This window comes from Salvelinus fontinalis, chromosome 5 (assembly GCF_029448725.1).
Source record: "Salvelinus fontinalis isolate EN_2023a chromosome 5, ASM2944872v1, whole genome shotgun sequence".
NCBI classification, from domain to species: domain Eukaryota; kingdom Metazoa; phylum Chordata; class Actinopteri; order Salmoniformes; family Salmonidae; genus Salvelinus; species Salvelinus fontinalis.
Genome location: NC_074669.1, coordinates 39,473,685 through 39,541,184, shown reverse-complemented (window position 1 = coordinate 39,541,184; position 67,500 = coordinate 39,473,685). Strand labels below are relative to the sequence as shown.

General features: G+C 47.1%; 3 protein-coding genes across 3 annotated transcripts in view; 1 reads left to right on the top strand and 2 right to left on the bottom strand.

Annotated features, from left to right (window-relative positions):
* LOC129855570 (elongation factor 2-like) overlaps positions 1 to 7,738 on the bottom strand; it is a 25,995-nt gene extending 18,257 nt beyond the window's left edge. The window contains exons 1-4 of the mRNA XM_055923370.1: positions 7,572 to 7,738; positions 5,650 to 5,864; positions 2,574 to 2,755; positions 639 to 850 (exon numbers count right to left, since the gene is read on the bottom strand). Of these exons, the coding sequence (XP_055779345.1) occupies positions 639 to 850; positions 2,574 to 2,755; positions 5,650 to 5,864; positions 7,572 to 7,574 (612 nt within the window). The 5' untranslated portion in view covers positions 7,575 to 7,738. The remainder of the gene's footprint in view (positions 1 to 638; positions 851 to 2,573; positions 2,756 to 5,649; positions 5,865 to 7,571) is intronic.
* A 21,326-nt stretch (positions 7,739 to 29,064) lies between these two features.
* On the bottom strand, positions 29,065 to 30,663 carry LOC129856087 (uncharacterized). Its single transcript, XM_055924207.1, has one exon. It carries the CDS (start codon positions 30,661 to 30,663, stop codon positions 29,065 to 29,067), a length of 1,599 nt encoding a protein of 532 aa, XP_055780182.1.
* An 18,130-nt stretch (positions 30,664 to 48,793) lies between these two features.
* LOC129856086 (uncharacterized) lies at positions 48,794 to 50,160 on the top strand. The gene is made up of 2 exons (XM_055924206.1): positions 48,794 to 48,879; positions 49,272 to 50,160. The coding sequence occupies exons 1-2, from the start codon at positions 48,794 to 48,796 to the stop codon at positions 50,158 to 50,160; spliced, it is 975 nt and encodes a 324-aa protein (XP_055780181.1).
* Positions 50,161 to 67,500: the final 17,340 nt, after the last annotated feature.

Genomic DNA, 67,500 nt, shown 5'->3' with positions numbered 1-67,500 from the left:
TACCATCTGAACTCTGTGGAGTGATCTTACGGTACCATCTGAACTCTGTGGAGTGGTCTTACTGTACCATCTGAACTCTGTGGAGTGGTCTTACGGTACCATCTGAACTCTGTGGAGTGGTCTTACTGTACCATCTGAACTCTGTGGAGTGATCTTACCATCTGAACTCTGTGGAGTGATCTTACCATCTGAACTCTGTGGAGTGATCTTACCATCTGAACTCTGTGGAGTGATCTTACGGTACCATCTGAACTCTGTGGAGTGATCTTACCATCTGAACTCTGTGGAGTGGTCTTACCATCTGAACTCTGTGGAGTGATCTTACTGTCTGAACTCTGTGGAGTGGTCTTACTGTACCATCTGAACTCTGTGGAGTGGTCTTACGGTACCATCTGAACTCTGTGGAGTGGTCTTACTGTACCATCTGAACTCTGTGGAGTGGTCTTACTGTACCATCTGAACTCTGTGGAGTGGTCTTACTGTACCATCTGAACTCTGTGGAGTGGTCTTACTGTACCATCTGAACTCTGTGGAGTGATCTTACTGTACCATCTGAACTCTGTGGAGTGATCTTACTGTACCATCTGAACTCTGTGGAGTGATCTTACTGTACCATCTGATCTCTGTTAAACACTGACCATGATGCTGCCCATGGGTCCGCCCTCGTCTTCTCCGTAGGTGGCGATGATGACGTTGACGTTCTCTACGATGCGCTGGAAGGTGGCAAAAAGTGCGTCGGGTTTCAGCTGCAGCTCCAGCAACGCCCGGTCCATCTTGTTCATCATCAGAACAGGCTTTATCCTCTCTGCGATGGCCTGTCGCAGCACGGTCTCAGTCTGAACACACACACCTGCAAGGGAGGGGTTGGTACAGCACCACCTTAGAAGGGCTAGCATTAGTTCATCAAGGTGCTTGCAAGGTGCAACAAGGCCGTAGGCAGAAGCTGTAAAGGACTAGATGTGTTGTTGTTGTATTGTTTGTCAGTGTTCAAATCTGTCATGATACGTGTATAATAAATAATAACACATGGTATTTAATATAGCGCTTTTCAAGGACCCACAGTATAATGCACAAAGGCCTAAGGGTTGTCATGGTTATTGGACACAGTATGATGTATAAAGGCCTAAGTGTTGTCATGGTTATTGGACACAGTATGATGTATAAAGGCCTAAGTGTTGCCATGGTTATTGGACACAGTATGATGTATAAAGGCCTAAGTGTTGCCATGGTTATTGGACACAGTATGATGTATAAAGGCCTAAGTGTTGCCATGGTTATTGGACACAGTATGATGTATAAAGGCCTAAGTGTTGCCATGGTTATTGGACACAGTATGATGTATAAAGGCCTAAGTGTTGTCATGGTTATTGGACACAGTATGATGTATAAAGGCCTAAGTGTTGTCATGGTTATTGGACACAGTATGATGTATAAAGGCCTAAGTGTTGTCATGGTTATTGGACACAGTATGATGTATAAAGGCCTAAGTGTTGTCATGGTTATTGGACACAGTATGATGTATAAAGGCCTAAGTGTTGTCATGGTTATTGGACACAGTATGATGTATAAAGGGCTAATTGTTATCGTGGTTGACTGTTGTACTACCTATTGTTGTTTACTAACCGGGATCCGACTCTAAAAAAAAACTACAACTTATAAAGGCTTTATAGGGCATTTGTAAAGTATTCATAAGCACAGTAAATAAAGATGTCACAAACCATTAATAAGCAAAGTCATACTATATCAAAAGGTGAAATAATTGTGTTGCCAAATGTGGTATAATCCTTTTGCTTACCCTCCAGAATAACTAGCAACGTAAATGTCGTTTTTATGATCTGAAAACAATATTTGGCTAAATGATTAGAAAATAAATACAGTTAGAAAATACATGTGTGCTTTTTTGAAGTATATTTCAAAGTTACAAATATTTTAGTGTTCGGAGCGATCTCCATTCCTGACGTGTTCGTATCTGAGGTCCTCCAGCACACTATTTGTGGTTCTTTAGTTGTATACTGTTACAGTACGTGCACACTTTGTAGTTAAGGTTGTATACCGTTACAGTACATGCACACTATTTGTAGTTCTTTAGTTGTATACCGTTACTGTACGTGCACACTATTTGTAGTTCTTTAGTTGTATACCGTTACAGTACGTGCACACTATTTGTAGTTCTTTAGTTGTATACCGTTACAGTACGTGCACACTATTTGTAGTTCTTTAGTTGTATACCGTTACAGTACGTGCACACTATTTGTGGTTCTTTAGTTGTACACCATTACAGTCCTTGTGAGATTTCTAATGTATGTATAACAAAGGCCAAATAGCCTTGAACTTTAAGTATCATGGGCTGTTATTGGGGTGTGAGCGAGCCAAGCATTGGATGCATTGCAGCCAGGACACTACACTTGCTGCACAAAACACAAGACGGTGTCCAAAACAGCACCCTAGTCCCCATATCATAGGTCCACTACTTCAGATCAGAGCCTCGTGAGTTCTTCCAAGTTGTTCGGGATCTGGCCAAAAGTAGTGCACTATATAGGGAATAGGGCGCCATCAACCCTTCCTTGTCATACCTGAGACGCAGTCTACTACAACTAGTGCCCCGTCAGTGACGCGGAGAGCAGCTGTCACCTCGGAGGAGAAGTCCACGTGACCGGGAGAGTCTATGAGGTTAATGAGGAAGCCAGAGCCATCCTTGCACTGTTTGATGAAGGCCAAGTCATTCTCAGCCAGTTCATAGTACAGAGAGATGGCTCTGCAGGGAGGGAGGGAGGGACGACATGTAACCATCGTGACCATCGTACATTTCATGTCTGTCTCTCAATCACTCTCACATCGTGGTGTATTAGGGTACAGGATACCAGGGATAGGGCAAAGATCTCAAAGTAGGAGTCAGTTTTGTCTTTTAGGTTCATAAATGAATAGGAGTTTAGGTCATTGGTGATGTGGGCAATACTATTCAAATGCAGGTTGACTGTTGAGCAACTTAGTTAAGTAAGTCTACCTCAGATTCCCAAAGAGAATATTACCCTTACAAGGTTACACACTTATAGTAGAATAGGAGAGAGATGGGGGGAGAGAGATGGGGAGAGAGAGAGATGGGGAGAGAGAGAGATGGGGGGAGAGAGAGATGGGGAGAGAGATGGGTGGAGGGAGAGAGAGATGGGGAGAGAGAGAGATGGGGAGAGAGAGAGATGGGGGGGAGAGAGGGGTGGAGGGAGAGAGAGGGGTGGAGGGAGAGAGAGGGGTGGAGGGAGAGGGGTGGAGGGAGAGGGGTGGAGGGAGAGAGAGAGGGGAGTGTCTGCACCGTGTGGTCCGATGGTCAGAGTGGGGGGAGAGAGAGAGAGAGGGGAGTGTCTGCACCGTGTGGTCCGATGGTCAGAGTGGGGGGAGAGAGAGAGAGAGGGGAGTGTCTGCACCGTGTGGTCTGATGGTCAGAGTGGGGGGAGAGAGAGAGAGAGGGGAGTGTCTGCACCGTGTGGTCCGATGGTCAGAGTGGGGGGAGAGAGAGAGAGAGGGGAGTGTCTGCACCGTGTGGTCTGATGGTCAGAGTGGGGGGAGAGAGAGAGAGAGGGGAGTGTCTGCACCGTGTGGTCTGATGGTCAGAGTGGGGGGAGAGAGAGGGAGGGAGAGAGAGAGAGAGGGGAGTGTCTACACCGTGTGGTCTGATGGTCAGAGTGGGGGGAGAGAGAGAGAGAGGGGAGTGTCTGCACCGTGTGGTCCGATGGTCAGAGTGGGGGGAGAGAGAGAGAGAGGGGAGTGTCTGCACCGTGTGGTCTGATGGTCAGAGTGGGGGGAGAGAGAGAGAGAGGGGAGTGTCTGCACCGTGTGGTCCGATGGTCAGAGTGGGGGGAGAGAGAGAGAGAGAGAGGGGAGTGTCTGCACCGTGTGGTCTGATGGTCAGAGTGGGGGGAGAGAGAGGGAGAGAGAGAGAGAGGGGAGTGTCTGCACCGTGTGGTCTGATGGTCAGAGTGGGGGGAGAGAGAGGGAGGGAGAGAGAGAGAGAGGGGAGTGTCTGCACCGTGTGGTCCGATGGTCAGAGTGGGGGGAGAGAGAGAGAGAGAGAGGGGAGTGTCTGCACCGTGTGGTCCGATGGTCAGAGTGGGGGGAGAGAGAGAGAGAGGGGAGTGTCTGCACCGTGTGGTCCGATGGTCAGAGTGGGGGGAGAGAGAGAGAGAGAGAGGGGAGTGTCTGCACCGTGTGGTCCGATGGTCAGAGTGGGGGGAGAGAGAGAGAGAGAGAGGGGAGTGTCTGCACCGTGTGGTCTGATGGTCAGAGTGGGGGGAGAGAGAGAGAGAGGGGAGTGTCTGCACCGTGTGGTCCGATGGTCAGAGTGGGGGGAGAGAGAGAGAGAGGGGAGTGTCTGCACCGTGTGGTCCGATGGTCAGGGTGGGGGGAGAGAGAGAGAGAGGGGAGTGTCTGCACCGTGTGGTCTGATGGTCAGAGTGGGGGGAGAGAGAGAGAGAGGGGAGTGTCTGCACCGTGTGGTCCGATGGTCAGAGTGGGGGGAGAGAGAGAGAGAGAGAGGGGAGTGTCTGCACCGTGTGGTCTGATGGTCAGAGTGGGGGGAGAGAGAGAGAGAGGGGAGTGTCTGCACCGTGTGGTCCGATGGTCAGAGTGGGGGGAGAGAGAGAGAGAGAGAGGGGAGTGTCTGCACCGTGTGGTCTGATGGTCAGAGTGGGGGGAGAGAGAGAGAGAGGGGAGTGTCTGCACCGTGTGGTCCGATGGTCAGAGTGGGGGGAGAGAGAGAGAGAGAGAGGGGAGTGTCTGCACCGTGTGGTCTGATGGTCAGAGTGGGGGGAGAGAGAGAGAGAGGGGAGTGTCTGCACCGTGTGGTCCGATGGTCAGAGTGGGGGGAGAGAGAGGGAGAGAGGGGAGTGTCTCCACCGTGTGGTCCGATGGTCAGAGTGGGGGGAGAGAGAGAGAGAGGGGAGTGTCTGCACCGTGTGGTCTGATGGTCAGAGTGGGGGGAGAGAGAGAGAGAGGGGAGTGTCTGCACCGTGTGGTCCGATGGTCAGAGTGGGGGGAGAGAGAGAGAGAGAGAGAGAGGGGAGTGTCTGCACCGTGTGGTCTGATGGTCAGAGTGGGGGGAGAGAGAGAGAGAGGGGAGTGTCTGCACCGTGTGGTCCGATGGTCAGAGTGGGGTGAGAGAGAGGGAGAGAGAGAGAGAGGGGAGTGTCTGCACCGTGTGGTCCGATGGTCAGAGTGGGGGGAGAGAGAGAGAGAGGGGAGTGTCTGCACCGTGTGGTCCGATGGTCAGAGTGGGGGGAGATAGAGAGAGAGGGGAGTGTCTGCACCGTGTGGTCCGATGGTCAGAGTGGGGGGAGAGAGAGAGAGAGAGAGGGGAGTGTCTGCACCGTGTGGTCCGATGGTCAGAGTGGGGGGAGAGAGAGAGAGAGAGAGGGGAGTGTCTGCACCGTGTGGTCCGATGGTCAGAGTGGGGGGAGAGAGAGGGAGAGAGGGGAGTGTCTCCACCGTGTGGTCCGATGGTCAGAGTGGGGGGAGAGAGAGAGAGAGAGAGGGGAGTGTCTGCACCGTGTGGTCCGATGGTCAGGGTGGGGGGGAAGGGACATATTGTTGTTAAAAAAAAAACATTTGTATATTTCACTCTGAGGAGGACGAGGTATATTGTCTTGAGGGAACACATACGTTGACTTGATGGTGATGCACCTCTCCTGCTCGTCTTTCCTGGTGTCTGTGAAACGCGTCTCGCCAGCCCGGGCGCCGGCGATGATGCCAGCCTTGCACACCAGGGAGTCTGTGAGAGTGGACTTCCCATGGTCCACGTGGGCGATCACAGACATGTTCCTGATGTTGGACTTCTTGTCCATGATCGCACGGATCTGGTCTACTGTAAAATTCACCTGGAAAAGGGGAGGTGATCTGGTCTATTGTAAAATTCACCTGGAAAAGGGGAGGTGATCTGGTCTATTGTAAAATTCACCTGGAAAAGGGGAGGTGATCTGGTCTATTGTAAAATTCACCTGGAAAAGGGGAGGTGATCTGGTCTATTGTAAAATTCACCTGGAAAGAGGAGGTGATCTGGTCTACTGTAAAATTCACCTGAAAAGGGGAGGAGATCTGGTCTACTGTAAAATTCACCTGGAAAAGGGGAGGTAATCTGGTCTATTGTAAAATTCACCTGGGGAGGGAAAGTGAGATCTAGTCTACTGTTAAATTGATCTGGTGAGGGGATTGATACTGGTCTACTGTAAAATTCACCTGGGGAGGTGAGGAGAATGATATGGTCTACTGTAAAATTCACCTGGAGAGGGGAGGTAAGATCTGAAAATTATTCATGATTATTATTTGACCATGCTTGTCACTTATGAACATTTTTGAACATCTTGGCATAGTTCTGTTATAATCTCCACCCGGCACAGCCAGAAGAGGACTGGCCACCCCTCATAGCCTGGTTCCTCTCTAGGTTTCTTCCTAGGTTTAGGCCTTTCTAGGGAGTTTTTCCTAGCCACCGTGCTTCTACACCTGCATTCTAGCTGTTTGGGGTTTTAGGCTGGGTTTCTGTACAGCACTTCGAGATATTATCTGATGTACGAAGGGCTATATAAAATAAAATTGATTGATTGATTGATTGATCTGCTTTACTATAAAATGTACCTGGGGAGGGGAAGTGAGATCTAGTCTACTGTAAAATTGACCTGGTGAGGAGAATGATCTGGTCTACTGTAAAATTGAACTGGTGAGAAGAATGATCTGGTCTACTGTAAAATTGACCTGGTGAGGAGAATGATCTGGTCTACTGTAAAATTGACCTGAGAAGGTGAGGAGGTTGGGTGGGGAGTGTTAAATTAATTCCAAAGCCAATAGCCTAATAATTTGCTGCAGTAACCTATAGGCTATGACGCATCTAAGAGAGGACACTATAACCCCAGCTTGTACACTTGCATGGTGTCATTGTAACAGGTGCATTTGTTTACAACGACAAGACCGTTTCTAACCTGTAGCCCATGTAGTTTACTGGGCCTGTGTCTGGTTTACAGGGGCAGGCAGCGTTGCCCAATGTGAGCACATGAAACTTTAATACGGCCATCTCAGGGAACGGCGTGCTTGTGCTATTTATAACACGGGGCCGGGGTAATGGTATTCTGTCTGACTGTACCCCTGCATTGGCACGCACATTAGGCCCGAGGCCTACCGAAAAGAACACTATTTAATTTCAAATGAAACACTACGAGACGAGGTGTTGTTTACAGCAAATGCATTCAGTTAGCCTGCAGCAACTAACTCAAGTTCCACAGATTACTTTAGTGGCTTGTTGATAAATAGCCTAGTCACATTACATAGGTCATGCTTTACTTCGATTTGTAGAACGAATAACATATTTTGTTAACGGTGTGACATGCGTTCAATAATCACAGCATCCTTATTAGGCTAAATAAGCAACGAATACATTCTATTTCTGTTTCGTCTGATAACCATTTGCTAAAATTCTGCATACGTCATCGACAATAATACTAAAAAAATATATTCATTTGAAAACCGTCGCTTTTAGAAGAAAGACAAATATAGTTAATGGCTGTAATTTGTCCAAACATGTTATATAGACTTACCATGATTGCGATTCTTTATATCCCCAGCCTCAGCCGGTTGGTCCTCTCTTTCGGGGTGCTAGAGGGAAAGAGAGACTATGACGCATTGGTCTTGGTTACATTCTGCGACAGCCGGCACTCTGGAAGTCATGTGGAATATGTCACGAAGTGTCATATGGACCCGAACTGAAATTAAAAGAGATATTAGCAGAGAATTTTTGTCGTCACAGATCTAGGCTATGCAGCATGTTAGTCTCTCAGAGGTGTGCGAGGGGACTGAAGATTTAATATTTTGGCTACTACAACTAAACAAAAAATATAAGCGCAACATGTAAAGTGTTGGTCCCATGTTTCATGAGCTGAAATAAAAGATCCCGGATATGTTCCATATTTCTCTCAAATGTTTTGCACAAATTTGTTTTACATCCCTGTTAGTGAGCATTTCTCCATTGCCAAGATAATCCATCCACCTGACAGTTGTGGCATATCAAGAAGCTGATTAAACAGCATGCACATTACACAGGTGTACCTTGTGCTGGGGACAATAAAAGGACACTTTAAAATGCGCAGTTTTGTCACACAACACAATCCCACAGATGTCTCAAGTTTTGAGGGAGCATACATATTGGCATGCTGACTTGCAGGAACGTCTGCCAGAGCTGTTGCCAGAGAATTTAATGTTCATTTCTCTACCATAAGCCGCCTCCAACATCGTTTTAGAGAATTTGGCAGTACGTCCAACCGGCCTCACAACCGCTGACCACGTGCAACCCAGGATCTCCACATCCTGCTTCTTCACCTGCGGGACCGTCTGAGGGCCCACCGAATGGCTGCACCCCTGTCCAGTCATGTGAAAGTCATAGAATAGGGGCTAATTCTTTCATTTAAATGGACTGATTTCCTTTTATAGTTTGAAAATGCAACCTTTGTGGTTGCTAGACTTGACATATTAAATGGAAATCCGAGACACAGCAATTAGTATCATATGTTACGTTTTGTATGGTATTTATTAATTTGTGGATGAATTCCGGAAGGAAGAAAAAAATCCCATTGTGAAATAATGCCTTTTTAGCCTGTTCATTGATGTTAATAACAGTCGATTGTAAATACATTTGACTGGTCATGCTTATCGGTCTATAGGTTCATTTGTATAATTTTGTGGAATTAAATTGGCACTTGTGTACAGTATATTCATTTATGTATCTTATCGCACTTGTACAGCATACAGATACAGAGCCTTTGAGTGGAAAATATGTCAGACAGCATAAGAGCTGCTCCTGTGTTGCTTTCAAGACAGCTGAGAACTCTGGAAAATAGGAGGAGGTCAAATCATGATGTCAGTGATCTTCAGGTCACAAAAGCTCTGACGAAGGCCGTGAGGCCGATACGTAAAGCTCTGACTAAGGCCGTGAGGCCGATACGTAAAGCTCTGACGAAGCCCGTGAGGCCGATACGTAAAGCTCTGACGAAGCCCGTGAGGCCGATACGTAAAGCTCTGACGAAGCCCGTGAGGCCGATACGTAAAACTCTGACGAAGCCCGTGAGGCCGATACGTAAAACTCTGACGAAGCCCGTGAGGTCGATACGTAAAGCTTATTAAAGATCAGTGATACTATCAAGAGCAGTGTGAGGTTTCCTTTTTCCTTCATCGCGATCTTCAGGTCAGAAATCTAGAAAGAGCCCCGAGTTCCCCAGTTGGAATTCCGAGTTGGAGATTGTTTTCCCCCAGTTCCCATTTGTTTTGAATGTGGCATCAAAAGGCAACTGGAAGGCAGGCTGCGAGTCTCACACCACTTTGCAATGAGCTGGAGGCAGTATCCATTTTGAAAACCATTTACTTAATTGTTGGAAAGCTGAACATTTTAATATATATTATGAGGCATGTCTTACCTTGCTTCAAAGTAATTTCACTCCCAAGTGGCGCAGCGGTCTAAGGCACTGCGTCTCAGTGCTAGAGGTGTCACTACAGACCCTGGTTCGATCAAGGGCTGTATCACAACCGGCCGTGATGGGGAGTCCCATAGGGTGGCGCACAATTGGCCCAGCGTCGTCCGGGTTTGGGGAGGGTTTGGCCGTCATTGTAAAAATAAGAATTTGTTTTTAACCGACTTTGACTAGTTAAATAAAAGTTCAATAAAAATACATTTAAAAAGCCTATTAGATCTCCTCTCTAAATTACTAATGGAAATCTCTGTCATAAGAAAGTGGCCTTTTGACAACAGGTATTTTCCTGCTAATTGCAATATGGAACAAACATTTGCATGTAGCGGACTGCTTGTGTGCATTGCAGCGCTTTATAATGTGAATAAATAATAGTTTAGCAACATTTTAAGCTAAACGTTCTGATCTGTTGCATTAGACGCTAATTTAACATATATCTTTTATTTTTAAAGTAGCCTAGGCCTGCTGGTCGTATGAATTAGGGGTCTATCGTCCCGCTGGTCGTATGAATCAGGGATCTATCGTCCCGCTGGTTGAATGAATTAGGGATCTATCGTCCCGCCGGTGGTATGAATTAGGGATCTATCGTCCCGCCGGTGGTATGAATTAGGGGTCTATCGTCCCGCCGGTGGTATGAATTAGGGATCTATCGTCCCGCCGGTCGTATGAATTAGGGGTCTATCGTCCCGCCGGTCGTATGAATTAGGGGTCTATCGTCCCGCCGGTGGTATGAATTAGGGATCTATCGTCCCGCCGGTCGTATGAATTAGGGGTCTATCGTCCCGCCGGTGGTATGAATTAGGGATCTATCGTCCCGCCGGTGGTATGAATTAGGGATCTATCGTCCCGCTGGTTGAATGAATTAGGGATCTATCATCTCACAACTGTCCTAGAGTCTGTTTTTAGAATAGGCCATTTCTTTCTCAACAAGCTGACCAATAGAATAGGTAGCCTAAACTTTTCTACTATAGTAGATTGACAAAGGCTAGTGATTTCGCTGTTAGTTACTGGTCTTGTTGGCTGAGGAAAAGTAAACGTGGACAGTTATTTTAACACCTTTTAAAGTGCACATCAGAATTCGGTAAGAAGGACCTCATCATTGCATCCTCCACTTGTGTGACCCTCCTGGTCCCTCAAGTCAGTCAACACAGGAAGGAGCAATGGATGGATAGTTCATTTATTTCCAAAGCTGCAATGATGGGACACGCAAAGTATGGATGAATGATCAGTAGTGACGGGATATAAATAGCACTCCCACAGCAATTCTACATAAATCTGCTGTTAAATATAATAACAAAAAAAAACAATCGAAATGTCTATCAAAGTCATTATGATCGTATAGTGGATTTAACAATTTCTAACAATGACTCATTTACAATAACAAGAAATGCGTCGTTTCCATGTTTAATCTCATATTTACAACATCAAAATAGACCATCATCCATTTTAATATTCAAAAATGTCAAATTAACCTTAAAAGTTACTCAATTGCACCCTCTGGTGGTGAAGAAATATAATACACCTGGAATGTTCCACATATTTTCCTAAACGAACAAAACCAGGATAATACGAGTTTATAAAACATATACTTTATACATTTGTCATAAATTACCTGCAATGATGGGACACACACAGTACGGATGAATGTTCAGTAGTCGATGGGATATAAACAGGACTCCTAAGGAAGATGCATTTTCCAGTTAGCTACCAACTTCAACTAGGGAACTCTAGCATAAAACCCACCTGGAAAACAGATTTGACAAATAACATATAAAGATCCTTTATTGATGCCAAACCAAAGAGTACCTTATTTGATGGAAAACCAACAGCAGAATAACATAAACATAAATCGCAAATGTACGATGTGAAAGGTGTATTTTATGATGTAATGTCAACTTTATACATTTCCCGGGACCATTTAATTTTCACCTCACCCAGTAATTCTCCATAAATCTGCTGTGGATTACCCAGAATCCCATACATTATGTACTAAGTGTATTAGACAATGTAAACACACTCACCTACCAGGAGGTGGCGTAAAACCCATTTTATGCAGGAATTTAACAATTGAATTACGCCGTTACACTGGCATGTTCTGTTCATTTGAATGACCATCTTCTAAATGTGATGTCTGTCTTTCTGAGCGCTGTGGGCGGACGCCCTACTAAGGTCACACACCTGTAAATTCAGTTAAATGACCTTGAAGAAAAAGAAACGCACACCTATTTAGACGAGGTGCTGGCTAGCGGAGTAGAACACTTGAAAATAAAGGAGAGCCGCACACTCTAGGAGCTCAGATGCAAAAATGTAATATCCACCACCACATTTTCCTAATGCAAACCCTGGTGGCTAGGTGGCTAACGTTAGCTAGGTGGCTTAACGTTAGCTAGGTGGCTTAACGTTAGCTAGGTGGCTTAACGTTAGCTAGGTGGCTTAACGTTAGCTAGGTGGCTAACGTTAGCTAGGTGGCTAACGTTAGCTAGGTGGCTAACGTTAGCTAGGTGGCTAACGTTAGCTAGTTCGTTAGCTAGGTGGCTAACGTTAGCTAGGTGGTTAGCTAGGTGGCTAACGTTAGCTAGGTGGTTAGCTAGGTGGCTAACGTTAGCTAGTTGGTTAGCTAGGTGGCTAACGTTAGCTAGGTGGCTAACGTTAGCTAGGTGGCTAACGTTAGCTAGGTGGCTAACGTTAGCTAGGCTAGGAGTTAGGTTAAAGGGGAAGGGTTAGCTAGCATGCTAAGTAGTTGCAAAGTCGCTAATCAGTTAAAATTCTAAAGATGTCTGTGATGACATTCAAACACGCATCATTTGGGTTGCTAGACATTTGGGTTGCTAGACATTTGCGTTAAATGACCAACCACCCTAGTAACCTTCTGTCTTATGTAACCAATTGTAACATATTGTAATGAAACAGGCAGGGAGCAGGTCTCGAACCCTCGACCTTCTAGCCCGAGGTCCGGCGCGCTATCGACTGTGCCGCAAAAGCATGCTCAAGCGGCAGAGTCGATTTCCGCGCTTATAAACACAGGGTCGTTACACTATCATGAGTGTCCCGGATTTACATTTACTATGTTAGGTCTAGTCTATGAGACCAGGCTGGGTTGACAGTTTTGTTCCACCTTGTGCCTTTACAAAAGAAGCTCCATACGAAAGTTCTGTGTACTAATCTACTTTGGGCCATGTTGTGGTAGTTGATATGAATTGTCAGACACTAGGTGGCAGTGTTGGCCTTTACCTCAGTGAATCAACAGCGCTGTAGATACTGAGTCAAAGAGAACATATTTGACAGAGCATAATAGCATCCATAAATAGTCCAATGAAAGCAGTAAAACATGCAGATTTTTGTTCTAGCCCTGCACTGCCTGATACACCTGAGTCAATTTGTTGAACCAGGTGTGTTCATCCCGGAAATAGGCTATTAATGTCAAGGTCAAAGGTCAAAGAGCTAACACCAAGGACAGTAGTGTGCTTAACACTATGTTTTTGCTGTTTTCAAACCAAGCTGATTGACCCCCATAAACAAACAGTGTGACTGTGTCCCCCTATGGACCCTGACTTTTACAAACACTTTAAAGTATCCCTCAGCCGGCCCGGTCAGACACCTCCCTCAGACACCTCCCTCAGCCGGCCCGGTCAGACACCTCCCTCAGCCGGGCCGGTCAGACACCTCCCTCAGCCGGGCCGGTCAGACACCTCCCTCAGCCGGGCCGGTCAGGTGACACCCTGCAGTCAACTCAGATCTACTAGACTAACCAGTCATGTTGGGTGTTGATCAAGTGTGTTGTTGCCAACGGTTTTTCTACTGATGAACTGCATCTAAACGGACACTGAACTCTTGTTTGATAGATACTAGCATTTAGGCTCGTTAAGTGTCAGCTAAATTCATGGATATCTGACTCTAGGGCCTAGGCGTCTAGGCCTACAGGAAACTAACAACCAGTTCAAACAAAGTTATAAAAACAAACCAAAAAAACATTTGTGTTCGGCCTCATTTAGCAACAAAATCTGTGATTAGCAGAACTCAGAGCAGTCCAATGAGTTTAGTCCAATGAGTTCAGTCCAATGAGTTTAGTCCAATGAGTTTAGTCCAATGAGTTCAGTCCAATGAGTTTAGTCCAATGAGTTTAGTCCAATGAGTTCAGTCCAATGAGTTTAGTCCAATGAGTTCAGTCCAATGAGTTCAGTCCAATGAGTTCAGTCCAATGAGTTTAGTCCAATGAGTTCAGTCCAATGAGTTTAGTCCAATGAGTTCAGTCCAATGAGTTCAGTCCAATGAGTTTAGTCCAATGAGTTCAGTCCAATGAGTTTAGTCCAATGAGTTCAGTCCAATGAGTTTAGTCCAATGAGTTTAGTCCAATGAGTTTTAGTCCAATGAGTTCAGTCCAATGAGTTTAGTCCAATGAGTTTAGTCCAATGAGTTTTAGTCCAATGAGTTTAGTCCAGTGAGTTTAGTCCAATGAGTTTAGTCCAATGAGTTTAGTCCAATGAGTTTTAGTCCAATGAGTTTAGTCCAGTGAGTTTAGTCCAATGAGTTTAGTCCAATGAGTTCAGTCCAATGAGTTTAGTCCAATGAGCCTCGACGACATGTTAAGATTGCGAGCATTACACCACTGAGTGATAATGTGGAACCAAGAGCAGAACACAGACACTCCTTTACTTGGAATAGTTCGCCACATGAAAGGTGAAGGAAATGGAACTTTTCTTTGACTTGTCCCGGACGCTGAGGCATTAGAGCTAGCTGGGGATGGCTGGATGAGGACTGACTAGGTTTGGCTTGGGTTGGGGTTGTAGTCTAGAATGATATGTGGCACAAGCTTTTGGTCCAACAAGTCATCCAACCACAGGTCAGGGTTTGGGGTTGACAGGATAGCTCTGTTAAGATGACTGGTCATGTTGGTGTGTATATAAAGCTTATGTCTTTATGTATGTGTGTAGTGGTGGGAGTTATTCAGTGGTCTACCCCCTTTACTCTCTCTGTCTGACCAGGACCGGGTTTCCCGATAGGCTTACGTGTGTTTTAACGATGCGTCTTTCCACAAGACTGAAGACTTAACATGCGTTTCCACACAACGGGTCAGTTTTCTCCATTCAAATCTTTCCTGAATTAACATTATAATTATTTCACAATACTGACGACGGATCAGCTCAGAGAGAGAGAGAGAGAGAGAAGGGAGGGAGGGAGGGAGGGAGGGAGAGAGGGAGAGAGGGAGAGAGGGAGAGAGGGAGAGAGATTACAACCTACAGCTGCTTATTATAATTATTATTACTTATTATAATGCTATAATGCTTATTATAATGCTTGCCCAATAAAAATGCACAAAATCACAGATTTGGCACGTCATTGCGCACATGTTAGTGGTCTGAGGCAGGCGTTAGATTTACGAGCGTTTTCAAGTGCAACGTTAGTAACGATGGTTTTGGGAAACAGCTCAGAGATCTCCCTTCATTATTTCTGCAGGAAAACGATGGTTATGTCTCTCTGACCAGATCTCTTTTCATTGCTCCACCAGGATGAGGAGTTGGCTCGCCAGCTGGTGGAGCTGGGCTACAGGGGCAGCGGAGAGGTCCTGAAGAGGGAGGTAGAGAGGTTCTGAGAGGTCCTGAAGAGGGAGGAATTTGAGACCAGGAAAGCAGCTGCAGAGGCCTCCAGGCTATCCAAGAGGAGCCGGCAGAAGTTAGTCAGTTAGCTTCCTGACCTGTCTGTCAGTCAAAAAGTGGCCATGGTGCTCTCTCTCCAAGGGGAAGGCATTGTGTGTCTGGGGTGTGCTTTGTGTTTACAGCCCTAAAGTTGACTGACTTCATTGTAGAAAGGAAAATGTTTTTTTTAAGGTGATTTCAACTTGATCCGATATCCGAAGCGTTTGGGGTCGCAACCTCTGTGAACGTTGTCTGGGATATTTTGTCTTAAAAGTGGGCAGGTTACGAAGTAGCCTGGAGGCCAGATCTGTTTGTGTTCTCTTGTTTACAGCCTGACCGATATATATCGTTTCAACAATGAAAACAACGGAATCTCATGCTATTTGAAAACGTTTGTCCATTATGATGTTGTTAGTATCACAATGAAAGAAATCAACATTTTATCAGACCCCCCCCCCCCCCCCCAAAAAAAACCCAGATGTAGGACCAGCCCTGTGCTGGAGGATATGAACTGAAACCATCTAAAGCCCTGTGCTGGAGGATATGAACTGAAACCATCTAAAGCCCTGTGCTGGAGGAGATGAACTGAAACCATCTAAAGCCCTGAGCTGGAGGGGATGAACTGAAACCATCTAAAGCCCTGAGCTGGAGGATATGAACTGAAACCATCTAAAGCCCTGAGCTGGAGGGGATGAACTGAACCCATCTAAAGCCCTGTGCTGGAGGAGATGAACTGAAACCATCTAAAGCCCTGTGCTGGAGGAGATGAACTGAACCCATCTAAAGCCCTGAGGCTGGAGGATATGAACTGAACCCATCTAAAGCCCTGAGGCTGGAGGATATGAACTGAACCCATCTAAAGCCCTGAGCTGGAGGGGATGAACTGAAACCATCTAAAGCCCTGAGCTGGAGGATATGAACTGAAACCATCTAAAGCCCTGAGCTGGAGGGGATGAACTGAAACCATCTAAAGCCCTGAGCTGGAGGATATGAACTGAAACCATCTAAAGCCCTGAGCTGGAGGAGATGAACTGAACCCATCTAAAGCCCTGAGGCTGGAGGATATGAACTGAACCCATCTAAAGCCCTGAGCTGGAGGAGATGAACTGAACCCATCTAAAGCCCTGAGGCTGGAGGATATGAACTGAACCCATCTAAAGCCCTGAGCTGGAGGAGATGAACTGAACCCATCTAAAGCCCTGAGCTGGAGGAGATGAACTGAACCCATCTAAAGCCCTGTGCTGGAGGATATGAACTGAAACCATCTAAAGCCCTGTGCTGGAGGAGATTAACTGATGTTCCCCATGAGTTTCATGAGGCTTGTTCATAATTGTCACGGCTGTTGGAAGGAGAGGACCAAGGTGCAGCGTGGTACGTGTCCATATTTAATTAATGAACACTGAAATAACAAAAATAACAAAGAATAACGACCGAAACAGTTCTGGCTGGTGCAGACACACAACAGAAAACAACTACCCACAAAACACAGGTGAGATGAGGCTACCTAAGTACGGTTATCAATCAGAGACAACGATAGACAGCTGCCTCTGATTGAGAACCACACTCGGCCAAACACATAGAAATATAAAACATAGATCAAAAACATAGAATGCCCACCCCAACTCACGCCCTGACCAAACCAAAATACAGACATAACAAAGGAACTAAGGTCAGGGCGAGACAATAATTGATTAAGCTGTTTGATGGCAAACTAACAATCTCTTTAATGGAGCCTATTCCCTCTCTTTAATGAGCCTATTCCCTCTCTTTAATGAGCCTATTCCCTCTCTTTAATGAGCCTATTCCCTCTCTTTAATGAGCCTATTCCCTCTCTTTAATGAGCCTATTCCCTGTCTTTAGTGAGCCTATTCCCTCTCTTTATTGAACCTATTCCCTCTCTTTATTGAACCTATTCCCTCTCTTTAATGAGCCTATTCCCTCTGTACCCTGGTGCGACCTGGCTTTGCCCCTCTCTCTAGGCTAAAAGTTCATCATCACCAAACCACTAGGGTACTGAGGTAATCCTAGAAAAACCCCAGACTTAGTCTACGCCTGAGAGCATTCTCACTAAATGTAATCTACCTGATATAATCTACCTGAATAGTTCCCTAAATGTAATCTACCTGAATAGTTCCCTAAATGTAATCTACCTGAATAGTTACTCAATGTAATCTACCTGAATAGTTACTCAATGTAATCTACCTGAATAGTTACTCAATGTAATCTACCTGAATAGTTACTAAATGTAATCTACCTGAATAGTTCCCTAAATGTAATCTACCTGAATAGAGAGTTGCAGAGTAGCCTGCATTTGGCCAAGCCAACTTTCTTCTCATCTTTGTCCATTATAATATTAAAACGTGTCCATATGGAGGACATTACCCTTGTATGCTTTTCACTATAGGCCAGGGTCGCCCCAAACTTGTTCCTCGTGACCCCAAAGGGTCAACATTTTACCCTAAAACTACTCGGGTGATCGAAATAATCAACTAAGCATCAGTATTTGATACTTTGAATCAGCTGTGTATTGTTCGGGTAAAACGTGGACCCCTTTGGGGTCCCGAGGACATAGATTGTAAAACGCTGCTACAGGCACACTCTCTAAGTTTAGTATTATTTCAATTCGTTTTACCACTACTACCCTGTGTTACTACTACCCTGTGTTACTACTACTACCCTGTGTTACTACTACTACCCTGTGTTACCACTACCCTGTGTTACCACTACTACCCTGTGTTAGCACTACTACCCTGTGTTACTACTACCCTGTGTTACTAATACCTCCCTGTGTTACCACTACTACCCTGTGTTACCACTACTACCCTGTGTTACTACTACACTGTGTTACTACTACACTGTGTTACTACTACACTGTGTTACCACTACTACCCTGTGTTACCACTACTACCCTGTGTTACCACCACTACACTGTGTTACTACTACCCTGTGTTACCACTACTACCCTGTGTTACCACTACTACCCTGTGTTACCACTACTACCCTGTGTTACCACCACTACCCTGTGTTACTACTACTACCCTGTGTTACTACTACTACCCTGTGTTACCACTACTACCCTGTGTTACCACTACTACCCTGTGTTACCACTACTACCCTGTGTTACCACCACTACCCTGTGTTACCACCACTACCCTGTGTTACCACCACTACCCTGTGTTACCACCACTACCCTGTGTTACTACTACCCTGTGTTACTACTACCCTGTGTTACTACTACCCTGTGTTACTACTACCCTGTGGTACTACTACCCTGTGTTACCACCACTACCCTGTGTTACCACCACTACCCTGTGTTACCACTACTACCCTGTGTTACCACTACTACCCTGTGTTACTACTACCCTGTGTTACTACTACCCTGTGGTACTACTACCCTGTGTTACCACCACTACCCTGTGTTACCACCACTACCCTGTGTTACTACTACCCTGTGTTACTACTACTACCCTGTGTTACTACTACCCTGTGTTACTACTACCCTGTGTTACCACTACTACCCTGTGTTACCACTACTACCCTGTGTTACCTCTACTACCCTGTGTTACCACTACTACCCTGTGTTACCACTACTACCCTGTGTTACTACTACTACCCTGTGTTACTACTACTACCCTGTGTTACTACTACTACCCTGTGTTACTACTACTACCCTGTGTTACTACTACCCTGTGTTACCACTACTACCCTGTGTTACCACTACTACCCTGTGTTACTACTACTACCCTGTGTTACTACTACTACCCTGTGTTACTACTACTACCCTGTGTTACTACTACCCTGTGTTACCACTACTACCCTGTGTTACCACTACTACCCTGTGTTACCACTACTACCCTGTGTTACCACTACTACCCTGTGTTACCACTACTACCCTGTGTTACCACCACTACCCTGTGTTACTACTACCCTGTGTTACTACTACCCTGTGGTACTACTACCCTGTGTTACCACCACTACCCTGTGTTACCACTACTACCCTGTGTTACCACTACTACCCTGTGTTACCACTACTACCCTGTGTTACCACCACTACCCTGTGTTACTACTACCCTGTGGTACTACTACCCTGTGTTACCACCACTACCCTGTGTTACTACTACCCTGTGTTACTACTACCCTGTGTTACTACTACTACCCTGTGTTACTACTACCCTGTATTACTACTACCCTGTGTTACCACTACTACCCTGTGTTACTACTACCCTGTGTTACCACTACTACCCTGTGTTACCACTACTACCCTGTGTTACTACTACTACCCTGTGTTACTACTACCCTGTGTTACTACTACCCTGTGTTACCACTACTACCCTGTGTTACCACTACTACCCTGTGTTACCACTACTACCCTGTGTTACTACTACCCTGTGTTACCACTACTACCCTGTGTTACCACTACTACCCTGTGTTACCACTACTACCCTGTGTTACTACTACTACCCTGTGTTACTACTACCCTGTGTTACTACTACCCTGTGTTACCACTACCCTGTGTTACCACTACCCTGTTACTACTACTACCCTGTGTTACCACTACTACCCTGTGTTACTACTACCTTGTGTTACTACTACCCTGTGTTACTACAACCCTGTTACTACTACCCTGTGTTACCACTACCCTGTGTTACCACTACCCTGTGTTACCACTACCCTGTGTTACTACTACCCTGTGTTACTACTACTACCCTGTGTTACCACTACCCTGTTCGACTACCCTGTGTTACTACTACTACCCTGTGTTACCACTACCCTGTGTTACTACCACTACCCTGTGTTACTACTACTACCCTGTGTTACTACTACCCTGTGTTACTACTACTACCCTGTGTTACCACTACCCTGTGTTACCACTACCCTGTGTTACTACTACCCTGTGTTACCACTACCCTGTGTTACCACTACCCTGTGTTACTACTACCCTGTGTTACTACTACTACCCTGTGTTACCACTACTACCCTGTGTTACTACTACCCTGTGTTACTACTACTACCCTGTGTTACTACTACTACCCTGTGTTACTACTACACTGTGTTACTACTACTACCCTGTGTTACTATTACCATGTGTTACCACTACTACCCTGTGTTACTACTACCCTGTTACTACTACCCTGTTACTACTACCCTGTGTTACTACTACTACCCTGTGTTACTACTACCCTGTGTTACTACTACTACCCTGTGTTACCACTACCCTGTGTTACTACTACCCTGTGTCACCACAACACTGTGTTACTACTACCCTGTGTTACTACTACTACCCTGTGTTACTATTACCATGTGTTACCACTACTACCCTGTGTTACTACTACCCTGTGTTACTACTACCCTGTGTTACTACTACCCTGTGTTTCCACTACCCTGTGTTACCACTACCCTGTGTTACTACTACTACCCTGTGTTACTACTAACCTGTTACCACTACCCTGTGTTACTACTACTACCCTGTGTTACTACTACCCTGTGTTACTACTACCCTGTGTTACTACTACCATGTGTTACCACTACTACCCTGTGTTACTACTACCCTGTTACTACTACCCTGTTACTACTACCCTGTTACTACTACCCTGTGTTACTACTACTACCCTGTGTTACCACTACCCTGTGTTACTACTACCCTGTGTCACCACTACCCTGTGTTACCACTACCCTGTGTTACTACTACCCTGTTACTACTACCCTGTGTTACTACTACTACCCTGTGTTACTACTACCCTGTGTTACTACTACCCTGTGTTACTACTACCCTGTGTTACTACTACCCTGTGTTACTACTACCCTGTGTTACTACTACCCTGTGTTACCACTACCATGTGTTACTACTACTACCCTGTGTTACCACTACCCTGTGTTACTACCACTACCCTGTGTTACCACCACTACCCTGTGTTACTACTACTACCCTGTGTTACCACTACTACCCTGTGTTACCACTACTACCCTGTGTTACCACTACTACCCTGTGTTACCACTACTACCCTGTGTTACCACTACTACCCTGTGTTACTACTACTACCCTGTGTTACCACTACCCTGTGTTACTACTACCCTGTGTTACCACTACTACCCTGTGTTACCACTACTACCCTGTGTTACCACTACCCTGTGTTACCACTACCCTGTGTTACCACTACCCTGTGTTACTACTACCCTGTGTTACCACTACCCTGTGTTACCACTACCCTGTGTTACCACTACCCTGTGTTACTACTACTACCCTGTGTTACCACTACTACCCTGTGTTACCACTACTACCCTGTGTTACCACTACTACCCTGTGTTACTACTACCCTGTGTTACCACTACTACCCTGTGTTACTACTACCCTGTGTTACCACTACCCTGTGTTACTACTAACCTGTTACCACTACCCTGTGTTACTACTACCCTGTGTTACTACTACCCTGTGTTACTACTACCCTGTTGCCACTACCCTGTGTTACTACTACCCTGTGTTACTACTACCCTGTGTTACTACTACCCTGTGTTACCACTACTACCCTGTGTTACCACTACCCTGTGTTACTACTACCCTGTGTTACCACTACCCTGTGTTACTACTACCCTGTTACCACTACCCTGTGTTACTACTAACCTGTTACCACTACCCTGTGTTACTACTACCCTGTGTTACCACTACTACCCTGTGTTACCACTACTACCCTGTGTTACTACTACCCTGTGTTACTACTACCCTGTGTTACCACTACCCTGTGTTACTACTACCCTGTGTTACCACTACCCTGTGTTACTACTAACCTGTTACCACTACCCTGTGTTACTACTACCCTGTGTTACCACTACTACCCTGTGTTACCACTACCCTGTGTTACTACTACCCTGTGTTACTACTACCCTGTGTTACTACTACCCTGTGTTACCACTACCCTGTGTTACTACTACCCTGTGTTACCACTACCCTGTGTTACTACTACCCTGTTACCACTACCCTGTGTTACCACTACTACCCTGTGTTACCACTACTACCCTGTTACCACTACCCTGTGTTACTACTACCCTGTGTTACCACTACCCTGTGTTACTACTACTACCCTGTGTTACCACTACCCTGTGTTACCACTACTACCCTGTGTTACCACTACCCTGTGTTACCACTACCCTGTGTTACTACTACTAACCTGTGTTACCACTACTACCCTGTGTTACTACTACCCTGTGTTACCACTACTACCCTGTGTTACTACTACCCTGTGTTACTACTACCCTGTTACCACTACCCTGTGTTACTACTACTACCCTGTGTTACTACTACCCTGTGTTACTACTACTACCCTGTGTTACTACTACTACCCTGTGTTACTACTACCCTGTGTTACCACTACTACCCTGTGTTACTACTACTACCCTGTGTTACTACTACCCTGTGTTACTACTACCCTGTGTTACTACTACCCTGTGTTACTACTACTACCCTGTGTTACTACTACTACCCTGTGTTACTACTACTACCCTGTGTTACCACTACTACCCTGTGTTACCACTACTACCCTGTGTTACTACTACCCTGTGTCACTACTACCCTGTGTTACCACTACTACCCTGTGTTACCACTACCTTGTGTTTCTACTACTACCCTGTGATACTACTACCCTGTGATACTACTACCCTGTGATACTACTACCCTGTGTTACTACTACCCTGTGATACTACTACCCTGTGTTACTACTACCCTGTGTTACTACTACCCTGTGTTACTACTACCCTGTGTTACTACTACCCTGTGTTACTACTACCCTGTGTTACCACTACTACCCTGTGTTACTACTACCCTGTGTTACCACTACTACCCTGTGTTACCACTACTACCCTGTGTTACTACTACCCTGTGTTACTACTACCCTGTGTTACCACTACCTTGTGTTACTACTACTACTACTACCCTGTGTTACTACTACCCTGTTACTACTACCCTGTGTTACCACTACTACCCTGTGTTACTACTACCCTGTGTTACCACTACTACCCTGTGTTACCACTACTACCCTGTGTTACTACTACCCTGTGTTACTACTACCCTGTGTTACCACTACCCTGTGTTACCACTACCCTGTGTTACTACTACTACCCTGTGTTACTACTACTACCCTGTGTTACTACTACTACCCTGTGTTACTACTACCCTGTGTTACTACTACTACCCTGTGTTACCACTGCCCTGTGTTACTACTACCCTGTGTTACTACTACCCTGTGTTACCACTACCCTGTGTTACTACTACCCTGTGTTACCACTACCCTGTGTTACTACTACTACCCTGTGTTACTACTACTACCCTGTGTTACTACTACTACCCTGTGTTACTACTACTACCCTGTGTTACTACTACCCTGTGTTACTACTACTACCCTGTGTTACTACTACTACCCTGTGTTACTACTACTACCCTGTGTTACTACTACTACCCTGTGTTAGCACTACTACCCTGTGTTACTACTACTACTACTACCCTGTGTTACTACTACCCTGTGTTACTACTATCCTGTTACTACTACTACCCTGTGTTACTACTACCCTGTTACCACTACCCTGTGTTACCACTACCCTGTGTTACCACTACCCTGTGTTACTACTACCCTGTGTTACTACTACTACCCTGTGTTACTACTACCCTGTGTTACTACTACTACCCTGTGTTACTACTACCCTGTGTTACCACTACCCTGTGTTACTACTACCCTGTGTTACCACTACTACCCTGTGTTACTACTACTACCCTGTGTTACTACTACCCTGTGTTACTACTACTACCCTGTGTTACTACTACTACCCTGTGTTACCACTACTACCCTGTGTTACTACTACCCTGTGTTACCACTACTACCCTGTGTTACCACTACCTTGTGTTACTACTACCCTGTGATACTACTACCCTGTGATACTACTACCCTGTGTTACTACTACCCTGTGTTACCACTACCTTGTGTTACCACTACCTTGTGTTACTACTACCCTGTGTTACTACTACTACCCTGTGTTACCACTACTACCCTGTGTTACCACTACTACCCTGTGTTACCACTACTACCCTGTGTTACTACTACCCTGTGTTACCACTACCTTGTGTTACTACTACTACCCTGTGTTACTACTACTACCCTGTGTTACTACTACTACCCTGTGTTACCACTACTACCCTGTGTTACTACTACCCTGTGTTACTACTACCCTGTGTTACCACTACCCTGTGTTACCACTACCCTGTGTTACCACTACCCTGTGTTACCACTACCCTGTGTTACCACTACCCTGTGTTACCACTACCCTGTGTTACTACTACCCTGTGTTACCACTACCCTGTGTTACCACCACCCTGTGTTACTACTACCCTGTGTTACTACTACTACCCTGTGTTACTACTACTACCCTGTGTTACTACTACCCTGTGTTACTACTACTACTACCCTGTGTTACTACTACTACCCTGTGTTACTACTACCCTGTGTTACTACTACCCTGTGTTACCACTACCCTGTGTTACTACTACTACCCTGTGTTACTACTACTACCCTGTGTTACCACTACCCTGTGTTACTACTACCCTGTGTTACTACTACCCTGTGTTACCACTACCCTGTGTTACCACTACCCTGTGTTACCACTACCCTGTGTTACTACTACTACCCTGTGTTACTACTACCCTGTGTTACTACTACTACCCTGTCTTACTACTACCATGTGTTACCACTACTACCCTGTGTTACTACTACCCTGTGGTACTACTACCCTGTGTTACTACTACTACCCTGTGTTACTACTACTACCCTGTGTTACTACTACCCTGTGTTACCACTACTACCCTGTGTTACCACTACTACCCTGTGTTACTACTACTACCCTGTGTTACTACTACCCTGTGTTACCACTACTACCCTGTGTTACTACTACTACCCTGTGTTACTACTACCCTGTGTTACCACTACTACCCTGTGTTACTACTACCCTGTGTTACTACTACTACCCTGTGTTACTACTACTACCCTGTGTTACTACTACCCTGTGTTACCACTACTACCCTGTGTTACTACTACTACCCTGTGTTACCACTACTACCCTGTGTTACTACTACCCTGTGTTACTACTACCCTGTGTTACCACTACTACCCTGTGTTACTACTACCCTGTGTTACCACTACTACCCTGTGTTACTACTACCCTGTGTTACTACTACCCTGTGGTACTACTACCCTGTGGTACTACTACCCTGTGGTACTACTACTACCCTGTGTTACCACTACTACCCTGTGTTACCACTACTACCCTGTGTTACTACTACCCTGTGTTACTACTACTACCCTGTGTTACCACTACCCTGTGTTACCACTACTACCCTGTGTTACCACTACTACCCTGTGTTACTACTACCCTGTGTTACTACTACCCTGTGTTACTACTACTACCCTGTGTTACTACTACCCTTTGTTACCACTACTACCCTGTGCTATTCTACCTTTTGTTATACCCTGAGAACACAGCCCCAAGATGCAATGTACCACCTGCAGTGGGCTCAGGCACAATCACACGTTGAGTCAACAACATGACTTGTTCTGATGTTGAGTCAACAACACGACTTGTTCTGCTATTGAGTCAACAACACGACTTGTTCTGCTATTGAGTCAACAACACGACTTGTTCTGCTGTTGAGTCAACAACACGACTTGTTCTGCTTTTGAGTCAACAACACGACTTGTTCGGCTGTTGAGTCAACAACACGACTGACTGACTGGTTCTGTGAAGCAGGCCTGATCAGCTAGTTGAGAAGCTATAGGCTGTAGGACTATGCTGATACACATACGTTTGAGTTATCTAATAACCACGTAGGCCTACTAGTTATCTAATAACCACGTAGGCCTACTAGTTATCTAATAACCACGTAGGCTTACTAGTTATCTAATAACCACGTAGGCCTACTAGTTATCTAATAACCACGTAGGCCTACTAGTTATCTAATAACCACGTAGGCCTACTAGTTATCTAATAACCACGTAGGCCTACTAGTTATCTAATAACCACGTAGGCCTACTACTTATCTAATAACCACGTAGGCCTACTAGATATCTAATAACCACGTAGGCCTACTAGATATCTAATAACCACGTAGGCTTACTAGTTATCTAATAACCACGTAGGCTTACTAGTTATCTAATAACCACGTAGGCTTACTAGTTATCTAATAACCACGTAGGCCTACTAGTTATCTAATAACCACGTAGGCCTACTAGTTATCTAATAACCACGTAGGCCTACTAGTTATCTAATAACCACGTAGGCCTACTAGTTATCTAATAACCACGTAGGCCTACTAGTTATCTAATAACCACGTAGGCCTACTAGTTATCTAATAACCACGTAGGCCTACTAGTTATCTAATAACCACGTAGGCCTACTAGTTATCTAATAACCACGTAGGCCTACTAGTTATCTAATAACCACGTAGGCCTACTAGTTATCTAATAACCACGTAGGCCTACTAGTTATCTAATAACCACGTAGGCTTACTAGTTATCTAATAACCACGTAGGCCTACTGGTGATCTAATAACCACGTAGGCCTACTAGTTATCTAATAACCACGTAGGCCTACTAGTTATCTAATAACCACGTAGGCCTACTAGTTATCTAATAACCACGTAGGCCTACTAGTTATCTAATAACCACGTAGGCCTACTAGTTATCTAATAACCACGTAGGCCTACTAGTTATCTAATAACCACGTAGGCCTACTAGTTATCTAATAACCACGTAGGCCTACTAGTTATCTAATAACCACGTAGGCTTACTAGTGATCTAATAACCACGTAGGCCTACTAGTGATCTAATCAGCACGTAGGCCTACTAGTTATCTAATAACCACGTAGGCCTACTAGTTATCTAATAACCACGTAGGCCTACTAGTTATCTAATAACCACGTAGGCCTACCAGTGATCTAATCAGCACGTAGGCCTACTAGTTATCTAATAACCACGTAGGCCTACCAGTTATCTAATCAGCACGTAGGCCTACCAGTTATCTAATAACCACGTAGGCCTACCAGTTATCTAATCAGCACGTAGGCCTACCAGTTATCTAATAACCACGTAGGCCTACTAGTTATCTAATCAGCACGTAGGCCTACCAGTTATCTAATAACCACGTAGGCCTACCAGTTATCTAATCAGCACGTAGGCCTACTAGTTATCTAATAACCACGTAGGCCTACCAGTTATCTAATCAGCACGTAGGCCTACTAGTTATCTAATAACCACGTAGGCCTACTAGTTATCTAATCAGCACGTAGGCCTACCAGTTATCTAATAACCACGTAGGCCTACTAGTTATCTAATAACCACGTAGGCCTACTAGTTATCTAATAACCACGTAGGCCTACTAGTTATCTAATAACCACGTAGGCCTACTAGTTATCTAATAACCACGTAGGCCTACTAGTTATCTAATAACCACGTAGGCCTACTAGTTATCTAATAACTACGTAGGCTTACTAGTTATCTAATAACCACGTAGGCCTACTAGTGATCTAATAACCACGTAGGCCTACTGGTGATCTAATAACCACGTAGGCCTACTGGTGATCTAATAACCACGTAGGCCTACTGGTGATCTAATAACCACGTAGGCCTACTGGTGATCTAATAACCACGTAGGCCTACTGGTGATCTAATAACCACGTAGGCCTACTGGTGATCTAATAACCACGTAGGCCTACTAGTGATCTAATAACCACGTAGGCCTACTAGTGATCTAATAACCACGTAGGCCTACTAGTGATCTAATAACCACGTAGGCCTACTAGTGATCTAATAACCACGTAGGCCTACTAGTTATCTAATAACCACGTAGGCCTACTAGTTATCTAATAACCACGTAGGCCTACTAGTTATCTAATAACCACGTAGGCCTACTAGTTATCTAATAACCACGTAGGCCTACTAGTTATCTAATAACCACGTAGGCCTACTAGTTATCTAATAACCACGTAGGCCTACTAGTTATCTAATAACCACGTAGGCTTACTAGTTATCTAATAACCACGTAGGCCTACTAGTTATCTAATAACCACGTAGGCCTACTAGTTATCTAATAACCACGTAGGCCTACTAGTTATCTAATAACCACGTAGGCCTACTAGTTATCTAATAACCACGTAGGCCTACTAGTTATCTAATAACTAATGCACTGTAACCCTATACGTGTTGACAACCTAACATCTACCGTTGGCCTCTTGTCTCTTCCCCCAATGGGAGCGCCTGGCCTGGCCTGAATGCTTGGTGTGAGGAGGGCATTTGGCACCTGCAGAGACAAAGGCATCACACTGTCACGGCTCGCTGTTTCTCTTTCTTTGTCAGGGGCCTTTTCATCCTCCCGTGCGCCGCTGTCTCTGAGCCCTTTAGTGCCTCCAGGTGTAGAAACAGAGCTGTTGTCATCTCTCTGACCTCGAAGCCTGCCTCCACCCAGGCAGCTTAGCGTGCATCTGATCAATGCCTGCCCCTGCAGCTGTGGTAATAAAATACCAAGGGAGTGGAGATATCACTGCCAGTGTTAATCAGATGTTGCCCTGATTTTTTTACTCCGGCTGGTTCATTCTATTCTGACTGGAGGATAACATTCAGCTCCCTCTGCTCTCCTCCTCTCCTCCTCTCCTCCTCTGCTCTCCTCCTCTCCTTTCTTCTTCTTCTCTCTCCTCCTCTCCTCTTGTCTCTCCTCTTCTCTGTTCCTCTCCTCTCATCTCTCCTCCTCCTCTCCTCCTCTCTGTTCCTCTCCTCTCATCTCTCCTCCTCCTCTCCTCACCTCCTCTCCTCTCTAAAGGAGCTGTGTTCTCCTCTCTAAAGGAGCTGATGATGAGGGTAAGGGCTGGGGTGATGAGGGTAAGGCTTGGGTGATGAGGGGGATGAGGGTGGACCTCATGGTGAGGATATCTGGGGTGATGAGGGCAAGGCTGGGGTGATGAGGGTAAGGCTGGGGGGATGAGGGTAAGGCTGGGGTGATGAGGGTAAGTCTGGGGTGATGAGGGTATGGCTGGGGTGATGAGGGTATGGCTGGGGTGATGAGGGTAAGGCTGGGGTGATGAGGGTAAGGCTGGGGTGATGAGGGTAAGGCTGGGGTGATGAGGGTATGGCTGGGGTGATGAGGGTAAGGCTGGGGTGATGAGGGTAAGGCTGTGGTGATGAGGGTAAGGCTGGGGTGATGAGGGGGATGAGGGTGGACCCCATGGTGAGGATATCTGGGGTGATGAGGGCAAGGCTGGGGTGTTGAGGGTAAGGCTGGGGTGATGGGGGTAAGGCTGGGGTGATGAGGGTATGGCTGGGGTGATGAGGGTATGGCTGGGGTGATGAGTGTATGGCTGGGGTGATGAGGGTGCGGCTGGGGTCATGAGGGTAAGGCTGGGGTGATGAGGGTAAGGCTGGGGTGATGAGGGTAAGGCTGGGGTGATGAGGGTAAGTCTGTGGTGATGAGGGTAAGGCTGGGGTGATGAGGGTAAGGCTGGGTGATGAGGGTAAGTCTGGGGTGATGAGGGTAAGTCTGGGGTGATGAGGGTAAGTCTGGAGCGATGAGGGTAAGGCTGGGGTGATGAGGGTAAGGCTGGGGTGATGAGGGTAAGGCTGGGGTGATGAGGGTAAGGCTGGGGTGATGAGGGTAAGGCTGGGTGATGAGGGTAAGTCTGGGGTGATGAGGGTAAGTCTGGAATGATGAGGGTAAGTCTGGAGTGATGAGGGTAAGGCTGGGGTGATGAGGGTAAGGCTGGGGTGATGAGGGTAAGGCTGGAGTGATGAGGGTAAGTCTGGGGTGATGAGGGTAAGTCTGGGGTGATGAGGGTAAGTCTGGGGTGATGAGGGTAAGGCTGGGGTGATGAGGGTAAGGCTGGGGTGATGAGGGTAAGGCTGGGGTGATGAGGGTAAGGCTGGGGTGATGAGGGTAAGGCTGGGGTGATGAGGGTAAGGCTGGGGTGATGAGGGTAAGGCTGGGGTGATGAGGGTAAGGCTGGGTGATGAGGGTAAGTCTGGGGTGATGAGGGTAAGTCTGGAATGATGAGGGTAAGTCTGGAGTGATGAGGGTAAGGCTGGGGTGATGAGGGTAAGGCTGGGGTGATGAGGGTAAGGCTGGAGTGATGAGGGTAAGTCTGGGGTGATGAGGGTAAGTCTGGGGTGATGAGGGTAAGTCTGGGGTGATGAGGGTAAGGCTGGGGTGATGAGGGTAAGGCTGGGGTGATGAGGGTAAGGCTGGGGTGATGAGGGTAAGGCTGGGGTGATGAGGGTAAGGCTGGGGTGATGAGGGTAAGGCTGGGGTGATGAGGGTAAGGCTGGGGTGATGAGGGTAAGGCTGGGGTGATGAGGGTAAGGCTGGGGTGATGAGGGTAAGGCTGGGGTGATGAGGGTAAGTCTGGGGTGATGAGGGTAAGTCTGGGGTGATGAGGGTAAGGCTGGGGTGATGAGGGTAAGGCTGGGGTGATGAGGGTAAGGCTGGGGTGATGAGGGTAAGGCTGGGGTGATGAGGGTAAGCATCCCTATGAAGCAAACACACTTCCATCTTTGGATAAAATAACCCTAACCCTACTAATCCCAGTGTGCTCCTATTAAATCCAGTGTGCTCCTATTAATCCCAGTGTGCTCCTACTAATCCCAGTGTGCTCCTATTAATCGCAGTGTGCTCCTACTAATCCCAGTGTGCTCCTATTACTCCCAGTGTGCTCCTACTAATCGCAGTGTGCTCCTACTAATCCCAGTGTGCTCCTACTAATCCCAGTGTGCTCCTACTAATCCCAGTGTGCTCCTATTACTCCCAGTGTGCTCCTATTACTCCCAGTGTGCTCCTATTAATCGCAGTGTGCTCCTACTAATCCCAGTGTGCTCCTACTAATCCCAGTGTGCTCCTATTAATCGCAGTGTGCTCCTACTAATCCCAGTGTGCTCCTACTAATCCCAGTGTGCTCCTACTAATCCCAGTGTGCTCCTACTAATCCCAGTGTGCTCCTACTAATCCCAGTGTGCTCCTACTAATCCCAGTGTGCTCCTACTAATCCCAGTTTGCCCCTACTAATCCCAGTGTGCTCCTAGTAATCCCAGTGTGCTCCTATTAAGCCCAGTGTGCTCCTAGTAATCCCAGTGTGCTCCTATTAAGCCCAGTGTGCTCCTATTACTCCCAGTGTGCTCCTAATAATCCCAGTGTGCTCCTACTAAACCCAGTGTGCTCCTACTAATCTCAGTGTGCTCCTATTAAATCCAGTGTGCTCCTAATAAGCCCAGTGTGCTCCTACTAATCCCAGTGTGCTCCTATTAAATCCAGTGTGCTCCTACTAATCCCAGTGTGCTCCTACTAATCCCAGTGTGCTCCTACTAATCCCAGTGTGCTCCTATTACTCCCAGTGTGCTTCTACTAATCCCAGTGTGCTCCTATTAATCCCAGTGTGCTCCTAATAAGCCCAGTGTGCTCCTACTAATCCCAGTGTGCTCCTATTAAATCCAGTGTGCTCCTACTAATCCCAGTGTGCTCCTACTAATCCCATTGTGCTCCTATTAATCCCATAGTGCTCCTACTAATCCCAGTGTGCTCCTATTAATCCCAGTGTGCTCCTATTAATCCCAGTGTGCTCCTATTAATCCCAGTGTCCTCCTATTAATCCCATTGTGCTCCTACTAATCCCAGTGTGCTCCTACTAATCCCAGTGTGCTCCTATTAAACCCAGTGTGCTCCTATTAAACCCAGTGTGCTCCTACTAAACCCAGTGTGCTCCTACTAATCCCAGTGTGCTCCTACTAATCCCAGTGTGCTCCTACTAATCCCAGTGTGCGCCTACTAATCCCAGTGTGCTCCTACTAATCCCAGTGTGCTCCTACTAATCCCAGTGTGCTCCTACTAATCCCTGTGTGCTCCTATTAAATCCAGTGTGCTCCTACTAGTCCCAGTGTGCTCCTACTAATCCCAGTGTGCTCCTACTAATCCCAGTGTGCTCCTATTAATCCCAGTGTGCTCCTACTAATCCCAGTGTGCTCCTAGTAATCCCAGTGTGCTCCTAGTAAACCCAGTGTGCTCCTACTAATCCCAGTGTGCTCCTACTAATCCCAGTGTGCTCCTATTACTCCCAGTGTGCTCCTACTAATCCCAGTATGCTCCTACTAATCCCAGTGTGCTCCTACTAAGAAGAAGACCAGGGTCGAGGTAGTGGTTGATGTAGAGAGAGAGAAGAAGACCAGGGTTGAGGTAGTGGTTGATGTAGAGAGAGAAGAAGACCAGGGGTGAGGTGGTGGTTGATGCAGAGAGAGAAGAAGACCAGGGTTGAGGTAGTGGTTGATGTAGAGAGAGAAGAAGAAGACCAGGGTTGAGGTAGTGGTTGATGCAGAGAGAGAAGAAGTCCAGGGTTGAGGTAGTGGTTGATGTAGAGAGAGAAGAAGAAGACCAGAGTTGAGGTAGTGGTTGATGTAGAGAGAGAAGAAGAAGACCAGGGTTGAGGTAGTGGTTGATGTAGAGAGAGAAGAAGACCAGGGGTGAGGTGGTGGTTGATGCAGAGAGAGAAGAAGACCAGGGTTGAGGTAGTGGTTGATGTAGAGAGAGAAGAAGACCAGGGTTGAGGTAGTGGTTGATGTAGAGAGAGAAGAAGACCAGGGTTGAGGTAGTGGTTGATGTAGAGAGAGAAGAAGGAGACCAGGGTTTAGGTAGGGGTTGATGTAGAGAGAGAAGAAGAAGACCAGGGCTGAGGTAGTGGTTGATGTAGAGAGAGAAGAACAAGACCAGGGTTGAGGTAGTGGTTGATGTAGAGAGAGAGAAGAAGACCAGGGTTGAGGTAGTGGTTGATGTAGAGAGAGAAGAAGAAGACCAGGGTTGAGGGAGATCAGGGACAGAAGACCTATAGTGGTTGATTTAAAATGCGAACAAGTGAGGGACAAGAAGATGGCTATTGGATGACTACTCATGCACTTTAGGGTGGGGACCATTGTCATGTTGTTGTCCTTCATTCATCCAGGTGATTGTGTATTTGTTGGTCCACCACCTGTACCTTTGTAATACAACAGTAGAGGGAGATTTGAAACTGTCTTTAGATCATTCAACTTGTCTTCCTGAAGCCTAATTAACAAGAATATCAGTACAGGAAATGTGAATCAGCTTTCAGATAATTCATAGAAAGTTGTGTCTGGTATGGTCTTTGTGCTCTGACGTCTTATCCACAGAGAGCCTGGCCTGTGTGGATTCAGGTTTATGTTCTAACGTGGCAATAATACACACGATTCAACATCATTGATGTTGGCAAGAACAAAAACCTAAAAGACGATTTATGCTTAATCCGGAAATGTGGTCCGGAAGCTCCAGAGGGTTTGACGTAATTGCGAAGCCTCTGGAGGCTTGAGGAAGCCAAATCGAGCCCCGTACCGCATCGCCGTGCACCTCCCAAAGTTGTATCAATGCAGAGGGCTCTGTATAGCATCCGCATTGACATGATTGGTTGACGGAAGGTGGGAGGGCGGGAGGTCCTGCATAAACACAGTCACTTCCTTGACAACTTCCTTCACAACAGCTCTGCGCAGCTCGGCTAAGAGCAGGAAGTATGAATGCCCTGACTTCTGAAGAGACCATATTTCCGTTAAACCTTCTTCGGGATCGGTGTCCCTTCTACAGGACGGTTGAGCTAACGTAGGCTAATGTGATTAGCATGAGGTTGTAAGTAACAAGAACATTTCCCAGGACATAGACATATCTGATATTGTCAGAAAGATTAAATTCTTGTTATTCTAACTGTACTGTCCAATTTACTGTAGCTATTACAGTGAAAGAATACCATGCTATTGCTTGAGGAGAGTGCAACATTTTGAACATGAAAGTAATTAATAAACAAATTAGGCACATTTGGGAAGTCTTGATACAACATTTTGAATAGAAATGCAATGGTTAATTGGATCAGTCTAAAGATTTGCCCATACACTGCTGCCATCTAGTGGCCAACATCTAAATTGCACCTGGGCTGGAATAATTACCTTTCTCTTGTATTTCAAAGATGATGGTACAAACAAAATACAAAAGAACGGTTGTTTTTTTCTTTGTATTGTCTTTTACCAGATCTAAATGTGTTATATTCTCCTACATTCCTTTCACATTCCCACAAAGTTCAGTGTTTCGTTTCAAATGGTACCAAGAATATGCATCTCCTTACTTCAGGTCCTGAGCTACAGGCAGTTAGATTTGGGGATGTCATTTTAGGCGGAAATTGAAAAAAAGGGCGGATCAATGCAGAGCCTTTAAGTCCACATTGATCTCTGTGGATATGATTGGACACCCTCCTTCTTATGAGTGATGAATAGTAATGATCAGTTTTATTTTAATAACTTTAGGAGAGATTAATATAATTTCATTTTACATAAGAAATGTCAGTTTGTAAATTTTGAAACATTTAGAGATGAATTAAAATGATTTAAGAGATTGGGTTTATTTGGAACACCCATGGGTTTAAAGGGTACGTTCGATACCCGTTAAGCCCAGTCCGGACTTTTCACATATTTTATCAAATATTTCAATAACTTAAAATAAAATGTTGATTTAGATTTTGGTGAACATAATAGGTACACTTATCTGAAATAACACTCGATTGGTCACACATTCCCCCCCATTCATCAGCTGCTTCTGTCTCTGCAGAACATTTTTCTTTATTCAAATTTCTCTGTTTATTTTTCATGGGCTACAAATCAAAATCAAATGTATTTAGAAAGCCCCTTCTTACATCAGCTGATATCTCAAAGTGCTGTACAGAAACCCCCAGCCTAACACCCCAAACAGCAAGCAATGCAGGTGTAGAAGCACGGTGGCTAGGAAAAACTCCCTAGAAAGGCCAGAACCTAGGAAGAAACCTAGAGAGGAACCAGGCTATGAGGGGTGGCCAGTCCTCTTCTGGCTGTGCCGGGTGGAGATTATAACAGAACATGGCCAAGATGTTCAATGCAGGTGTAGAAGCACGTGTACAAACTTCTGCGGTGAAACAAACGGATGCCAAGAAGAAAAAGGAAGACATCTAGATGGCTTTTCAAAACGGCCTTGTCGAGTCTTAGCGGAGTGTAGGCTATGCGTCACCAGAGAGATGCTGAAGCCACGGGCCTTGTCGAGTCTTAGCGGAGTGTAGGCTATGCGTCACCAGAGAGATGCTGAAGCCACGGGCCTTGTCGAGTCTTAGCGGAGTGTAGGCTATGCGTCACCAGAGAGATGCTGAAGCCACGGGCCTTGTCGAGTCTTAGCGGAGTGTAGGCTATGCGTCACCAGAGAGATGCTGAAGCCATTTGCTAAATAAATTGTTTGACAGAAGATCATTCCGAGGGCTGAGAAGAAGGTCTAACGACCGGGTCCCCTTGAATTCAGGTGGTGGTGAGATAACTCTTCATGCTAATGCAGTGTTTATAATGGCTGTAAACACACTGCAGGAGAGAGAGCTAGTGGAGAGACTCAGCACTGACAGCTGCTTCACTCTGCTTCACCCCCAGTAGCTGTTTCAATCTGTTTCACCCCCAGCAGCTGTTTCAATCTGCTTCACTCTGCTTCACCCCCAGTAGCTGTTTCAATCTGTTTCACTCTGCTTCACCCCCAGTAGCTGTTTCAATCTGTTTCACCCCCAGCAGCTGTTTCAATCTGCTTCACTCTGCTTCACTCTGCTTCACCCCCAGTAGCTGTTTCAATCTGTTTCACTCTGCTTCACCCCCAGCAGCTGTTTCAATCTGCTTCACTCTGCTTCACTCTGCTTCACCCCCAGCAGCTGTTTCAATCTGCTTCAATCTGTTTCACTCTGCTTCACCCCCAGCAGCTGTTTCAATCTGCTTCACTCTGCTTCACTCTGCTTCACCCCCAGTAGCTGCTTCAATCTGTTTCAATCTGTTTCACTCTGCTTCACCCCCAGCAGCTGTTTCAATCTGTTTCAATCTGTTTCACTCTGCTTCACCCCCAGCATCTGTTTCAATCTGTTTCAATCTGTTTCATTCTGCTTCATTCTTTTTCACCCCCTGCTCTGCTCTGGGCTCAGCTCAACGATCAATTCACTCCTGGTTATCAAGACACTTGCTTTTTTCTCCTTCTCTGACTTGCAGAGCTCCAAATTTACCTCTCTCACCTCTCTCACCTCTCTCACCTCTCCCACCTCTCCCACCTCTCTCACCACTCCCATCTCTCTCACCTCTCCCACCTCTCTCACCTCTCCCAGTGTGATCTGGTGGTCCAACGCCTGTGACTGCATATGTATGCATTCTGTCACGTTTGAAAACCGGTGTTTCATTGTTTGTTCTTCTAAGGAGGCCAGATGATAAGCATTTGTCCCACTGTCCTTTTTCTGATCGTTTCCTGACTGAATGTTGGAGGCTGTAGAGCTCTGATCGTTTCCCGACTGAATGTTGGAGGCTGTAGAGCTCTGATCGTTTCCCGTCTGAATGTTGGAGGCTGTAGAGCTCTGATCGTTTCCTGTCTGAATGTTGGAGGCTGTAGAGCTCTGATCGTTTCCTGACTGAATGTTGGAGGCTGTAGAGCTCTGATCGTTTCCTGTCTGAATGTTGGAGGCTGTAGAGCTCTGATCGTTTCCTGTCTGAATGTTGGAGGCTGTAGAGCTCTGATCGTTTCCTGTCTGAATGTTGCAGGCTGTAGAGCTCTGATCGTTTCCTGTCTGAATGTTGGAGGCTGTAGAGCTCTGATCGTTTCCTGTCTGAATGTTGGAGGCTGTAGAGCTCTGATCGTTTCCTGTCTGAATGTTGGAGGCTGTAGAGCTCTGATCGTTTCCTGACTGAATGTTGGAGGCTGTAGAGCTCTGATCGTTTCCTGACTGAATGTTGGAGGCTGTAGAGCTCTGATCGTTTCCTGACTGAATGTTGGAGGCTGTAGAGCTCTGATCGTTTCCTGACTGAATGTTGGAGGCTGTAGAGCTCTGATCGTTTCCTGTCTGAATGTTGGAGGCTGTAGAGCTCTGATCGTTTCCTGACTGAATGTTGGAGGCTGTAGAGCTCTGATCGTTTCCTGACTGAATGTTGGAGGCTGTAGAGCTCTGATCGTTTCCTGACTGAATGTTGGAGGCTGTAGAGCTCTGATCGTTTCCTGACTGAATGTTGGAGGCTGTAGAGCTCTGATCGTTTCCTGTCTGAATGTTGGAGGCTGTAGAGCTCTGATCGTTTCCTGTCTGAATGTTGCAGGCTGTAGAGCTCTGATCGTTTCCTGTCTGAATGTTGGAGGCTGTAGAGCTCTGATCGTTTCCTGTCTGAATGTTGGAGGCTGTAGAGCTCTGATCGTTTCCCGACTGAATGTTGGAGGCTGTAGAGCTCTGATCGTTTCCTGTCTGAATGTTGGAGGCTGTAGAGCTCTGATCGTTTCCTGTCTGAATGTTGGAGGCTGTAGAGCTCTGATCGTTTCCTGTCTGAATGTTGGAGGCTGTAGAGCTCTGATCGTTTCCTGTCTGAATGTTGGAGGCTGTAGAGCTCTGATCGTTTCCCGACTGAATGTTGGAGGCTGTAGAGCTCTGATCGTTTCCTGTCTGAATGTTGGAGGCTGTAGAGCTCTGATCGTTTCCCGACTGAATGTTGGAGGCTGTAGAGCTCTGATCGTTTCCTGACTGAATGTTGGAGGCTGTAGACCTCTGATCGTTTCCCGACTGAATGTTGGAGGCTGTAGAGCTCTGATCGTTTCCTGTCTGAATGTTGGAGGCTGTAGAGCTCTGATCGTTTCCTGTCTGAATGTTGGAGGCTGTAGAGCTCTGATCGTTTCCTGTCTGAATGTTGGAGCCTGTAGAGCTCTGATCGTTTCCTGTCTGAATGTTGGAGGCTGTAGAGCTCTGATCGTTTCCTGACTGAATGTTGGAGGCTGTAGACCTCTGATCATTTCCTGTCTGAATGTTGGAGGCTGTAGAGCTCTGATCGTTTCCTGACTGAATGTTGGAGGCTGTAGAGCTCTGATCGTTTCCTGACTGAATGTTGGAGGCTGTAGACCTCTGATCGTTTCCTGTCTGAATGTTGGAGGCTGTAGAGCTCTGATCGTTTCCTGTCTGAATGTTGGAGGCTGTAGAGCTCTGATCGTTTCCTGACTGAATGTTGGAGGCTGTAGAGCTCTGATCGTTTCCTGACTGAATGTTGGAGGCTGTAGACCTCTGATCGTTTCCTGTCTGAATGTTGGAGGCTGTAGAGCTCTGATCGTTTCCTGTCTGAATGTTGGAGGCTGTAGAGCTCTGATCGTTTCCTGTCTGAATGTTGGAGGCTGTAGAGCTCTGATCGTTTCCTGTCTGAATGTTGGAGGCTATAGAGCTCTGATCGTTTCCTGTCTGAATGTTGGAGGCTATAGATCTCTGATCGTTTCCTGACTGAATGTTGGAGGCTATAGAGCTCTGATCGTTTCCTGTCTGAATGTTGGAGGCTGTAGAGCTCTGATCGTTTCCCGACTGAATGATGGCCACACATTAAATACATATGGGGCAATTTAACAAGTAGGATTTGTTACCTGTAATGGTTATGATAAATTAGGAATTGTTGCGCACCATTGGTATATGGATACAGTCACACATATTATTTCTCAGTGCGGGCATCGTTTTCTTAAAAAAATATACTTTTCCATGCAGTCAAAACATTTCAAATGCCCATCCCAAGGCAGAACCCTTTTGGGTTCCATGTAGAACCCTTGGTAGAATGATTTTACCTGGAAGCAAAAAAGGGTTCCTCCACGGGTTCTCCTATGGGGACAGCCAAACAACCCTTTTAGGTTCTAGATAACACATTTCTTTAAAATAAGAGTGTAGTTTGAGGCCCCGTCATTAGTCCTAATACTCACAGCCCTACCTAATGACAGAGGGCTTGTTAATCCTCGATAAGAGATTTGTCGACGGAGGGAAACTTAAACACGCTCATCTCTGTCTGTGTAATTCGTCCGAGGTATTACTCCCCCTCCAAGTGTGACTGAGTGTTTCTCTAGCTACTGGGTGGTGGGGGTGGGGGGGGGTAACCCCAGTCACTTGCCTCCTCAACACCTGTGTTTACTTTGAGGCCTCCATGACCCAGCAGCAATCCTTCACAGTGAGCTACTTCCCAGCCTCCAAATATGTTCTGCACTTTCACCGCTGTGCGATTCCTCCAATAGTTTTATTATGGGGCACAGGCTAAAACACCAGTATAAATTACATTCCTCTTTCCAAATTGTAGTATATTTGAACGTGGGGGTAGAGAGAGAGAGAGATCCTGTTCTCTATTATGGTAATTTAAGAGAAGTAAGGAGCGGGAATAAGAGGGAGGGAGGGGGGATTTTTCAGCTGCAGCAGTAGCTGGGCCTGGTGCTGTGCTGGTTGAGTCTGGTGCTGTGCTGGTTGAGTCTGGTGCTGTGCTGATTGAGTCTGGTGCTGGTTGGGTCTGGTGCTGGTGCTGTGCTGGTTGAGTCTGGTGCTGTGCTGGTTGAGTCTGGTGCTGTGCTGGCTGAGTCTGGTGCTGTGCTGATTGAGTCTGGTGCTGGTTGGGTCTGGTGCTGGTGCTGTGCTGGTTGAGTCTGGTGCTGTGCTGGTTGAGTCTGGTGCTGTGCTGGCTGAGTCTGGTGCTGTGCTGGTTGGGCCTGGTGCTGTGCTGGCTGGGCCTGGTGCTGTGCTGGTTGAGTCTGGTGCTGTGCTGGTTGAGCCTGGTGCTGTGCTGGCTGAGTCTGGTGCTGTGCTGGTTGGGTCTGGTGCTGTGCTGGCTGAGTCTGGTGCTGTGCTGGCTGGGCCTGGTGCTGTGCTGGCTGGGCCTGGTGCTGTGCTGGCTGAGTCTGGTGCTGTGCTGGCTGAGTCTGGTGCTGTGCTGGCTGAGTCTGGTGCTGTGCTGGTTGAGTCTGGTGCTGTGCTGGTTGAGTCTGGTGCTGGTGCTGGTTGAGTCTGGTGCTGTGCTGGTTGAGTCTGGTGCTGTGCTGGTTGAGTCTGGTGCTGTGCTGATTGAGTCTGGTGCTGGTTGGGTCTGGTGCTGGTGCTGTGCTGGTTGAGTCTGGTGCTGTGCTGGTTGAGTCTGGTGCTGTGCTGGCTGAGTCTGGTGCTGTGCTGATTGAGTCTGGTGCTGGTTGGGTCTGGTGCTGGTGCTGTGCTGGTTGAGTCTGGTGCTGTGCTGGTTGAGTCTGGTGCTGTGCTGGCTGAGTCTGGTGCTGTGCTGGTTGGGCCTGGTGCTGTGCTGGCTGGGCCTGGTGCTGTGCTGGTTGAGTCTGGTGCTGTGCTGGTTGAGCCTGGTGCTGTGCTGGCTGAGTCTGGTGCTGTGCTGGTTGGGTCTGGTGCTGTGCTGGCTGAGTCTGGTGCTGTGCTGGCTGGGCCTGGTGCTGTGCTGGCTGGGCCTGGTGCTGTGCTGGCTGAGTCTGGTGCTGTGCTGGCTGAGTCTGGTGCTGTGCTGGCTGAGTCTGGTGCTGTGCTGGTTGAGTCTGGTGCTGTGCTGGTTGAGTCTGGTGCTGGTGCTGGATGAGTCTGGTGCTGTGCTGGCTGAGTCTGGTGCTGTGCTGGCTGAGTCTGGTGCTGTGCTGGCTGAGTCTGGTGCTGTGCTGGTTGAGTCTGGTGCTGTGCTGGCTGAGTCTGGTGCTGTGCTGGCTGAGTCTGGTGCTGTACTGGTTGAGTCTGGTGCTGTGCTGGCTGAGTCTGGTGCTGTGCTGGCTGAGTCTGGTGCTGTGCTGGCTGAGTCTGGTGCTGTGCTGGCTGAGTCTGGTGCTGTGCTGGTTGAGTCTGGTGCTGTGCTGGCTGAGTCTGGTGCTGTGCTGGCTATTTGTATTTTCATTTATTATGGATCCCCATCAGTTCCTCCCAAGGCAGCAGCTACTCTTCCTGGGGTTTATTATGGATCCCCATTAGTTCCTGCCAAAGTAGCAGCTACTCTTCCTGGGGTTTATTATGGATCCCCATTAGTTCCTGCCAAAGTAGCAGCTACTCTTCCTGGGGTTTATTATGGATCCCCATTAGTTCCTGCCAAGGCAGCAGCTACTCTTGCTGGGGTTTATTATGGATCCCCATTAGTTCCTGCCAAGGTAGCATCTACTCTTCCTGGGGTTTATTATGGATCCCCATTAGTTCCTGCCAAGGCAGCAGCTACTCTTCCTGGGGTCCAGCTAAATTAAGGCAGTTTATACAATTTAGAAAACATTACAATACATTCACAGATTTCACAACACACTGTGTGCCCTCAGGCCCCTACTCCACCACTACCACATATCTACAATGCAAAATCCATGTGTACATAGTGCATATGTTATCATGTGTTTGTGTTGCTTCACAGTCCCCGTTGTTCCATAAGGTGTATTTTTATCTGTTTTGTTAATCTGATTCTACTGCTGCATCAGTTACTTGATGTGGAATAGAGTTCCATGTAGTCATGGCTCTATGTAGTACTGTGTGCCTCCCAGAGTCTGTTCTGGACTTGGGGACTGTGAAGAGACCTCTTGTGGCATGTCTTGTGGGGTATGCTGGTATCCGAGCTTCGCCGGCCAAACCCTAACCCCGGACAATGCTGGGCCAACTGTGTGCCGCCCTATGGGACTCCCAATCATGGCCGGTTGTGATACGTCTGTAGTGACGCCTCTAGCACTGAGATGCAATGCCTTAGACCGCTGCGCCACTCGGTCAATACCTCTCATAAATACAAGTAGTGATGAAGTCAATCTCTCCTCCACTTTCAGCCAGGAGAGATTGACATGCATATTATTAATATTAGCTCTCTGTGTAAATCCAAGGGCCAGCCATGCTGCCCTGTTCTGAGCCAATTGTAACATTACTTTTTGTGGCACCTGACCACATGACTGAACAGTAGTCCAGGTGTGACAAAACTAGGGCCTGTAGGACCTGCCTTGTTGATAGTGTTGTTAAGAAGGTAGAAACTAGGGCTTGTAGGACCTGCCTTGTTGATAGTGCTGTTAAGAAGGTAGAAACTAGGGCCTGTAGGACCTGCCTTGTTGATAGTGCTGTTAAGAAGGTAGAAACTAGGGCCTGTAGGACCTGCCTTGTTGACAGTGTTGTTAAGAAGGTAGAAACTAGGGCCTGTAGGACCTGCCTTGTTGATAGTGTTGTTAAGAAGGTAGAAACTAGGGCTTGTAGGACCTGCCTTGTTGATAGTGCTGTTAAGAAGGTAGAAACTAGGGCCTGTAGGACCTGCCTTGTTGATAGTGCTGTTAAGAAGGTAGAAACTAGGGCCTGTAGGACCTGCCTTGTTGATAGTGCTGTTAAGAAGGTAGAAACTAGGGCCTGTAGGACCTGCCTTGTTGATAGTGTTGTTAAGGTAGAGACTAGGGCCTGTAGGACCTGCCTTGTTGATAGTGTTGTTAAGAAGGTAGAGACTAGGGCCTGTAGGACCTGCCTTGTTGATAGTTTTGTTAAGGTAGAGACTAGGGCCTGTAGGACCTGCCTTGTTGATAGTGTTGTTAAGAAGGTAGAAACTAGGGCCTGTATGACCTGCCTTGTTGATAGTGTTGTTAAGGTAGAGACTAGGGCCTGTAGGACCTGCCTTGTTGATAGTGTTGTTAAGAAGGTAGAGACTAGGGCCTGTAGGACCTGCCTTGTTGATAGTGTTGTTAAGAAGGTAGAAACTAGGGCCTGTAGGACCTGCCTTGTTGATAGTGTTGTTAAGAAGGTAGAAACTAGGGCCTGTAGGACCTGCCTTGTTGATAGTGTTGTTAAGAAGGTAGAAACTAGGGCCTGTAGGACCTGCCTTGTTGATAGTGTTGTTAAGGTAGAGACTAGGGCCTGTAGGACCTGCCTTGTTGATAGTGTTGTTAAGAAGGTAGAAACTAGGGCCTGTATGACCTGCCTTGTTGATAGTGTTGTTAAGGTAGAGACTAGGGCCTGTAGGACCTGCCTTGTTGATAGTGTTGTTAAGAAGGTAGAGACTAGGGCCTGTAGGACCTGCCTTGCTGATGGTGTTGTTAAGAAGGTAGAAACTAGGGCCTGTAGGACCTGCCTTGTTGATAGTGTTGTTAAGAAGGTAGAGACTAGGGCCTGTAGGACCTGCCTTGTTGATGGTGTTATTAAGAAGGTAGAAACTAGGGCCTGTAGGACCTGCCTTGTTGATTGTGCTGTTAAGGTAGAGACTAGGGCCTGTAGGACCTGCCTTGTTGATAGTGTTGTTAAGAAGGTAGAGACTAGGGCCTGTAGGACCTGCCTTGCTGATGGTGTTGTTAAGAAGGTAGAAACTAGGGCTTGTAGGACCTGCCTTGTTGATAGTGCTGTTATGAAGGTAGAAACTAGGGTCTGTAGGACCTGCCTTGTTGATAGTGCTGTTAAGAAGGTAGAAACTAGGGTCTGTAGGACCTGCCTTGTTGACAGTGTTGTTAAGAAGGTAGAGCAGGGCTTTATTATGGACAGACTTCTCCCCATCTTAGCTACTGTTGCATCAATATGTTTTGACCATGACAGTTTACAATCCAGTGTTACTCCAAGCAGTTTAGGCCCCTCAACTTGCTCAATTTCCACATTATTCATTACAAGATTTAGTTGAGGTTTAGGGTTTAGTGAATGATTTTTCCCAAATACAATGCTTTTTGTTTTAGAAATATTTAGGATTAACTTATTCCTTGCCACCCACTCTGAAACTAACTGCAGCTCTTTGTTAACTGTTGCAGTCACTTCAGTCACTGTAGTAGCTGACGTGTATAGTGTTGAGTCATCCTCATACATAGACACACTGGTTTTACTCAAAGTCAGTGGCATGTCGTTAGTAAAGATTTTAAAGAGTAAGGGGCCTAGACAGCTGCCCTGGGGAACTCCTGATTCTACCTGGATTATGTTGGAGAGGCTTCCATTAAAGAACACCCCCTGTGTTCTGTTAGACAGGTAACTCTTTATCCACATTATAGCAGGGGGTGTAAAGCCATAACACATTATAGCAGGGGGTGTAAAGCCATAACACATTATAGCAGGGGGTGTAAAGCCATAACACATTATAGCAGGGGGTGTAAAGCCATAACACATACGTTTTTCCAGCAGCAGACTATGATCGATAATGTCAAAAGCTACACTGAAGTCTCACAATCTTTTTTATCATCAATTTCTCTCAGCCAATCATCAGTCATTTGTGTAAATGCTGTGCTTGTTGAGTGTCCTTCCCATAAGCGTGCTGAAAGTCTGTTGTCAATTTGTTTACTGTGAAATACCATTGTATTGTTTACTAAGGGTTGGTTACAGGCTGATTGGTTGGCTATTTGAGCCAGTAAAGGGGGCTTTACTATTCTTGGGTAGCGGAATGACTTCAGCTTCCCTCCAGGCCTGAGGTAACACACTTTCTAGTAGGCTTAGATTGAAGATGTGGCAAATAGGAGTGGCAATATCGTCCGCTATTATCCTCAGTAATTTTCCATCCAAGTTGTCAGACCCAGTTGGCTTGTCATTCTTGATACACAACAATAATGTTTTGACCTCTTTCACACTCACTTTACGGAATTCAAAATTACAATTCTTGTCTTTCATAATTTGGTCAGATATACTTGGATGTGTAGTGTCAGCGTTTGTTGCTGGCATGTCATGCCTAAGTTTGTTAGTCTTTCCAATTAAAAAATAATTTAAGTAGTTGGCAATATCAGTGGGCTTTGTGATGTATGAGCCATCTGATTCAATGAGTCATCTGATTCAATGAGCCATCTGATTCAATGAGTCATCTGATTCAATGAGCCATCTGATTCAATGAGCCATCTGATTCAATGAGCCATCTGATTCAATGAGCCATCTGATTCAGTGAGCCATCTGATTCAGTGAGTCATCTGATTCAATGAGTCATCTGATTCAATGAGTCATCTGATTCAATGAGCCATCTGATTCAATGAGCCATCTGATTCAGTGAGCCATCTGATTCAATGAGCCATCTGATTCAATGAGCCATCTGATTCAATGAGCCATCTGATTCAATGAGCCATCTGATTCAATGAGCCATCTGATTCAATGAGCCATCTGATTCAGTGAGCCATCTGATTCAATGAGCCATCTGATTCAATGAGCCATCTGATTCAATGAGCCATCTGATTCAATGAGCCATCTGATTCAATGAATGAAAGAGCTGAATTTTCCTTTTTTCCCAATTTTTTTTAAATTGAAGGTGCTCCAAAGCTTTTTACTGTCATTCTTAATGTCATTTATCTTTGTTTCATAGTGTAGTCTCTGTGGGTGGAAAGCAGATTTCAATGAGCCATTATACTGGATGGATGGAGGTGAACAGGTCCCTGGTCCTCCCTTGACCCTTGACCTGACTAGAGCTGCCGAACAGGAGGAAATGGGAAGGGGACTGGTGGCGGAAGTGAATGGAGGAACCACGCTTCTCTCTACTTTTCCTTCCAGGGATAGATGGGTTTGTAGAATTTGTGCTAGGAGAGGGAATTTTTGTCTATTTTGGACACTAATGTTACCCGGGCTAGTAGTAATCCCAATATACTTGCTTGGCTGGGCAGGACCCAAAATCCGTAAGTTCCTTTCATCCTCCACCATGAAATTACTTGACCCCCTCAGTGTGCCCTGCCCTGTCTCCCTGTTTCAGTTGGTGCCCTGCCCTGTCTCCCTGTTTCAGTTGGTGCCCTGCCATGTCTCCTTGTTTCAGTTGGTGCCCTGCCATGTCTCCTTGTTTCAGTTGGTGCCCTGCCCTGTCTCCTTGTTTCAGTTGGTGCCCTGCCCTGTCTCCCTGTTTCAGTTGGTGCCCTGCCATGTCTCCTTGTTTCAGTTGGTGCCCTGCCCTGTCTCCTTGTTTCAGTTGGTGCCCTGCCATGTCTCCTTGTTTCAGTTGGTGCCCTGCCCTGTCTCCTTGTTTCAGTTGGTTCCCTGCCCTGTCTCCTTGTTTCAGTTGGTGCCCTGCCATGTCTCCTTGTTTCAGTTGGTGCCCTTCCCTGTCTCCTTGTTTCAGTTGGTGCCCTGCCCTGTCTCCTTGTTTCAGTTGGTGCCCTGCCCTGTCTCCTTGTTTCAGTTGGTGCCCTGCCCTGTCTCCCTGTTTCAGTTGGTGCCCTGCCATGTCTCCTTGTTTCAGTTGGTGCCCTGCCCTGTCTCCCTGTTTCAGTTGGTGCCCTGCCCTGCCCTGTCTCCTTGTTTCAGTTGGTGCCCTGCCCTGTCTCCTTGTTTCAGTTGGTGCCCTGCCCTGTCTCCTTGTTTCAGTTGGTGCCCTGCCCTGTCTCCTTTTTTCAGTTGGTGCCCTGCCCTGTCTCTATGTTTAAGTTGGTGCCCTGCCCTGTCTCCCTGTTTCAGTTGGTGCCCTGCCCTGTCTCCCTGTTTCAGTTGGTGCCCTGCCCTGTCTCCTTGTTTCAGTTGGTGCCCTGCCCTGTCTCCTTGTTTCAGTTGGTGCCCTGCCCTGTCTCCTTGTTTCAGTTGGTGCCCTGCCCTGTTTCCCTGTTTCAGCTGGTGCCCTGCCCTGTCTCCCTGTTTCAGTTGGTGCCCTGCCCTGTCTCGCTGTTTCAGTTGGCCCTCTGTTTCAGTTGGTCCTCTGTTTCAGGTGGTCCCCTGTTTCAGGTGGTCCCCTGTTTCAGGTGGTCCCCTGTTTCAGGTGGTCCCCTGTATCAGATGGTGCCCTGCCCTGCCTCCCTGTTTCAGTTGGCCCTCTGTTTCAGTTGGTCCCCTGTTTCAGTTGGTCCCCTGTTTCAGGTGGTCTCCTGTTTCAGTTGGTGCCCTGCCATGTCTCCCTGTTTCAGTTGGTGCCCTGCCCTGTCTCCTTGTTTCAGTTGGTGCCCTTCCCTGTCTCCCTGTTTCAGTTGGTGCCCTGCCCTGTCTCCTTGTTTCAGTTGGTGCCCTGCCCTGTTTCCCTGTTTCAGCTGGTGCCCTGCCCTGTCTCCCTGTTTCAGTTGGTGCCCTGCCCTGTCTCGCTGTTTCAGTTGGCCCTCTGTTTCAGTTGGTCCTCTGTTTCAGGTGGTCCCCTGTTTTCAGGTGGTCCCCTGTTTCAGGTGGTCCCCTGTATCAGATGGTGCCCTGCCCTGCCTCCCTGTTTCAGTTGGCCCTCTGTTTCAGTTGGTCCCCTGTTTCAGTTGGTCCCCTGTTTCAGGTGGTCTCCTGTTTCAGTTGGTGCCCTGCCATGTCTCCTTGTTTCAGTTGGTGCCCTGCCCTGTCTCCCTGTTTCAGTTGGTGCCCTGCCCTGTCTCCCTGTTTCAGTTGGTGCCCTGCCCTGTCTCCCTGTTTCAGTTGGTGCCCTGCCCTGTCTCCCTGTTTCAGTTGGGGAGGTAGTATTATACCAGTACTGTGTCTGATGGGCTCTGTGTCTGATGGGCTCTGTGTCTGATGGGCTCTGTGTCTGATGGGCTCTGTGTCTGATGGGCTCTGTGTCCGATGGGCTCTGTGTCCGATGGGCTCTGTGTCCGATGGGCTCTGTGTCCGATGGGCTCTGTGTCCGATGGGCTCTGTGTCCGATGGGCTCTGTGTCCGATGGGCTCTGTGTCCGATGGGCTCTGTGTCCGATGGGCTCTGTGTCCGATGGGCTCTGTGTCCGATGGTCTCTGTGTCCGATGTGCTCTGTGTCCGATGGTCTCTGTGTCCGATGGTCTCTGTGTCCGATGGTCTCTGTGTCCGATGGTCTCTGTGTCCGATGGTCTCTGTGTCCGATGGTCTCTGTGTCCGATGGACTCTGTGTCCGATGGACTCTGTGTCCGATGGACTCTGTTTGACTCCCAAATGGCACGATATTCTCCATATGATGCACTACTAGGGCCCTGTTCTAATGTCTACCAGGCCCTGGTCTAAATGGGTGAGCTACATCAGGCCCTGGTCTAAATGTGTGAGCTACATTGGGCCCTGGTCTAAATGGATGAGCTACAGAGGGAATAGAGTGCCATTTGGGAGTTAGCCAGCGCCCATATAAAACATGTCAGAATGTGAGGTGCAGTTTAACCGCTGTAAGATCCATTCTGATCAAATCTGTTCTTTATTGTCCCCCTGCTGTGATTACTTACTGCTGTGGGCTGGGTTCTGCTGTGATTACTTACTGCTGTGGGCTGGGCTCTGCTGTGATTACTTACTGCTGTGGGCTGGGCTCTGCTGTGATTACTTACTGCTGTGGACTGGGCTTTGCTGTGATTACTTACTGCTGTGGGCTGGGCTCTGCTGTGTATACTTACTGATTTGGGCTGGGCTCTGCTGTGATGACTTACTGCTGTGGGCTGGGCTCTGCTCTGAGGCTAGCATCTAGGGGCTCGTAATGACCCCCCTCTGTTATGGTCAGAGGAGCCATGTTGACTAATGCAGTGTATACACGCACGCACGCACGCACGCACGCACGCTTCACTGGCTTCTCAAACATTATTCTAAAAGATCAATTAAAGATCAAACAACCTCTACTTTAAATAGTGTTGCTTTCCTATCTGACAAGGAAGGAAGGAAAAATGAAAAACACTATTAGTGACATCCGTGCATTTCAAAGAGAGCGTCTTCTCAGAATAACAACATTAGTGTGTTGAGCCGAGAATAACGGTTCAAATCTCCACCAGAAGAACATAATGTGGTACAGTGATCCCTCGCCACTTCGCGGTTCACTTATCGCGGATTCGCTATTTCGCGGATTTTCATAATGCATTTTTTTTTTTTTTTTGGTGCATTGTGCTCTGCATTCTGATTCGCTAAAAACTCACTCCCGCTTCTTGTATCAAAACATGCTACGAATTGTGCTATCATTTTGTCGTCTCGTGCAGTTATGTGTACGTACATAAAACAGCTTGGCAAATTTACATTAAGTTGGCCAAATTATCTTGTAATTTCGAACATCTCCTAAACCCATAATGTCGACGAAACGGCCTGGACCGACAAAAGCACCTGCGGATGGGCCCAAACGGCGGAAGATGCTACCAATCTCAGATAAAGTTAAGTGCGAATGGCCACTGAACTTAAGCGAGTAGCTGAGGAATGGGACCCTTTGATGAGCCGTTCATTACAGTTCTCCAACGTAATCGATGGTGGCATGTCGGTGTACAAGGATCTTTTTGCAAAGAAGAAAAAAGAGCGACAACAGCTGCCTATCACTATGTTCTTCTCCCGAACAAACACACCTGCACCGCGGGCTTCAGAAGAAGAGAACACTGCAGAGCGCAGTCAGGATGCAGCGGCCCAGTCTGAAGAGCAGTGAAACGGCCTACACGTGAGTCACTGTATTTGTATACATGTAATAGTTGCTAATTGTAAAAAAAAAAAAAAAAATCTATTTCGCGGATTTCACTTATCGCGGGTCATTTTCGGAACGTAACCCCCGCGATAAACGAGGGATTACTGTATATGTTCACTCTCCAAACCCCTCCGCTCCAAACCCCTCCGCTCCAAACTCCTCCGCTCCAAACCCCTCCGCTCCAAACCCCTCCGCTCCAAACCCCTCCGCTCCAAACCCCTCCGCTCCAAACCCCTCCGCTCCAAACCCCTCCGCTCCAAACCCCTCCGCTCCAAACCCCTCCGCTCCAAACCCCTCCGCTCCAAACCCCTCCGCTCCAAACCCCTCCGCTCCAAACCCCTCCGCTCCAAACCCCTCCGCTCCAAACCCCTCCGCTCCAAACCCCTCCGCTCCAAACCCCTCCGCTCCAAACCCCTCCGCTCCAAACCCCTCCGCTCCAAACCCCTCCGCTCCAAACCCCTCCGCTCCAAAGCCCTCCGCTCCAAAGCCCTCCGCTCCAAAGCCCTCCGCTCCAAAGCCCTCCGCTCCAAAGCCCTCCGCTCCAAAGCCCTCCGCTCCAAAGCCCTCCGCTCCAAAGCCCTCCGCTCCAAAGCCCTCCGCTCCAAAGCCCTCCGCTCCAAACCCCTCCGCTCCAAACCCCTCCGCTCCAAACCCCTCCGCTCCAAACCCCTCCGCTACAAACCCCTCCGCTACAAACCCCTCCGCTACAAACCCCTCCTTAACCACAACCTCATAACCCCTCCACTCCAAACCCCTCCACTCCAAACCCCTCCACTCCAAACCCCTCCAATACAAAACCCTTCCGCTCCAAACCCCTCCGCTCCAAACCCCTCCGCTCCAAACCCCTCCGCTACAAACCCCTCCGCTCCAAACCCCTCCGCTCCAAACCCCTCCGCTCCAAACCCCTCCGCTCCAAACCCCTCCGCTACAAACCCCTCCGCTACAAACCCCTCCGCTACAAACCCCTCCTTAACCACAACCTCATAACCCCTCCACTCCAAACCCCTCCACTCCAAACCCCTCCACTCCAAACCCCTCCACTCCAAACCCCTCCAATACAAAACCCTTCCGCTACAAACCCCTCCGCTCCAAACCCCTCCGCTCCAAACCCCTCCGCTCCAAACCCCTCCGCTCCAAACCCCTCCGCTACAAACTCCTCCGCTCCAAACCCCTCCGCTCCAAACCCCTCCGCTCCAAACCCCTCCGCTCCAAACCCCTCCGCTCCAAACCCCTCCGCTCCAAACCCCTCCGCTCCAAACCCCTCCGCTCCAAACCCCTCCGCTCCAAACCCCTCCGCTCCAAACCCCTCCGCTCCAAACCCCTCCGCTCCAAACCCCTCCGCTACAAACCCCTCCGCTACAAACCCCTCCGCTCCAAACCCCTCCGCTCCAAACCCCTCCGCTCCAAACCCCTCCGCTCCAAACCCCTCCGCTCCAAAGCCCTCCGCTCCAAAGCCCTCCGCTCCAAAGCCCTCCGCTCCAAAGCCCTCCGCTCCAAAGCCCTCCGCTCCAAAGCCCTCCGCTCCAAAGCCCTCCGCTCCAAAGCCCTCCGCTCCAAACCCCTCCGCTCCAAACCCCTCCGCTCCAAACCCCTCCGCTCCAAACCCCTCCGCTACAAACCCCTCCGCTACAAACCCCTCCGCTACAAACCCCTCCGCTACAAACCCCTCCTTAACCACAACCTCATAACCCCTCCACTCCAAACCCCTCCACTCCAAAACCCTTCCACTACAAACCCCTCCGCTCCAAACCCCTTCGCTACAAACCCCTCCGCTACAAGCCCCTCCGCTCCAAACCCCTTCACTACAAACCCCTCCACTACAAGCCCCACCCTACCCCCTCCACTCCAAACCCTCCCTACCCCTCTCCACTCCAAACCCTCCCTACCCCCTCCACTCCAAACCTTCCCTACTCCCTCCACTCCAAACCCCTCCACTCCAAACCCTCTCTATCCCCCTCCACTCCAAACGCTACCCTACCCTACCCCCTCCACTCCAAACCCCACCCTACCCCCCTCCACTCCAAACCTCACCCTACCCTACCCCCTCCACTCCAAACCCCACCCTACCCCCCTCCACTCCAAACCTCACCCTACCCCCCTCCACTCCAAACCCCACCCTACCCCCCTCCACTCCAAACCCCACCCTACCCCCCTCCACTCCAACCCCCTCCCTACCCCCTCCCTACCCCCCACCACTCCAACCCCCCCTCCCACTCTACCCTACTCTACCCTCTACCCTTAAATGTTAAACGGGTGTCCTGACTCTCTGTGGTCATTAAAGATCCCATGGCACCTATTGTAAGAGTAACCCCAGTGTCCTGGCTAAATTCCCAATCTGGCCCTCTAACCATCACGGTCACCTAATCATCCCAGGCTTCCAATTGGCTCATTCATCCCCCTCCTCTCCCCTGTAACTATTCCCCAGGTTGTTGCTCTAAATGAGAATGTGTTCTCAGTCAACTTACCTGGCAGTAAAACATTACTGTTATACTTCCTTATCCTCTAAATAAAGGCCTGAACACATCATCATTAGACTGTTTAATGTTATACTTCCTGATCCTCTAAATAAAGGCCTGAACACATCATCATTAGACTGTTTAATGTTATACTTCCTGATCCTCTAAATAAAGGCCTGAACACATCATTAGGCTGTTTAATGTTATACTTCCTTATCCTCTAAATAAAGGCCTGAACACATCATCATTAGACTGTTTAATGTTATACTTCCTTATCCTCTAAATAAAGGCCTGAACACATCATTAGACTGTTTAATGTTATACTTCCTTATCCTCTAAATAAAGGCCTGAACGCATCATTAGACTGTTTAATGTTATACTTCCTTATCCTCTAAATAAAGGTCTGAACGCATCATTAGACTGTTTAATGTTATACTTCCTTATCCTCTAAATAAAGGCCTGAACACATCATTAGACTGTTTAATGTTATACTCCCTTATCCTCTAAATAAAGGCCTGAACACATCATTAGACTGTTTAATGTTATACTTCCTTATCCACTAAATAAAGGCCTGAACACATCATCATTAGACTGTTTAATGTTATACTTCCTTATCCACTAAATAAAGGCCTGAACACATCATCATTAGACTGTTTAATGTTATACTCCCTTATCCACTAAATAAAGGCCTGAACACATCATTAGGCTGTTCAATGTTATACTTCCTTATCCTCTAAATAAAGGCCTGAACACATCATCATTAGACTGTTTAATGTTATACTTTCTTATCCTCTAAATAAAGGCCTGAACACATCATCATTAGACTGTTTAATGTTATACTTCCTTATCCTCTAAATAAAGGCCTGAACACATCATTAGGCTGTTTAATGTTATACTTCCTTATCCACTAAATAAAGGCCTGAACACATCATCATTAGACTGTTTAAAGTTATACTTTCTTATCCTCTAAATAAAGGCCTGAACACATCATTAGACTGTTTAATGTTATACTTCCTTATCCACTAACTAAAGGCCTGAACACATCATTAGACTGTTTAATGTTATACTTCCTTATCCACTAACTAAAGGCCTTAAAGGGGACATTATAGACAACAGTAAGACCGTCTGCATCAGGCACTAACTGAAGCGAGTACCAGTGTTAGGACTGTTACAAACACATTTCTAAAGATCTGTTGAGAGGCAGAGAGGCAAATGCTGGTTATGACTTTCCAGGGAGTCTTTTTTTTTGTGGTATCCCATCTGGCGACTGGAGTAGTGGTGTGCCAATTAAATCACATCTGTTTGACACTCTTATGCATCCGACTCTAAACACCGCACAGATGTAGTAATTGAATCTGTACGACTCGTGAATGAATGAGATATGGCAACAGAAGCAGCTACAGTATTGGGTACGCTCGGTAACAGTTCCGTGTGTGTCTTGACTCGGAGCAGTTCCCTTGAGTCTTGAGTACACAGGAAGTAAAGGTCTTACCTCCTTAGCAACTCATATACATCTGTTGCCTCTTGACATGGCTTTGCCCCCGGAGCCTTTCCATTGGCTCAAAATGCCATAGGAAACAGACACTTAAGTTCGCACTTCCTTGTTTGACTGTTAGCTTGCATTACAGAAGGTTTATGACCAACATCACACGGATTGTTTTGCCGTTGTAATCCTTGGCGAGGCACCTAAAATACACAAATAAATAAATGGGAAATACATTTTTGGGGTTGGAAAAAGGCTTTCAGTGTAAATTTAAATGACTAAAACCAGATAACGTATGTAGAAAAGATAATATACCTAAATAGTTTTACATCGTACAATCTTGAGAACTAACAATCACCAAGATAAAAGATAGACAGTGGAAAAAAACTAAGAATTGCAGGAAATTATCTTTAAAAAGTGCAAACATTGCTCTCAGCTCCATGGAGAAAATGTTTACATTGCAGGAAATCGGCTTAAAGGTGCAATACGCAGTAATCGCTCAGCCATTTCCAGGTTGCAAAAAAATATGAATATTTCGCCTAATTTCAGTTCATGTGACAAAACAAGCTGTCATTGTGTAGAGAAAATGTTCACAAACATTCTGCTGCCGACCGAATCTACGCCCCCGTGCCACGGCAACCACAACCCCATTTTGAAAATAAATAAGTAAATACCTGCATTAAACAAATGGAATATGTTTGATTAACTTTATCTAGCGTTCACAAACTATACATCCTGTTAAACGTACCTGTCACGTTCTGACCTTAGTTGTTTTGTTATTTCTTTATTTTAGTTTGGTCAGGGCGTGAGTTTGGGTGGGTAGTCTATGTTCTTTTTTCTAGGTTGTGGTTTTGTGTTTGGCCTGGTGTGGTGTGGTTCTCAATCAGAGGCAGGTGTCAGTCGTTGTCTCTAATTGGGAGCCATATTTAGGTAGCCTGTTTTTCATTGTGTTTTTGTGTGTGATTATTTTCTGTTCTGTGTTTTTTGCTTCACCGTACAGGACTGTTCGTTTTGTTGTTTATTGTTTTTGTTCAGTGTTCAGTTTTCGTATTAAAACAATATGGACACTTACCACACTGCGCATTGGTCCTCCTCTCCTTCCACCCACGATGAGCGTGACAGCACCTAACGTTTCCCTAATAAACCTTTCCCTTTAAAAGGTATCTCTGGGAATTCATTGAAGAGAGACTCAAACCTTGGTGGGTTTATGGAAAGAGGATGTATTCTGAGAGGTTTGACCCCTCTCCAGCCAGGACAGGGCTGTTTTGTCCTGGTTCAAAAGAATGTTTGAGCAACAATTGACCTCTCTGACCAACTCAACACCATGATGTTTTCCCCCCGGCCAGCAGTAATACTGGTCCTGCTGGTCCTCCATTCCCAGCTCCTCACACCTGCTCCCTCCCGGGCATATTCAACAAGGAAGCACAAATGAAATGAAAGAGACGCCCCCCGATGGACATTCCACGGTTGTTGATGTGATCTTGCAGTGTAATACAAGCCAGCTGTGTATCATCACACTTTGACTTGCTCCACTGTGAATAATGTCAAAACCTGGGGCTCTGAGGAATGGCTGTGTATCCAGACTGTACCCGGCTCAGAGTGTACCCACCTCAGAGTGTACCCACCTCAGACTGTACCCGCCTCAGACTGTACCCACCTCAGACTGTACCCACCTCAGACTGTACCCGCCTCAGACTGTACCCGCCTCAGACTGTACCCGCCTCAGACTGTACCCGCCTCAGACTGTACCCACCTCAGACTGTACCCGCCTCAGACTGTACCCGCCTCAGACTGTACCCACCTCAGACTGTACCCGCCTCAGACTGTACCCACCTCAGACTGTACCCGCCTCAGACTGTACCCGCCTCAGACTGTACCCGCCTCAGACTGTACCCGCCTCAGACTGTACCCGCCTCAGACTGTACCCACCTCAGACTGTACCCACCTCAGACTGGTACAGTCTTTACAGGTTTCTGGTACAGGTTTCTCACTCTGCCTTCAGGAGGACTGTTACCTTGCTGTTGACCTGAGGAAGGTTTCACACTCTGCCTTCAGGAGGACTCTGTTACCTTGCTGTTGACCTGAGGAAGGTTTCACACTCTGCCTTCAGGAGGACTGTTACCTTGCTGTTGACCTGAGGGTTTCACACTGCCTTCAGGAGGACTGTTACCTTGCTGTTGACCTGAGGAAGGTTTCACACTCTGCCTTCAGGAGGACTCTGTTACCTTGCTGTTGACCTGAGGGTTTCACACTCTGCCTTCAGGAGGACTGTTACCTTGCTGTTGACCTGAGGGTTTCACACTGCCTTCAGGAGGACTGTTACCTTGCTGTTGACCTGAGGGTTTCACACTCTGCCTTCAGGAGGACTCTGTTACCTTGCTGTTGACCTGAGGAAGGTTTCACACTCTGCCTTCAGGAGGACTGTTACCTTGCTGTTGACCTGAGGGTTTCACACTGCCTTCAGGAGGACTGTTACCTTGCTGTTGACCTGAGGGTTTCACACTCTGCCTTCAGGAGGACTCTGTTACCTTGCTGTTGACCTGAGGAAGGTTTCACACTCTGCCTTCAGGAGGACTCTGTTACCTTGCTGTTGACCTGAGGAAGGTTTCACACTCTGCCTTCAGGAGGACTGTTACCTTGCTGTTGACCTGAGGGTTTCACACTGCCTTCAGGAGGACTGTTACCTTGCTGTTGACCTGAGGGTTTCACACTGCCTTCAGGAGGACTGTTACCTTGTCCACTCTACACCAGGCCAGAGGGATACATGTCCACTCTACACCAGGCCAGAGGGATACATGTCCACTCTACACCAGGCCAGAGGGATACATGTCCACTCTACACCAGGCCAGAGGGCTACATGTCCACTCTACACCAGGCCAGAGGGCTACATGTCCACTCTACACCAGGCCAGAGGGCTACACCAGGCCAGAGGGATACATGTCCACTCTACACCAGGCCAGAGGGCTACATGTCCACTCTACACCAGGCCAGAGGGCTACATGTCCACTCTACTCCAGGCCAGAGGGCTACATGTCCACTCTACACCAGGCCAGAGGGCTACACCAGGCCAGAGGGCTACATGTCCACTCTACACCAGGCCAGAGGGCTACTCCAGGCCAGAGGGCTACATGTCCATTCTACTCCAGAACTATTTTGTCCTTCTCTTTTTTTCCTTTCTTTCTTTTTCTTTTTGACACCCGGCCGACCCTCTGGGCTGTTGATCCGCTCCTGAGTCCTGGCATTATCTTTGTAATCATCAGCAGAGCTCTCTAAAGCCTCTCTCTCTCTCTCTCGCTCAGCCTAACCTGCATTGTGATCTTTATTCCTCTCCCGGTCATGTTGTGAAAGCTGTTCTGCTGCCAAAAGTCACACAAACAAAAGGTGCACCTGGGCAGCTTTGGCGTTTCTTTTTTTTTTTTACCCTGGGGACCAAGTTCAGTTTTTCTTGATCAAATCCAGGTCACACCTGGATCCCTGAGGCACTCCATTGTTGGAGGTAGGAGGAATGACTCACATCTGAAATTGAAGGTGTTCCACACTACCCACCTGCTGCACCCCTCACCCCACCACCACCACCACCACCCACAACCCTCCACGCCATAACCTTGTGGCGGGTGGGTGTTGGTGTGAGTTTTTGGGGCTTTGTCAGATGTCGAGTGGCTCCGTCAGACTGAAACACAGCCCATGATACCACAGGTGCTGTTTCTTTTGGTTTGGAGGTACGTTTTTAGAGCTGTGAGGACATCTGTACTGTACGATCAGTCCTGCCAGTGTGCATTTCTTCAAAAATAACTGACGAATAAAATCTAACAACCTATTTTTCCTGATGAAAACTGATGACGATAACGAGACAATATGAAGACAACAATAACTACCGTATAACAAATTACTTTTCATTTTTTTCTTGACAAAAATGTAACGAGACGAAACTTCCACGTAAGACTAACGGACATTCAATTTGACATGACGCTCCTTCTTATCGGTCTTGTCCAATCAGGAGCGTGTTTGGCTAGGCAGAATATTTAACGCAATCCTCTCATTGGCTGATGACATCTTTCAGTTTCGCGTGCTGCTTGAGTTCGGTGAGTTGATCCAACTGTCCCACACACACAGCTACCAGGATGTCACTTCAATCACTCGTCTCTCTTTTGAACTGATGCCAGCCAAGACACTTCAATCACTCGTCTCTCTTTTGAACTGATGCCAGCCAGGTCACTTCAATCACTCGTCTCTCTTTTGAACTGATGCCAGCCAAGACACTTCAATCACTCGTCTCTCTTTTGAACTGATGCCAGCCAGGTCACTTCAATCACTCGTCTCTCTTTTGAACTGATGCCAGCCAAGACACTTCAATCACTCGTCTCTCTTTTGGACTGATGCCAGCCAGGTCACTTCAATCACTCGTCTCTCTTTTGAACTGATGCCAGCCAAGACACTTCAATCACTCGTCTCTCTTTTGAACTGATGCCAGCCAGGTCACTTCAATCACTCGTCTCTCTTTTGAACTGATGCCAGCCAAGACACTTCAATCACTCGTCTCTCTTTTGGACTGATGCCAGCCAGGACACTTCAATCACTCGTCTCTCTTTTGAACTGATGCCAGCCAAGACACTTCAATCACTCGTCTCTCTTTTGGACTGATGCCAGCCAGGACACTTCAATTAGAGACATTCATGTCTTTGACACTCTTCGCTTTCATATAGGCCATTTTTGCTCTGATCACATCAGAAGCTCTATTTTGCCATGTGTGTTAGTAGCCTAGTGGTTAGTGTTGGACTAGTAACCCAGCAGGTAGCCTAGTGGTTAGAGCGTTGGACTAGTAACCAGCAGGTAGCCTAGTGGTTAGAGCGTTGGGCCAGTAACCAGCAGGTAGCCTAGTGGTTAGGGTGTTGGACTAGTAACCGGCAGGTAGCCTAGTGGTTAGAGTGTTGGGCCAGTAACCAGCAGGTAGCCTAGTGGTTAGAGTGTTGGACTAGTAACCAGCAGGTAGCCTAGTGGTTAGAGTGTTGGACCAGTAACCAGCAGGTAGCCTAGTGGTTAGAGCGTTGGGCCAGTAACCAGCAGGTAGCCTAGTGGTTAGGGTGTTGGGCCAGTAACCAGCAGGTAGCCTAGTGGTTAGGGCGTTGGACTAGTAACCGGCAGGTAGCCTAGTGATTAGAGCGTTGGACTAGTAACCAGCAGGTAGCCTAGTGGTTAGAGCGTTGGACTAGTAACCAGCAGGTAGCCTAGTGGTTAGAGCGTTGGACTAGTAACCAGCAGGTAGCCTAGTGGTTAGAGTGTTGGACTAGTAACCAGCAGGTGGCCTAGTGGTTAGAGTGTTGGACTAGTAACCAGCAGGTAGCCTAGTGGTTAGAGTGTTGGACTAGTAACCAGCAGGTAGCCTAGTAGTTAGAGTGTTGGGACTAGTAACCAGCAGGTAGCCTAGTGGTTAGAGTGTTGAACTAGTAACCAGCAGGTAGCCTAGTGGTTAGAGCGTTGGACTAGTAACCAGCAGGTAGCCTAGTGGTTAGAGCGTTGGACTAGTAACCAGCAGGTAGCCTAGCGGTTAGAGTTTTGGACCAGTAACCGGCAGGTAGTCTAGTGGTTAGAGTGTTGGGCCAGTAACCGGCAGGTAGCCTAGTGGTTACAGTTTTGGACTAGTAACCGGCAGGTAGCCTAGTGGTTAGAGCGTTGAACTAGTAACCGGCAGGTAGCCTTGTGGTTAGAGCGTTGGACAAGTAACCAGCAGGTAGCCTAGTGGTTAGAGCGTTGGACTAGTAACCAGCAGGTAGCCTAGTGGTTAGAGTGTTGGGACTAGTAACCAGCAGGTAGCCTAGTGGTTAGGGTGTTGGACTAGTAACCGGCAGGTAGCCTAGTGGTTAGAGTGTTGGACTAGTAACCAGCAGGTAGCCTAGTGGTTAGAGCGTTGGACTAGTAACCAGCAGGTAGCCTAGTGGTTAGAGTGTTGGGACTAGTAACCAGCAGGTAGCCTAGTGGTTAGAGTGTTGAACTAGTAACCAGCAGGTAGCCTAGTGGTTAGAGTGTTGGACTAGTAACCAGCAGGTAGCCTAGTGGTTAGAGTGTTGGACTAGTAACCAGCAGGTAGCCTAGTGGTTAGAGTGTTGAACTAGTAACCAGCAGGTAGCCTAGTGGTTAGAGTGTTGGACTAGTAACCAGCAGGTAGCCTAGTGGTTAGAGCGTTGGACTAGTAACCAGCAGGTAGCCTAGCGGTTAGAGTTTTGGACTAGTAACCGGCAAGTAGTCTAGTGGTTAGAGCGTTGGACTAGTAACCGGCATGTAGTCTAGTGGTTAGAGTGTTGGACTAGTAACCGGCAGGTAGCCTAGTGGTTACAGTTTTGGACTAGTAACCAGCAGGCAGCCTAGTGGTTAGAGCGTTGGACTATCAACCGGCAGGTAGCCTTGTGGTTAGAGCGTTGGACAAGTAACCAGCAGGTAGCCTAGTGGTTAGAGCGTTGGACTAGTAACCAGCAGGTAGCCTAGTGGTTAGAGCGTTGGACTAGTAACCAGCAGGTAGCCTAGTGGTTAGTGTTGAACTAGTAACCAGCAGGTAGCCTAGTGATTAGAGCGTTGGACTAGTAACCAGCAGGTAGTCTAGTGGTTAGAGTGTTGGACTCCTAACCAGCAGGTAGCCTAGTGGTTAGAGTGTTGGACTCGTAACCAGCAGGTAGCCTAGTGGTTAGAGTGTTGGACTAGTAACCGGCAGGTAGCCTAGTGGTTAGAGTGTTGGGCCAGTAACCAGCAGGTAGCCTAGTGGTTAGAGCGTTGGGCCAGTAACCAGCAGGTAGCCTAGTGGTTAGAGTGTTGGACTAGTAACCGGCAGGTAGCCTAGTGGTTAGAGCGTTGGACTAGTAACCAGCAGGTAGCCTAGTGGTTAGAGTGTTGGACTAGTAACCAGCAGGTAGCCTAGTGGTTAGAGTGTTGGACTAGTAACCAGCAGGTAGCCTAGTGGTTAGAGTGTTGGGACTAGTAACCAGCAGGTAGCCTAGTGGTTAGAGTGTTGGACTAGTAACCAGCAGGTAGCCTAGTGGTTAGAGTGTTGGACTAGTAACCAGCAGGTAGCCTAGTGGTTAGAGTGTTGGACCAGTAACCAGCAGGTAGCCTAGTGGTTAGAGCGTTGGACTAGTAACCAGCAGGTAGCCTAGCGGTTAGAGTGTTGGACTAGTAACCGGCAGGTAGTCTAGTGGTTAGAGCGTTGGACTAGTAACCGGCATGTAGTCTAGTGGTTAGAGTGTTGGACTATTAACCGGCAGGTAGCATAGTGGTTACAGTTTTGGACTAGTAACCAGCAGGTAGCCTAGTGGTTAGAGCGTTGGACTAGTAACCGGCAGGTAGCCTTGTGGTTAGAGCGTTGGACTAGTAGCCTAGTGGTTAGAGCGTTGGACTAGTAGCCTAGTGGTTAGAGCGTTGGACTAGTAGCCTAGTGGTTAGAGTGTTGGACTAGTAACCAGCAGGTAGTCTAGTGGTTAGAGCGTTGGACTAGTAACCAGCAGGTAGCCTAGTGGTTAGAGTGTTGGACTAGTAACCAGCAGGTAGCCTAGTGGTTAGAGTGTTGGACTAGTAACCAGCAGGTAGCCTAGTGGTTAGAGCGTTGGACTAGTAACCAGCAGGTAGCCTAGTGGTTAGTGTTGAACTAGTAACCAGCAGGTAGCCTAGTGATTAGAGCGTTGGACTAGTAACCAGCAGGTAGTCTAGTGGTTAGAGTGTTGGACTCGTAACCAGCAGGTAGCCTAGTGGTTAGAGCGTTGGGCCAGTAACCAGCAGGTAGCCTAGTGGTTAGGGTGTTGGGCCAGTAACCAGCAGGTAGCCTAGTGGTTAGGGCGTTGGACTAGTAACCGGCAGGTAGCCTAGTGATTAGAGCGTTGGACTAGTAACCAGCAGGTAGCCTAGTGGTTAGAGCGTTGGACTAGTAACCAGCAGGTAGCCTAGTGGTTAGAGCGTTGGACTAGTAACCAGCAGGTAGCCTAGTGGTTAGAGTGTTGGACTAGTAACCAGCAGGTGGCCTAGTGGTTAGAGTGTTGGACTAGTAACCAGCAGGTAGCCTAGTGGTTAGAGTGTTGGACTAGTAACCAGCAGGTAGCCTAGTAGTTAGAGTGTTGGGACTAGTAACCAGCAGGTAGCCTAGTGGTTAGAGTGTTGAACTAGTAACCAGCAGGTAGCCTAGTGGTTAGAGTGTTGGACTAGTAACCAGCAGGTAGCCTAGTGGTTAGAGTGTTGGGCCAGTAACCGGCAGGTAGCCTAGTGGTTACAGTTTTGGACTAGTAACCGGCAGGTAGCCTAGTGGTTAGAGCGTTGAACTATTAACCGGCAGGTAGCCTTGTGGTTAGAGCGTTGGACAAGTAACCGGCAGGTAGCCTAGTGGTTAGAGCGTTGGACTAGTAACCAGCAGGTAGCCTAGTGGTTAGAGTGTTGGGACTAGTAACCAGCAGGTAGCCTAGTGGTTAGGGTGTTGGACTAGTAACCGGCAGGTAGCCTAGTGGTTAGAGTGTTGGACTAGTAACCAGCAGGTAGCCTAGTGGTTAGAGCGTTGGACTAGTAACCAGCAGGTAGCCTAGTGGTTAGAGTGTTGGGACTAGTAACCAGCAGGTAGCCTAGTGGTTAGAGCGTTGGACAAGTAACCAGCAGGTAGCCTAGTGGTTAGAGCGTTGGACTAGTAACCAGCAGGTAGCCTAGTGGTTAGAGCGTTGGACTAGTAACCAGCAGGTAGCCTAGTGGTTAGTGTTGAACTAGTAACCAGCAGGTAGCCTAGTGGTTAGAGCGTTGGACTAGTAACCAGCAGGTAGTCTAGTGGTTAGAGCGTTGGACTAGTAACCAGCAGGTAGCCTAGCGGTTAGAGTGTTGGACTCGTAACCAGCAGGTAGCCTAGTGGTTAGAGTGTTGGACTAGTAGCCTAGTGGTTAGAGCGTTGGACTAGTAGCCTAGTGGTTAGAGTGTTGGACTAGTAACCAGCAGGTAGTCTAGTGGTTAGAGCGTTGGACTAGTAACCAGCAGGTAGCCTAGTGGTTAGAGCGTTGGACTAGTAACCAGCAGGTAGCCTAGTGGTTAGAGCGTTGGACTAGTAACCAGCAGGTAGCCTAGTGGTTAGAGTGTTGGACTAGTAACCAGCAGGTGGCCTAGTGGTTAGAGTGTTGGACTAGTAACCAGCAGGTAGCCTAGTGGTTAGAGTGTTGGACTAGTAACCAGCAGGTAGCCTAGTAGTTAGAGTGTTGGGACTAGTAACCAGCAGGTAGCCTAGTGGTTAGAGTGTTGAACTAGTAACCAGCAGGTAGCCTAGTGGTTAGAGTGTTGGACTAGTAACCAGCAGGTAGCCTAGTGGTTAGAGTGTTGGGCCAGTAACCGGCAGGTAGCCTAGTGGTTACAGTTTTGGACTAGTAACCGGCAGGTAGCCTAGTGGTTAGAGCGTTGAACTATTAACCGGCAGGTAGCCTTGTGGTTAGAGCGTTGGACAAGTAACCGGCAGGTAGCCTAGTGGTTAGAGCGTTGGACTAGTAACCAGCAGGTAGCCTAGTGGTTAGAGTGTTGGGACTAGTAACCAGCAGGTAGCCTAGTGGTTAGGGTGTTGGACTAGTAACCGGCAGGTAGCCTAGTGGTTAGAGTGTTGGACTAGTAACCAGCAGGTAGCCTAGTGGTTAGAGCGTTGGACTAGTAACCAGCAGGTAGCCTAGTGGTTAGAGTGTTGGGACTAGTAACCAGCAGGTAGCCTAGTGGTTAGAGCGTTGGACAAGTAACCAGCAGGTAGCCTAGTGGTTAGAGCGTTGGACTAGTAACCAGCAGGTAGCCTAGTGGTTAGAGCGTTGGACTAGTAACCAGCAGGTAGCCTAGTGGTTAGTGTTGAACTAGTAACCAGCAGGTAGCCTAGTGGTTAGAGCGTTGGACTAGTAACCAGCAGGTAGTCTAGTGGTTAGAGCGTTGGACTAGTAACCAGCAGGTAGCCTAGCGGTTAGAGTGTTGGACTCGTAACCAGCAGGTAGCCTAGTGGTTAGAGTGTTGGACTAGTAGCCTAGTGGTTAGAGCGTTGGACTAGTAGCCTAGTGGTTAGAGTGTTGGACTAGTAACCAGCAGGTAGTCTAGTGGTTAGAGCGTTGGACTAGTAACCAGCAGGTAGCCTAGTGGTTAGAGTGTTGGACTAGTAACCAGCAGGTAGCCTAGTGGTTAGAGTGTTGGACTAGTAACCAACAGGTAGCCTAGTGGTTAGAGCGTTGGACTAGTAACCAGCAGGTAGCCTAGTGGTTAGTGTTGAACTAGTAACCAGCAGGTAGCCTAGTGATTAGAGCGTTGGACTAGTAACCAGCAGGTAGTCTAGTGGTTAGAGTGTTGGACTCGTAACCAGTAGGTAGCCTAGTGGTTAGAGTGTTGGACTCGTAACCAGCAGGTAGCCTAGTGGTTAGAGTGTTGGACTAGTAACCGGCAGGTAGCCTAGTGGTTAGAGTGTTGGGCCAGTAACCAGCAGGTAGCCTAGTGGTTAGAGCGTTGGGCCAGTAACCAGCAGGTAGCCTAGTGGTTAGAGTGTTGGACTAGTAACCGGCAGGTAGCCTAGTGGTTAGAGCGTTGGACTAGTAACCAGCAGGTAGCCTAGTGGTTAGAGTGTTGGACTAGTAACCAGCAGGTAGCCTAGTGGTTAGAGTGTTGGACTAGTAACCAGCAGGTAGCCTAGTGGTTAGAGTGTTGGGACTAGTAACCAGCAGGTAGCCTAGTGGTTAGAGTGTTGGACAATTAACCAGCAGGTAGGTTAGTGGTTAGAGTGTTGGACTAGTAACCAGCAGGTAGCCTAGTGGTTAGAGTGTTGGACCAGTAACCAGCAGGTAGCCTAGTGGTTAGAGCGTTGGACTAGTAACCAGCAGGTAGCCTAGCGGTTAGAGTGTTGGACTAGTAACCGGCAGGTAGTCTAGTGGTTAGAGCGTTGGACTAGTAACCGGCATGTAGTCTAGTGGTTAGAGTGTTGGACTAGTAACCGGCAGGTAGCATAGTGGTTACAGTTTTGGACTAGTAACCAGCAGGTAGCCTAGTGGTTAGAGCGTTGGACTAGTAACCGGCAGGTAGCCTTGTGGTTAGAGCGTTGGACAAGTAACCAGCAGGTAGCCTAGTGGTTAGAGCGTTGGACTAGTAACCAGCAGGTAGCCTAGTGGTTAGAGCGTTGGACTAGTAACCAGCAGGTAGCCTAGTGGTTAGTGTTGAACTAGTAACCAGCAGGTAGCCTAGTGGTTCGAGCTTTGGACTAGTAACCAGCAGGTAGTCTAGTGGTTAGAGCGTTGGACTAGTAACCAGCAGGTAGCCTAGCGGTTAGAGTGTTGGACTCGTAACCAGCAGGTAGCCTAGTGGTTAGAGTGTTGGACTAGTAGCCTAGTGGTTAGAGCGTTGGACTAGTAGCCTAGTGGTTAGAGTGTTGGACTAGTAACCAGCAGGTAGTCTAGTGGTTAGAGCGTTGGACTAGTAACCAGCAGGTAGCCTAGTGGTTAGAGTGTTGGACTAGTAACCAGCAGGTAGCCTAGTGGTTAGAGTGTTGGACTAGTAACCAACATGTAGCCTAGTGGTTAGAGCGTTGGACTAGTAACCAGCAGGTAGCCTAGTGGTTAGTGTTGGACTAGTAACCAGCAGGTAGCCTAGTGGTTAGTGTTGGACTAGTAACCAGCAGGTAGCCTAGTGGTTAGAGCGTTGGACTAGTAACCAAAAGGTTACTAGATTGAATCCCCGAGCTGACAAGGTATAAATCTGTTGTTTTGCCCCTGAACAAGGCAGTTAACCCACTGTTCCTAGGCCGTCATTGAAAATAAGAATTTGTTCTTAACTGACTTGCCTAGTTAAATAAAGGAAAAAATATATATAATCTCATCTGATGTTCCCGCTCCCAAATCTCACGGTACGCTAACCCAACCCAAATCTCACGTTGCACTAACCCAACCCAAATCTCACGGTGCACTAACCCAACCCAAATCTCACGGTATGCTAACCCAACCCAAATCTCACGGTATGCTAACACAACCCAAATCTCACAGTACGCTAACCCAACCCAAATCTCACGGTATGCTAACCCAACCCAAATCTCACGGTATGCTAACCCAACCCAAATCTCACGGTATGCTAACCCAACCCAAATCTCACGGTATGCTAACCCAACCCAAATCTCACGGTATGCTAACCCAACCCAAATCTCACGGTACGCTAACCCAACCCAAATCTCACGGTATGCTAACCCAACCCAAATGTCACGGTACGCTAACCCAACCCACATCTCACAGTACGCTAACCCAACCCACATGCTTTTCTCTGGTGTTTCTCATTCTCTACTTTGAGTCAGGAGAGATTGACATGCGTATTATTAATATTAGCTCTCTGTGTACATTTAAGGCCCAGCCGTGCTGCACTGTTCTGAGGAAATTGTAATTTTCCTAATTCCCTCTTTGTGGCACCTGTCCATATGACTGAACAGTAGTCCAGGTGCGACAAAACTAGGGCCTGTAGGACCTGCCTTGTTGATGGTGTTGTTAAGAAGGTAGAAACTAGGGCCTGTAGGACCTGCCTTGTTGATAGTTCTGTTAAAACTTCTACTTGGTCACAATCCCGGATCCGGGAGCACCCCCATCAGTAAAAAAGCTGACTAGCATAGCCTAGCATAGCGTCACAAGTAAATACTAGCATCTAAATATCATTAAATCACAAGTCCAAGACACCAGATGAAAGATACACATCTTGTGAATCCAGCCATCATTTCTGATTTTTAAAATGTTTTACAGGGAAGACACAATATGTATTTCTATTAGCTAACCACGATAGCAAAAGACAAAACTTTTTTTCCCACCATTTTTTTCCTGCATAGGTAGCTATCACAATTTCGAACAAATAAAGATAGAAATAGTCACTAACCAAGAAACAACTTCATCAGATGACAGTCTGATAACATATTTATTGTATAGCATATGTTTTGTTAGAAAAATGTGCATATTTCAGGTATAAATCATAGTTTTACATTGCAGCCACCATCACAACTCTCACCAAAGCAACTAGAATAACTACAGAGACCAATGTGAATTACCTAAATACTCATCATAAAACATTTATGAAAAATACACAGCGTACCGCAAATGAAAGACAAAGATCTTGTCTTTCATTTGCGGTGTACCTCACAGTGTACCTCAAATGAAAGACAAAGATCAATCCAGCCAATATTTCAGATTTTTTAAGTGTTTTACAGCGAAAACACAATATAGCATTATATTAGCTTACTACAATAGCCAACCACACAACAGCATTGATTCAAGCCAACAATAGCGATAACGAATAAAACAGCAAAAGATATAAAAAATTTCACTAACCTTCTCAAACTTCTTCAGATGACAGTCGTATAACATCATATTACACAATGCATATAGAGTTTGTTCGGAAATGTGCATATTTAGCGGCACAAATCGTGGTTATACAATGAGAATAGTAGCCAAGCTGCCAACAATATGTCGGGAGAAATCTTGGGAGAGGCACCTAATCTAATCAGTAACTAAATTTAAACTTGACTAAAAAATACAGGTTGGACAGCAAATGAAAGATACATTAGTTCTTAATGCAATCGCTGTGTTAGATTTGTAAAATTAACGTTACTACGACATACAGCGTGCGTTAAAGCGAGACCGCACCGAAATTAATGACGGAATATGAGTTTTACATTTTTCAACAGAACAACGGATTAACATCATAAATAGTTCTTACTTTTTGATGAGCTCCCATCAGAATCTTGGGCAAGTTGTCCTTTTTCCAAAAGAATCGTTGCTCGGTTGTAGATTGTCGCCTTCAACGTTGGAATTAGCAGTAAACATTAGTCATGTGGGCCAGACGTGCCCAACTCCCTAGAACGCAGCACAAATAAATACTCGAAAATCGCAATATACTGATATAAACTGATATAACTCTGTTTAAAATAACAACATTATTTTATCTTTAACACCTATATCGAATAAAAACAGAGCAGGATATATCTAAGGGCTATAACGGGAGCTTTCTAGAACGACATCCTGAGGTCTGTCTTGCGTCATGGCGAAGAGAAGAAAGACTGGACCCCACGTTGCCAGCCCATTTATAAGGCCTCAGATCTGCCTAGCAACTCCATTTCAATTCTCACTATTCGCTGACATCCAGGGGAAAGCGTATGCAGTGCATCTCAACCAATAGAAGACATGCAAATTAATAAACCGACCTCAGAACAGCCTGCAGATTTCCGATTTCTCACTTCCTCATAGGAAAATTGCTCCAACTCGAGTTCTGTTTTACTCACAGATATAATTCAAACAGTTTTAGAAACTAGAGAGTGTTTTCTATCAAATAGTAATAATAATTTGCATATTGTACGAGTAAGAATTGAGTACGAGGCAGTTTAATTTGGGAACGAAATTATTACAAAGTGCA

What these genes read in the sequence shown, in the direction of transcription:
- LOC129856087 (XM_055924207.1), bottom strand. Translation starts at nt 30,663, where the DNA reads ATGCTTACCCTCATCACCCCAGCCTTACCCTCATCACCCCAGCCTTAC.
- LOC129856086 (XM_055924206.1), top strand. Translation starts at nt 48,794, where the DNA reads ATGTCGACGAAACGGCCTGGACCGACAAAAGCACCTGCGGATGGGCCC. An exon ending in CCAATCTCAGATAAAGTTAA is followed by an intron (nt 48,880 to 49,271) that starts GTGCGAATGGCC and finishes GCGATAAACGAG; the next exon opens with GGATTACTGTATATGTTCAC.